Source organism: Cyprinus carpio, chromosome A10 (genome assembly GCF_018340385.1).
Source record: "Cyprinus carpio isolate SPL01 chromosome A10, ASM1834038v1, whole genome shotgun sequence".
Classification (NCBI taxonomy): domain Eukaryota; kingdom Metazoa; phylum Chordata; class Actinopteri; order Cypriniformes; family Cyprinidae; genus Cyprinus; species Cyprinus carpio.
This window is the reverse complement of record NC_056581.1, coordinates 14,619,672-14,688,259: the sequence shown is the minus strand read 5'-3', so window position 1 is coordinate 14,688,259 and position 68,588 is coordinate 14,619,672. Positions and strand designations below refer to the sequence as shown.

Sequence of the window (68,588 nt, the reverse complement as noted above, 5' to 3'; positions counted from 1 at the left end):
GCCCTTCCTGGGCTGAACTGGGGAACGGGAGCCCTTCCTGAGCTGAACTGGGGAACGGGAGCCCATCCTGGGCTAGACTGGGGATTGGGAGACCTTCCTGGGTTTGCCTGGGGATCGGAAGCCCGCTCTGGGGCTTGGTTGGGAAGCTTCTGGTGATAGGTTGTTTCCCTTCTCCTCACCCCTTGTTTCCTCTTCTGGATCGGGGGGAAAAGTAGTGGTCTGGGCCAAAACTGGGCAGACACTGGAGCAAACTCTGGAAGGCACTTACGAGGAGCTGACACTGGAGGGCACTCTGGAATGCGCTTACGAGGAGCAGGCACTGGAGTGAGCTTTGGGGCTGGCAGGCTTGCCACATTAATGTTCGTTAGGCTTGCCACATTAATGTTCGTTGAGCTTGCCACATTAATGTTTGTTGGGCTTGCCGTATTAATGTTTATTGGGCTTGCCATATTAATGTTCGTTTGGCTTGCCATATTAATGGCCAGTGAACTTGGGTTAGCCAAGGACAGCCGCAGGCGTTGGTGAGCCGCGGATTGCTGACTTGACTCGGGGCCAGCCGGCTGAGGGGTTCCGGATCAGGATCGGAGACTCTCCAGACACTGGATGACTGTCTCCTTCCAGTCGAGGTCGGCAGTGTCTGGGAGCTCTGTGGGATGATGGAACGTGAACATAGCCAGTTCTTCCATTTTTATTTGTTATGGTCTGGTATTCTGTCATGGGGGTGCTACTGTGAGGAGCACGGAGCGAGGAACGAGGAGAGGCAATGTCCAATTCAAAGTCTTTAATAAATCCAAAGGAAACAGGGAAACACACATAGCAACGTAGACATAAACAGTACCTGACGTTGAGCTAAAAACAAGCAACACTATTTAAACATGACAAGATAAGAGGAGGACGAGGAAAACCTCGGACTAATGCAAACACATTGGAAACACCTGGGATAAATTAACCCAATCAGGGAGCAGGAACACACAAAACATGGAACAGAGTCTGACAGCATGTTCACACGATTTTTCAGAAGTCCCCATTAAGCATGGTCAAGTCATTACTTCATTAATTCAGGTGTCTTAAGTCATGTATAGGCTAAGAGAGCTATGGTTAGTGTCCCTATTTTTTTTTTTCAGACCTCTAAACCTTTAGAGTCCCCACATGTGATGATTATAAAGTTGGTCCCCATCAAACATGGAAACCAGTGTGTGTATGTGTGTGTGTGTGTGTGTGTGTGTGTGTGTGTGTGTGTGTGTGTGTGTGTGTGTGTGTGTGTGTGTGTGTGTGTGTGTGTGTGTGTGTTTTAGTAATTCAAATTGCTGAATTAATATTAATCTATTCTTTTATTAATCACTATTTTGCTTTAATATGCAGGTCACTTCAGATTAAACATGTTATAGAGAAATGCTGTTTCTCATTTTCTGGTAGTTTTTAAAATCAAAAGCACTTTACAATAAGGTTTATTAACAGTAGTTCATTAACATTTTTGCCTTGGGTATCATGAATTATTGTACTATATTTTTACATAATTTATTAATTTATAAAGATTGATATAATATTACATATAATAACGTTTATTTTGTACTATTGTTTATTAATAATTATGCAAAATGTTAAAATGCATTTGTATATTCAGTAATTATGAATTAATAGTAAACTAAATTATTAAATGCTGTAAAAGTTAACTAATTTTTACAAATTGAAGACGATGATGAGGGTGAAAATTTATTATACCTCTGGATTAGAAGTGCTCCATTGAGTTTTACCTGGAGAGTCACTGATCTGATTTTGTTCTTTGTGTCTCCTAGTAATCTGAAAATAACTAATTAGAAAATAATCAGAAATTTTCTATGTTGTACTTCAGCAAGTGAAAGCTATAAGTTATTGGGGCGGTTGTGGCCTAGTGGTTAGAGAGTCAGACTTGTAACCCAAAGGTTGGGTGTTCTAGTTTCTGATCTGGCATGACCATGACGTCACTGATGATGCACAAAATGCAACTGGAGGGCAGGAAGTGATTTTTCTCAGTAAGAATCACTAGCACTAGCATGCCCTACCCTTTATGGATCTAAAACATGTAAAGAAAATTAAGATTGAAAATGAATGGATAAAACATACAATAAAGGTATGGGCAGAAGTAAAGAAAATGCTTAATGATGTGGGAACAATTTCTAGAGCTATGCCCATAGTGGGTAATGTAGATTTTCCACCTTCAATGTGTGACCATGGGTTTAGGAGATGGGCAGTTAAAGGCCTCTTTGTTTTTAATCAGCTCTTTGAAGAAACACACTTAAAGTCTTTTACACAACTTCAGGACCAATTCGATCTTCCCTCAAGTGATTTTTATAGATATTTCCAAATTAGGCATTACATTACAAACCATAAGGAAAAAGAAAGAATTGGCAAAATCCCAAATGGCATATAACAATATTTTATCACAATTTCAGAAAAACGCCTCCCTGTTTGTAAACATGTTTCTCATCTTTATGAAAGACTGTTAGCAGACATGGTTGGAAACACTTATAATATTAAGGAAAAGTGGGAAATAGAAGCTAATATAGTAATAGAGGATGAGTTATGGGATAAACTCTGTTATAGGTGCCATAAGGGAATTAAAAGTCAACAGTGGAAGGAATTTGACTGGAAAATTAAAATACGTTATTTTCATACTCCTCTGTTTATTTCAAAATTTGTAATAGACCCCCCTGCTGCTTTATGCTGGAGACAATGTGGTAAAACAGGTGACTATACACATATATTTTGGGACTGTCCGGTAATCCTTGATTATTGGAAAAATATTAAAGAAGAGATGGAGGAGAAAATTGTAAAAAGAGAAGTTTCCATCAAATGTACGGTTTTTCTTTCTTGGTTGTTATATCAGTGGATGTTTTTTAATGCTGACCAAAGATATATTTTACGTGTATTACTACTAATTGCCAAAAAAAAAACATTACTGCTAATTGGAAGTCTGTGAAATCACCAACTGTAACTGAATGGAAACAGAGACTAAAAAAGATTTACATGATGGAAAAAATGACTGCATCATTACAATTGAAAACTGACCTTTTTAATCAGATGGTTAAAGAATATTTAAATCTATAAATTAAAGGGGAAAGAAAAAAAAGGGAAAAGAAAGAAAAGTGAAAAATGGTTATATATATATATATATGGCTATATATTATTGTATCATGTTAGTTTAGATGTGAACATTGCAGCAATATATATATATATATATATATATATATATATATATATATATATATAGGATATATATATATATTATATGGCTATATATACTATATATATATATATATATCCTTATATGGCTATATATTATTGTATCATGTTAGTTTAGATGTGAACATTGCAACAATATATATATATATATATATACAGAATATTTATTTATTATTATTATTATTATTTCCATTTGTATTATTATTATTTTTTCACTTGTCTCGGATAATGTTTTTTGTGTTTTGTTCTGTGAAAAATATAAATAAAAAGTGCAAAAAAAAAAAAAAAAAAAAAAAAAGAATCACTAGCAGAAACTCAAAATGCCTGTGTTTTGATTTGTTTACGGATGCTCAAATTGGCAAAACCGAGAAAACACAAGGAGCTTTTATCATGTACGAAAATGTGTTGTTCTTAAGTGAGGAAAAGTCTAGAAATTGATTGAAAAATGCAGGAAAAAGTTATGTAAACCAGCGTCTGCGGTCGGGAGGAGGGGAAAAAATCTGACAGGGTTGCACAAATCGTTAGAACTCCGGATAATGCTCATGTGTGCAAATGGTTACTATAAGATATAAGAATAAATTAAGATATTAATAGATTGGGATGCCACCTCTCACGTATTCAACGTGAGACAGTCAGAATTCATTCAGTGCTAAACGCCACACGTAGACATGGTGTAAATAAGATATTATTTGCAGTTCCGAACTTCACTGATTATGAAGGAACATCGTGAGATTGCGATAAACTGAAGTGTGACAGCTTTTTAGTGATTATATGGAAGCACTTTTTGCTCACTTTCTAGGCTATAATCAAGTCAAAATTTGATAAAATATTTCTGTCTTATTTAAAATAGAATTATATTATAATCCTGTTCTACATTTATTCATTTTTTAAATTATAATGATGATAAAAACAGGATTGATAAGTATAGCCTATAAATAAGAGGATGAGAAATTCAGTATGAGCCTGTTATATCAGGGTTGTGATCATTTTTAAGGCACTCTATGTTTTTTAAATAAATACTGTAATAAAAAAGTTCAAAGTAATAGTGTTTTAGTCAGATAACATCATAAATGAGAACAGGCACCTTTGTTTAAACGGCTGATTGTTATAATGTTGTTCTAATTGTTCTATTGTGTGTGTTGAGTGTTATTGCCTGCTCTGCTGTGCTGTGGCTTTTGTGATTAGGCAGTTTTTTAGAAAACTTAACTTTAACTGATTATTATAGATAAAATTTTGTAACGATGCAGCTGTCACTACAGTATCGCATAAGACTTCAGTGTGCAATATAGATCCCCTGAGAACAATGTCCATTCATACTAGTATTATTGTACAAAACTTTTTGAATGTAATGTAGACCCTATTTGCATTAGAGGGTGCTTATAATGTGCTAGGTCCCCAAATTGACTGCCTATTTTTTAAATATCTGAATCGTCCTGTTCTACATTTATTCATTTTTTAAATTATAATAAGAGGATGAGAAATTCAGTATGAGCCTGTTATATCAGGGTTGTGATCATTTTTAAGGCACTCTATGTTTTTTAAATAAATACTGTAATAAAAAAGTTCAAAGTAATAGTTTTTAGTCAGATAACATAAAGACACAAAGACATAAAGAGAACAGGCACCTTTGTTTAAACTGCTGTGTGTATAATGTTGCTAGTATTGCTAGTGTGTTGAGTGTTATTCCTGCTTGCTGTGCTGCTGCTGGTTTGTGATCGTAGCAGCAATTTTAATAATTTTTTAGACTTTATGAACTACTTTACTTCTAAGATTGATATTATTATAGATAAAATTGTAACGATGCAGCTGTCAGCTACAGTATCGCATCAGACAGTGCACTATAGATCCCCTGAGGAACAATTCCACTCATTCTCTACTATAGGAGAGGAAGAATTGTACAAACTTGTTAAATCATCTAAACCAACAACATGTATGTTAGACCCTATTCCATCTAAGCTCCTAAAAGGGGTGCTTCCAGAAGTCATAGATCCTCTTTTGACTATTATTAATTCCTCATTGTCATTAGGATATGTCCCCAAAACCTTCAAACTGGCCGTTATTAAGCCTCTCATCAAAAAACCACAACTTGACCCAAAGAACTAGTTAATTACAGACCGATCTCGAATCTCCCTTTTCTGTCCTAGATTCTAGAAAAGGTAGTATCCTCACAATTATATTCCTTCTTAGAGAAAAATGATATCTGTGAGGATTTCCAGTCAGGATTTAGACCGTATCATAGTACTGAGACTGCTCTCCTTAGAGTTACAAATGACCTGCTCTTATTATCTGATCATGGTTGTATCTCTCTATTAGTGCTATTGGATCTTAGTGCTGTGTTCGACACTAATTACCACAACATTCTTTTGCATAGACTAGAAAACTTTGTTAGCATTAATGGAAGTGCATTAGCATGGTTTAAATCGTACTTATATGACCGCCATCAATTCATAGCAGTAAATGAAGAGGTATCATATCGATCACAAGTGCAGTATGGAGTACCTCAAGGCTCAGTACAAGGGCCGTTACTCTTACATGTTACCTTTGGGAGATATCATCAGGAAACATGGTGTTAGCTTTCACTGTTATGCTGATGATACTCAGCTCTATATATCTTTGTGGCCCGGCGAAACATACCAATTTGTAAAACTAATGGAATGCATAGTCGATATAAAAAACTGGATGACGAGTAATTTCTTACTGCTAAATTCTGAAAAAAACAGGTGTTAATTATAGGACCTAAAAACTCTGCATGTAATAACCTAGAACGCAGTCTAAGACTTGATGGCTGCTCTGTCAGTTCTTCGTCATCAGTTAGGAACCTAGGTGTGCTAATTGATAGCAATCTTTCCTTAGAAAGCATTGTTTCTAGCATTTGTAAAACTGCATTTTTCCATCTCAAAAATATATCTAAATTAGGACTTATGCTCTCAATGTCAAATGCAGAAATGTTAATCCATGCGTTTATGACCTCAAGGTTAGATTACTGTAATGCTTTATTGGGTGGTTGTTCCGCACGCTTAATAAACAAACTCCAGCTGGTCCAAAATGCAGCAGCTAGAGTTCTTACTAGAACCAGGAAGTATGACCATATTAGCCCGGTTCTATCAACACTGCACTGGCTACCTATTAAACATTGTATAGATTTTAAAATCATGCTTATTACTTATAAAGCCCTGAATGTTTTAGCACCTCAGTATTTGAACGAGCTCTTGTTACATTATAGTCCTCCACGTCCGCTGCATTCTCAAAACTCTGGCAATTTAATAATACCTAGAATATAAAGTCAACTGTGGGCGGCAGATCCTTTTCCTATTTAGCAACTAAACTCTGGAATAACCTACCTAACATTGTTCAGGAGGCAGACACACTCCTAGAAGGGACCTCTACAGCCCTGAAAAGACAGCGGAGACCAGGACAATTAGATGATCCCCAGATACCCTGTAAAGACCTTGTCTCAGACGACCACCGGGACAATGATTCTTCTGCACAATCTGACTTTGCTGCAGCCTGGAATTGAACTGCTGGTTTCGTCTAGCCAGAGGAGAACTGGCCCCCCGACTGAGCCTGGTTTCTCCCAAGGTTTTTTCTCCATTCTGTCACCAAAGGAGTTTTGGTTACTTGCCGCTGTCGCCTCTGGCTTGCTTAGTTGGGGACACTTCATTTACAGCGATATCGTTGACTTGATTGCAAATGATTGCACAGATACTATTTAAACTGAACTGAGCTGAATGATGACATCACTGATGTCATTTTGCATTATTGACACACTGTTTTCCTAATTAATGTTGTTCAGTTGCTTTGACACAATCTGTTTTGTATAAAGCGCTATATAAATAAAGGTGACTTGTAGAACATTAGCTGCATTTTTAATATTTAATTTTAAAGAAATGTAATTTCATCCCCCTTCACTTTATTTAGGCAGGTGTGTTCACGTAGAGGTTTCTAGATTTAAATTCAAAGAGACAGTATCAATAGTCTATGCATGACCTGACGTTTTATTCATATCCAAAATGAGAAGTGAATATCTGGAGCAGATATATCTGTTGAATATCGAAATACTCAACACGCTCAGCGCTCATGCAGTGTATGTTTAATTCATACTCGATTGCCTGATGTGAACATAATATCTTACATACCTTACATTACATACCACTGGTGAAAAGGCCAGTGTAATGCAAATATATCTGAAAGGTTTGCATGAGGATATATTTTGGTTTGGTGGGGTTTAAATAAATTTCTTGGTTTGTGACATAACAAACCTGGGAAGTAGCTCGTTGTAGTCCCTACAAGCCGTTTTTTTAGGCATTAAACTGCCAGAATTTTAAAAGACAATATCTCCGTTTGCACTGAACTTTCAGCGTCGCAACTTTGCAAATATTGTTTATGCTCAAACAGCAACATTACACACTAGCTAACATTAACTCAACTGTATCAACTGTAGCCTGCTCTTTTAGCAGACGTGCCATCAACGCTGGCATTTGGCAGAGATGAGGACTGTTTGAAAGTCTTTTTTTTCCACTAAAACTTTGATGCGCATCGTCTCAGTCCAATAGGTCAACATAACAAAAGATGTGATTGCAAAACCAGCAGGAAAAAAGGCATTACATGGAAATTTTTAAGTCATAACATGGAAATTTATATAGTCACCAGTGGCAATCTCAGCAAAAATATCACACGCAAATTGATATTTTTGGTTAGCGACCGTTTTAGTCGCAGTCTGGACTGGAGCCCTGAAACTCATAATAAACAATTCCACCATTTCAACAATATATATTCAAACTTCATCACTTACCCTTATCTACCTCACTTTCTTTCCTTCTCTTCACCGTAGTGATAGTGGTGCTTCTTCATTTTAAAACATTAACACTGACACAAGCAAACTTTATCAAAGTTATTATTACCAAGCATCACTATCTGAAACCATGTCATGGGGCCCTATGCAACCACATATGTCATTAATTTGCTAGAGCCAGCACTGATGTTGCGTTACCAAATGCATGTTAAATTCCCAACACATGCAGGCATCGAGTTTGCTGCATTCTTGGAAACCAAACTGCTAAAAACACCACATACTGAGCTTCTTGTGTAAACACGGTGCTATGCTACGCTTTGGAACTCGGAGCACAACAGAATAAATATATATACTTAATTAAATTGCAAAGCACAATGTTAGAGAACTTTTGGGCAAATATGAAAAGTTTAAAATAATATTTTTTTGTTTATTATGAAACTGTGCTGCAACAGATTAGACTATTCAGGGTCACCCGTCTAGATAATTTATGGGAAAATAATAATTTAAACAACAAAAAATGATTACAAAAAAAAAATATAGCAGGAATACTGTATAGGTCCAAAATAAGGTGTCTAAAGATCACATCAGTCACATTAAAGTTGACAATTAAAGTGTTGGAGGAAAATAATATCATTATGCAGCATCAGTGTGGGTGGTAGATGGGTTGGTCAATCTGATCCAGACACTGTATAAATGAAAGGGCAGTACGGAGAGTAGGACAAACTCCTAACAGGAGGAGACACACTCATGGCCTATGAGACAGAAGATCATGAAACTCGGTACTGCTTTCCTGCCATCAACTCATCATGTATTAAGGGAAAACGCTCCAGACATGAATCCAATATCATGTATATGTTTTTTTCATTGCTGTCAGCATGGACTGTGTTTCTGAACCTGCTGGTGATCATCTCCATCTCTCACTTCAAGAAGCTTCACACTCCAACCAACCTGCTTATTCTCTCTCTAGCTGTGGCCGACATGCTTATTGGACTTGTGATGCCCATAGACGCCTCGAGGCTGATTGAGACATGTTGGTACTTTGGGGACACTTTCTGTGGATTTTTTTTGGTAATAACAGGGCTTATCATTTCAGCATCTCTTAGTAATTTAGTTTTAATTTCTGTTGATCGTTATGTGGCTGTTTGTCACCCTTTACTGTACCCACAGAAAATAACGATGACTAAAACATTAATAAGCATCTGTCTGAGCTGGGTTTTCTCCTCAACTTATAGCACTGCCTTTGTAATTTCACTCAGAACAAACGTGTTATGGAGAGTGTTCTTTTATGATGGATTTTGCTTGGAGAGTCACTGATCTGTTCATGTGTTTTATTTTTCCTTGTATCCTGATCATATCTTTATATTTGAAGATTTTCTATGTTGTACATCAGCAAGTGAAAGTTATAAACACCCTGATGAAGGGTGGCAAATGCTTAAATGAAGGTTCAGTAAGAAGGAAATCTGAGAGCAAAGCTGCTCTGACATTAGGAATCATTGTCACAGTTTATCTGCTTTGTTGGATTCCGTACTATATCTGTTCCATATCAGCAGTTTCTTCCACAACCATAAATGTTTTGACATGGTTCGTGTTTAGTAACTCGGGTCTGAATCCTATGGTCTATGCTTTATTTTACCCCTGGTTTAAAAAGACGGTTAAACTCATCTTAACTCTGAAAATATTTCAGGCAGCATCCTCACTGGTCAATATTTTTACAGAACATCAATTGTAATTAACTGATAAAGCCTTCATTCTGAGAAAAATTTCACAAAAACAAATTGTCAAAAAGTCATAAAGGCAAATAATCATAATAGTTATAACTTAAACTATATGCATTTTAATATTATGTAGTTTGTTTCATTGAGTATCATTGCTTTATAATTATACTCTGTTGCAGGTTTTGTTAGAATTTAACAATTACGCAAACTTATTTTTACACAGTAAGTTTAAGTGACAAAATGTTCAGTTGTGTTGCATAAGCTTATTAGGACAATTGAATCACAAACCTTCAATCTACTGGAATAAATGATAAAGACATATATCATGTATTTTATGCTTCACCTTTATCAGTAATGTTGAATCTGTGTTGATATAAATAAAAAATTAAAAAAACAATGACAAAAAGAGAAGAGGACAGTCAATTTTTGTTTTGTGTTTTTTTTGAATTATTTTTGTTGTTGGTTAAAAAGTGAATAATTAAAATGGCTTACAGCACACCTCAGATTAAAACACCTGAAACAAAGCAACTTCAGATTCATCCAGAAGGCATTTAAAGGGTGAAGCTACACACAAAGGTAACGCCTAACAATAACAATATTAAATATTTCATTCTAACTTTTCAAGTAAGTTGAAGTAATGTTTATTGTTTCATATAAACTGATGTAAATAAATTAATACTCTAACTGCTAAACATCACCTCATGTAGGCCGAATTTTTATGATCCAAACAAAGGCAAAAATTAATGCAAACCATTTTTATTTTATTTTTTTCTAATCAAATGCTTTGACTAATTATATGGTTTTGACAGCTCACACACTTTTCATTTTATTTATTATTTATTTTTGTATGCCACTTTTGGATTATTTTAGTGGACTGATGGTCCCACTTTACATTGTGGCCCTAATACCTGTGTACTTACATAGTAACTACACTGTAAACAAACAAATAAATAAATAAATGAATCATTAAAAACCAGCAATTTTCTGGCAGCAGGAGCGCCAGAAAATATCTGTTAAAAAAAAAAAAAAAAAAGTCTGAAAAAAATAAAACTATATAAACTTTAAAAAAATGTAATTTCTTATTCCATAATTACAGATTATTCCTGTAATTATGCATTAATTATTTTTAAATTTTCATGAAATCTTTTACTTTTAACATTTAACAGTTGTCAGAATACAATAATACACCTTTAAAATAGTGTGTGTGTGTGTGTGTGTGTGTGTGTGTGTGTGTGTGTGTGTGTGTGTGTGTGTGTGTGTGTGTGTGTGTGTGTGTTTGTAATCATGATGATTTTTGGAGGAAAAGATGGCATTCTTTGTGTGATTTTGATTTACTATATAAAAAACTGATATAAATATGTAAATTTTGTGCCCCTATATCTTCTATTTTGTGATCATTCTAAATGCATTTTACAAGACTGAATCACTCAGTGAAAGAACGCACTATAAATGCGCATTGAGCTCATTTAATTAAAAATTATATTATTATCGCAGACGATATTTATCGCATACTCTGCACCACTGCCTTTTTGGCTAATTTGTGCAAAACCTCTTGCTAAAATGTCAAAGCATCATTTTAACCACCAATGCAACGAGTGTAGATACCTCTACATGCTTGCGAAAAGATTTATAACTGCTAGTTTGGTCTCCCTGGGCAAGCACAGCTTACACTGCATAATAGAGCATAAATATGGCCAGGGGTTCACTTCATTTCCTTCAAGTTCAACGGGGTTTCGTTTTCAGCAGTGTCTGCACCACTAACGCCTGTTTTGTCCGTCTTTGTGTTTTTTGTGATTTTTTGACCTCATGGGTATTATTTATTTATTTTAAGAAGAAGAAGAAGAAGAAGAAGAAAAATGTAGAAGTACAATACTTCAAAAAAAAAAATATACTTAAGTAAAAGTAAAATTACAGATTTTAAATTTTTTATTTGTTAAAAGTAGGAAAAAAAAGCTACTCAATCAGCATTTTACTACAAGTAACATGTAGCTTCGTTACATTGTTTCCACCTCTTCTAATTTTTTAAGACTAACCAATTTTTACTGTGGGAATTACAGCTTTTTAGAGCCATTTCTACACAACATGCATTACAAAACAAAAATGAAACATTTAAACACCGCCCAGGATACTGCTCACTCACTTATCCACCACCCACTTACCCTCCCAAGAAATAATGCCAGCAAAATGAACAGTTTAAACATTACAAAATGGTATACAAAGAAATTGGAACATACTTAAACTGTGTATGAAAGAGAAGATGTTGGCAATGCAAGAAGCTTTCTATTCTACTCTCTTCATTCAAAGTTTGCAATATTTGTAATCATTGAAAGAACCTTGAGATTAACAAACTGCTGTCTTTTAGATTTTTTCTTCTCCACCTTGGTCCCCATGTCCAGATTTATCTTGAAAAGGCACCTGTGAAGACAGAAATAAATCTCAGTATAGTGCTACAAACAATTTTCATAATCAGCAATTCTGTGGATGAGCCATATAATTTTATGTAACGTTTTATTTATTGAAATGTTGTCTGTATAATTTTTTTTTTTTTATCCAGTCACTGGGTTTAGCCATTTGGGTCATTTTTTAATTTTCATAGTGTTGGGTATTTTTGCATACTGCTGGATTAAGTGTAACTGACAATAGAAATGATACACCTCCTCACAAAGTTTCCTGCTTGACAGGTTTGCAGTTTCTGATATATCCATCTATGGGTCGCATATATACATACATACATCTTTTTTCTACAGGACATACACTTCCAAGTCTTACCTCTGCATGAACTCCAGAGTTGCACCATGTTCCACTGGATAGCTTATGTTGAGGCAGGAGTAGGTCACAAACATCATTAGAAGGGCATCCCCACAATTTGTGACAACATCTTTCCCAGTGGTGTGGTCCACAGCAATCATAAAGCTGTCAGGGGAGAACTCCCTACAGTACATACTTATTTTAAGCCAAACAATTATCTTTTACGAACACTTTCGACAATGTATTGGACCAATTAATGCACTTAAAGGGTTACTCCACCACAAAATGAAAATTTTGTCATTAATCACTTATCCCCATGTCGAACCCGTAAAAGCTTTGTTTGTCTTCAGAACACAATTTAAGATATTTTGGATGAAAATGGGTAGGCTTGAGACTATCCCATAGACTGCCAAGTAAGTAACACTGTCAAGGTGCAGGAAAGTATGAAAAGCATCATCAGAATAGTCCATCTGCCATCAGTGATTCAACTGTAACGTTATGAAGCGACAGCAATACTTTTTGTACATAAAGAAATCAAAAATAACAACTTTATTCAACAATTCCTCTCCTCTGTGTCCCTCCAAATCAGTGCAGCGCCATTTAGTACGCAGATGGCGTACACTCTTCTGTGTCAGCCGCGCTGCTCTGATACGCTGTTTTCTTTCAAAGCAAAAAGCGTAAATACATGTAAAAAAACGTATCCTTGTGGCGCGGCTGACACAGAAGAGTGTACACCACCTGCGTACTGCTCAGATTTACCAAAATGGCGCTACGCTGATTGTTACTTACTTGGCAGTCTATGGGACAGTCTCAAGCCTATCGGTTTTCATCCAAATTATCTTAAATTGTGTTCCGAAGACGAACAAAGATTTTATGGGTTTGGAATGACATGGGGGTAAGTGAATAATGAAAACATTTTCATTTTGGGATGAAAATACAGCATATTCCATAGCTGCTAATCTTTATTTAACAATTCAAATGTCACACAAATACAGCCGCTGAAAATACAACACAAGGACAGAGTTCTTAGAAATTAGGATTACGCAACGGTAGCAATTTTATTAGGTAATCTCAGAAATTAGGTAACATTAAAACTTAAAGCTAAAACTCAGCTGCTGCAACCTAGCTAACGTAATGTCTAGCCTACACTACTTGCCTTGTTTTCGGTCGTCTTTTAAAATGTACACTTTGTGAGTTGCACGTTTGAATACGTCAATAAATAGTTTTGAGTCAAACTTTTGACGTTGCCGCGCAAACCTGTTGCTTCCTCTTCACAGCCCCCAATAGTGGTTAGACCTATCTCCCACACAACAGAGAAGTGAACCTGCTTGCTGCCGTCTCCTTTCAAATGGCGCACTTCTTCCTGACTCCTGAGTGCACTGCAACCTTGCAGAGTTGTTCTGATGTCTTAAAAATGGTTGCTATTGTGTTCTGAACAAAGAAGTGTGTAATATTTCGTTTGCATTGGTTTTGTAGGCTTTTTTTTTGTTTTTGTTTTTTTTTCAATTAATTTTTTTTGGACTCATTTTACGTTTACTTCATTTTACATAATTTACAAAATTATATCCTAATGCACACTAGGCCTAAGAGACTATAAGATGTGGTATTATATATTTTTTATTAATCATCCAGATTTTGGTGTGATACAGATGTACAACTATACTTAAGCATAATGAATATCCTTTCTACTGATGGGTTTTGGAACTATTGCCTACATGTATTAGTATAGTCAAACCAACACTCTGGCCATTAGAAGAATCAGATAAGTCAATTAAGCAGGTATTAACAACTGTCCATGTTATTTTCTACCATGTATAACCATGCATTACCATGCATTACAGACTCCAATCCAATCCACCTTTATTTATAAAGCACCTTAAACACAACAGTGTTGACCAAAGTGCTGAACACAGTCTATAAATAAACAATAACATACAACAGAAGCACAACAAAAAATAATAAAACAATAGATAAACATAACAATAAATGCAACAATGATACAAAACTAGAAAGTCAACCCTCAAACTGAGGTAAAAGCCAAAGAAAATAAATAAGTCTTAAAATGGGATTTAAAAACAGGAAGAGACTCAATCAATCTGATGTGCAAAGGCAGCTCATTCCAGAGTCTCGGAGCTGCCACGGCAAACGCACGGTCACCTCTGGATTTTCGTTTAGTCTTGGGGACGACCAGCAGTGCCTGGCCAGCTGACCGGAGCAACGAAGCGGGGTGTAAGGCACAATCTGACAGGTACTGGGGGGCCAGGCCATGCAGACATTTAAAAACAAAAGAATTTTAAAATCAGTGCGAAAGTGCACAGGGAGCCAGTGGAGGGATTGGAGGATGGGTGAGATATCAAATTTTCGAGTTCCAGTTAAAAGACGAGCAGCTGCATTTTGGACTAGTTGTAATCGTGACATAAGTGATTTGCTAATACCAGTGTAAAGTGCATTACAACAATCTAAATGAGTGGTGATAAAAGCATGGATTAAATTTTCAAAATCATGTCGAGATAAAACCGGTTTTACTTTGACTATTTGCCTCAGCTGAAAAAAACTGGTCTTCACCACTGCACTAATCTGGGCATCAAGTTTTAACCGACCATCCAACATGACTCCCAGGTTTGTAACCACAGGGATAATATCTCGGGTTAGACAACCCAAGTCAACAGGAACCACAGCAGCTGAGTCACTAGGAGCAAATAACACAAACTCAGTTTTACCCTCATTTAAATACAAAAAATTCATACCCATCCATGCTTTCACTCAGACACTCTAAAAGGGTTTTTTGACTGGCTTAGCGGCACATATATTTGGCAGTCGTCAGCATAAAAATGGAACGAAACATTGTGACTTCTAAGAATTGACCCAAGAGGCAGCAGGTACATTGAAAAAAGCAGCGGCCCAAGGACAGACCCTTGAGGAACACCGCACGATAGAGGAGCCGAAGAGGACACAGCATCACTGACCTGAACTGAAAAACTTCTGCCTTCCAAATAGGACATAATCCAGGCTAAGGCCAACCCCTTAATGCCCACACAGTTCTCCAGTCGTGACAATAAAATTTGGTGATCGACTGTATCGAACGCAGCCGAAAGGTCCAATAGCAGCAGAGCAACAGTATCACCTGTTGCCAGAAGAATGTCGTTGAAAACCCTCAGCAGAGCTGTCTCAGTGCTGTGGGCTGACTTAAACCCAGACTGGAAAATTTCAGTTATACAATTGTCATTCAAAAATGTGCTCAGCTGCAGATAAACAACTTTCTCCATAGTTTTGGAAAGCAGAGGGAGCTTAGAAATAGGCCGATAGTTAGAGAGCTCAAGTCTGTCTAGACCAGGTTTCTTTAACAAGGGTTGAACAACTGCATGTTTAGAACTCATAGGTACGACTCCAGTAATTAAACTGACATTAACAATATCATGTATGCAGGGTGCCACTGTAGGAAAAACCTCTTTAAAAAGACGAGGGGGAATCACATCATTGGGGGAGCCAGTGAACTTCATTTGACCAATAATCTTTTCTAAAAGAGGCAAACTAACAGGCTCAAACTGGTTCAAAACAGCAGAACAGGTTACAGAAATGCCAGGGTCATACAAAGGTGGACCAATAAGGGCCCTAATGCTCTCCACCTTGTGGATAAAAAAGTGAAGAAACTCCTCACACACTTTTAATGGGTTCTCAAAGCACTGGCGTTGTGGGACATTAAAAAAAGTTTTGATGGTATTAAAAAGAACTCGAGGATTGTGACCATTAGAAGAAATAATGTTAGAAACATGCTTGGTCTTTTCAGCTTTTACAATTTTTTGATAAGAACACCAACTCTCTCTGAGTATCTGAAATGACACTTGGAGTTTATCCCTCTTCCACTTTCTTTCCGCCCTTCTGCACTCGCGTCTGGCAGCGCGGGTGACATCGTTCAGCCAAGGGTCAGATCTCGGTTTAGACACCCTGGTTTTTACAGGGGCAACCATCTCTAATGCTGCTAGGCAAGCAGTATTAAAACCAGCGCACAGATCTTCAACAGTTGTATTAGGACAAAGAGAAACACAATTAGATTAAAAACAGAGGCAAACTGAGCAGCAGTGGAAGGGTTAACGGTAACACTTTATAATAACGTTCTGTTATAAGTCACTTTATAAATGATTAGTTAATGATGAGCTAATCATTTACAAAACATGGCTATCCATTTCATAAATGATTAATAAATAATAAGTTAACATTTTAGTAATGTTTTATTAATTCAGTTATAAGTCCACTTATAAGTTATTGGTTAATGATGAACAAATCATTTTACAAAACATGACTATGTGTTCATAAATGATTAATGATGAGTGGTATGCTAACAAATTACAAATGTGTTGTAAGTTATCTTAAAAAAAGTTCAAATCATGAAATAAATCAAACGGATCATTAGTAGATGGTTTATAAGTTATTAGTTGATACATTATTTATCACTTATAAATCATTGAAGTATTTATGTCAAAATTGTTTTGTATAATTATCTCAATAAACAATTGTTAATCATGAACAAATTATGAATAAACCATTAGTAAATGATCAGTATATGATTTATTGGCAAATTTGTTAGCTGGTCCGTGTTCAAAAGCACAAACATGCAGGTATGTTAAAGCACTATTTTTAAGAGGTTAGTAATTCATTTGTTTTGAAGTTGATAAGCATTTTATAAATGCCTTAGTCAGGTGATTCCCGTGGCTTGGTGTTTAAATCCTTTCACTCATCAGCACAGACTTGTTTCTGTGTGTGGGATCTAGTGATGAAGTGACCCTCAACCGCTTTTACCTTCCACAGAAGCTCACATCAGGTGCACAGAGGTGTGTCAGAGAAGACAGCTGTCTATACCCTCACCAGTCAGTACTTACAGTACACACTACAAAGTGTTCAACACCTGTTATAGATGATGTGTAAACGCATGAATAAATCATTTGCAAAGCTTTCTGCTGAATCCCGTAATCTAAAGTGTAAACTATTCATCACTTGTAAATGTGTTACATATCATTTGTAGACCTTTCTTACCTGTTACACATTATTTGTATATGTACACAAGTCATTTATAACACTTTCTGCATCCCCTAATCTAAAGTGTAAACTATTCATCACTTCTAAATGTGTTACATATCGCTTGCAGATCTTCCTGTTACATGATCCATCTCATTCCATCACTTTACCCAAGCTTGAACTTAATTTTTTAAATAAATAAATGAACACTCTGTCACCATTTAATCAGCACTTAATTGTTTATTTTTTATTTTGTTTCCCTTGGGACAGCTGCTCGCCATAACATGAAAACGCACCATAAACGTAGTCCATTATTTTGTACATTTTATTCCAAGTCTTCAGAAGTCGTACGATACCACCGTGTGAGAAAAAGATTTGTTTCCGTAATATAATCATTATACATTAATAACAGTACATAGCTGCCGTCTCATCCATTAAAACTTTCAAAATTGCCGCTCCTACACAACGACACTGGTTTGCGGCATTGACGTCAAACCTCGCTCCTTATTGGCTGTCACTTGTGATTTGCGACCACCATAGATTGTTTGCGACATGCCAAATTGTGTTGAGTGAGATGTGGCGCGACGCTTTGAAGGATGGAAATGCAGATCAGGAGAATGTTTGTAGTTTATTTTTTTAAACACTTTAATTTCATTCTGTAACTCACACAAAATTTGTTTTGCTGTCAGATCACTGCGTAATGTAACACACCGCGTCGTTTTATCTGTTCTTTATACTGCTTTTTGTAATGTTTTTAAATAAATTATTGTGACTAACGTACATTTATCTGCCTGTTACACTTTGTATATTGTCAAAATGGGTTATGTTTAAGATAATAGAGTGGAGTAGGGAGCTAAAAAATGATCTTTTTATACAATAGTATATTAACTAAGATAATAGTCACTGTCAATATATCTATATTGCTTTTTTTTGTGAAGTGGCTAAAACGTCGTGTATAAGGGATGTGTTAGGGGCTCAAATATATCTATATAATAGTAAAATATATTTGCATAAAAAATATTTATAATTTAAATACCATTTAAGGGATTTGTATAGATTTGTATATCCTGTAACTAAAAGACATACCACAACCTTTGCATATGGCGAATACATGGTAAATTTACAAACTGCAGTTTGTACATAATTTATAAAGATCTGCAAATGATATGTAACCCATTTACAAGTGATGGACAGTTTACACTTTAGATTAGGGGATGCAGAAAGTGTTATAAATGACTTGTGTACATATACAAATAATTTGTAACCAGGTAAGAAAGGTCTACAAATGATATGTAAACACATTTACAAGTGATGAATAGTGTACACTTTAGATTAGGGGATGCAGAAAGTGTTATAAATGACTTGTGTACATATACAAATAATGTGTAACAGGTAAGAAAGGTCTACAAATGATATGTAACACATTTACAAGTGATGAATAGTTTACACTTTAGATTAGGGATGCAGAAAGGGTTGTAAATGATTTATTCATGCGTTTACACATCATCTATAAACAGGTGTTGAACACTTTGTAGTGTGTACTAAGTACTGACTGGTGAGGGTATAGACAGCTGTCTTCTCTGAAACACATGGAGTCTTTAACTCTGTGCACCTGATGTGAGCTTCAGTGGAAGGTAAAACCAGTTCACATCACTAGATCCCACACAGAACACAAGTCTGCACTGATGCGTGAAAGGACTTAAACGCATTGCAATCCCTGACTTTAAGTCATTTAAAATGTTTATTCATTTGACAACTATTCATTTATTATTCTTAAAAAAAAAAAATAGCTTTAGCATAATTGCATTTTTCGTGGGTTTTAACCAACCAACTTACACCTTAACGATGCATCAAAATATGATATACTTATCGTTTACTAATGTTTTGATCATCATTTGTTCATGATTAACATTGTTTATTGAGATAATGGTACATGACATTTCAGTGATTAATAATATATTAACTAGTAACTTCATAACCATTTTACTAAGGATCTGTTTGATCCTTTTATAATACGCTATTTTTTTTTAAAGATATAACTTAAGACAGATTTGTAAATTGTTGCGGGCTTATAACTTAATCATTTTTATAAACGTATGTTCATGTTTTTGTAAATATTAGTTTATATTATCTAATCAACTTGTAAATAAATTTATAATGTGAATCTACAAAAACATTCCAAAAAAGTAACAATTTATTGAACATTTATCACACATTTTTTTGTTAAGCCCATAGTATTCACTGGCGGGACCGTATTGGTGAATTTTCATATAATAAAAGTAAAGGTGAAAAACTTACGGGAAGTAAAAACATTATAATGGAATCATTAGCCCTAGTCATAAAAATAAATAAGGGATCCCTGACTATTAGAATGAATTCAGCTCCAATCGGGATAAAGGGGCCTCAATATTTTGCCCATTACAAGACCCTATATGTCATAAAAAGGGCGAACAATTATAAGCGACACGCCAATTACTCCCCTGCGTTAGCGCTTAGCTTTCCATTCTTCCTTTGTGTTGCGACTGACTGAATGAATTGGGACACATGCTGCTGTCCACTTAAACACTGGAAACTTCCACCCCCTCCATGGCACAAAGCAGAGAAAACCGAAGTTGGGGGCAGTAGAGCCCTGTGAAAAGATTGCTCTCTCATCTCCTCATTTTGACAGATTTAATTCCCTATCAACTTAAGGTCTACTGTACAGTAGACGATGTCAGTTAAAGGGTTAAGTTATGTTTTAGGTATACTATAGTTTAACGGTTGGACTTGTATGACTAAATATACTCCAAAAAACTTGATAGATCTCCTATAGATGCTTCCTGGTAGGTAGGAAGTTGACAGCCTCATGTGACAGGAAGGAAGTGAATCCCTTTTTTTTTTTTTCTTGAAATACTTTATTTGGTTGTTTTGTTGCATGTCATTGAGAAATAAAACACAGGATAAACATCTAGAAAAATAATTACAAAAGGAAAAATGACAGCTATAAACTGAAGGGAAACTATAGTTGCTGATGGGCTTAAATGGGGTAAAGTGGGACCATTGCACCAGTCTGTTGTGTGTGTTTGCCTGTGCTTTTGTTTTGCACCTTTAATGAATGATTGATACACTTGAGGATCATCTCTGCATGTCCTCACAAGGTGTTAACAGCTCCTCCTCAGGTGCACATTTCATAAATGACGAAGCCATGATGTCCATAAACAGGGGGGGGGTCCTCAGAGTTCACTGTAATCCATTGTCTTGATATAAAACAGCACAAAAACAAAAGGAGTGTGGTGTGTGACATTTCAAACAATGAGACTATAGGGAATGTTTTAGTGTTTTTCATTTAGCAGGAGCCATTTTATTTACATCAGATAATCAAATTACACAACTTTGCACATTAATATTAATTCTATTAAATTTGATGATCAATAGAGACGAGAAACAAGAGAGAGGGAGAGAGAAATAGAGAGATTTTATTTTTTTGGCTTTAGGTATCATGAAATTTTGTACTGTACTTTTACAGCAGTATATTAATATAATATAACTATAATATAAATATAATATAAATATAATCTAATATAATATAATATAATATAATATAATATAATATAATATAATATAATATAATATAATAGTCATTTGTTATTAGCTATTACAATGTCAATTATTATATACTATTGGTTATTATTAATTATGCAGCTTGAAATGTTAAAATATATTAGTATATGTAGAAATTCATAACTTTTGATTTAATGTTAATTTAAGGTGATGATGAATCCAGAAATTACTCATACCTCTGGATTAGATGTCACAGTGTGCTGTGGATTAGTAGCACAACAGGGCCTTTAAGGCTAACTAGTTAACTAAATAACTAACTAACTAAGTGAATAAATAAAATAAATCTGGTCCCACAGTATATGACAAACTGCCTATATATATATATATATATATATATATATTATATATATATGAGATATATATAATAATATATACTAATATATAATATCTATATGCTGGTTGAAAGATGTGGAAAATATTGATTGATTCAACAGATCACAACACAATTCATATTAAAATAAATGGTAAAGAAGTCTGCCATGTAAACAAAAAGCATGTCTATATAGATTGAAAAAACCTTAGCACTGCTGATCCAGTTAGCATGCATTGAGATTCAGTTTTGTTTTCAATCTGACTTCCCCCTTTTCAGATTACTGAAAGTTCTGTTTATATGAACCCTAACACTTTACATTAAATAACAATGTACATTTTAATCATTTAAAAAGATGCTTTTATCCAAAGAAAGGGACAATAGAAGCAATCAAAACCAACAAAAGAGCACCAATATAAGTGCTGTGACCTAGTCCTGGTTAGTCTAATTCAGTGAACATAGCATGGTTTATGTAAGGAATAATTGACTCCGTGCCATTGAATTATTAGAAAATAATGCACGCCCGAGGTGTGAGTGGTCTGTTGTGTTAGAGGTGGTGATGAAACCACGGCAAGAAGAGTGGCCCATTACACCTCAGGTCTGCATTATTTTCTTATAATTCAGCAGACCAGAGTCAATTATTCATCTAGTCATTACGGTATCAGCTAGTCCTACGGTCACCACACCTCAAGACATTGATCAGATGATATATTACAAGGCATTCATTCAATTATTTTTTTTTTTTTTTATTTGATATGGTGTGTTGGGTTAATTTCTTACGCGTCTCATCCAATGCCTGCGCTGCTAATTCCAAAACATCATTTTAGACCTAGTAACTTGTTTAAACTGCAGGTCTTGATGCCCAATTCTGATTTGTTGCCTATATTTTTGTGGCTGTCCGTTTAATTTATATTTTATTTTTGTTGTAAATATTATATTATTGTTTTTGTTTTTACATGCTATACCACCTGAAATATCATGCATGCGTTTTTGTCATTTACCGGCTCCACATGTGCTTCCTCATAAGAATACTGTGACCTGTGCTGACAAAACGAGTCACAATGATCAATTAAAAAAAAAAAAAAAAAAAAAAACCTTCTCCATTAAAACACCATCAAAATTATTTATGATTTGTTGGAATCTGTTGGAATTTGTTGGAGTCACACCCATTTAAGTCGATATGTGACAAGTCCTCCCATCTTTTCTTATTATTAAATATTATATTTAATAATCACAATACAGTTTTTATTTTATCTTTGCTACTAGTAAAATTAGAACATATGAAGAAAAAAACTAGAACCAAATAGCCTGGAAAGAAACAAATAATGCAATTACCTTTCATACATGTTTTATATTCTAAACTAAAGCATCAGGGGTTCATGTACGAAAAACAAATAATCAAATGTAAAAATAACTTAAGTGTGTTCTTTACAAATAAATTGATTATTCAAACTACAAAAGCAGTTCAATTAAGTGCAGCGACCGATTCCCTCTTTTCTTTTGTTGTTAGATTAACATTATGATAACGATACAGATGTCCTATAGCCTACTGTAATGCACGGAGGATCTAATATAATGTTACACATCTGATGTTTTCCCCCAACAGTTCCCTAAGCGTTCACTTAAGACAGAGCAGATGATGTGTGCGTGAATTCTGAAATACTGTAATTCTGTATATTTGTGTAGTCTATTTATCGGGATCGCGCGCCATCAGGAGCGACGCTATATGCACGCACTTCGGATGACAATCATCGCGAGCGGAGAAAAGGTAGCTACTGTAACGTTAATCCTCTCAGAAAATGTACAAATAAAGATAATTTTAGATGTTTAATTACTGCTTGGAGTTTTTTTTTTTTTTTTTTCCCGGGTTTTTTTTGCCTGTACTCTCAAAATAGACATGCGAATTTACACATTTTGCCTGCACAAATCACATATGACGTCATTAAACCGCGGAGAAGTACCAATTGTCGCTGTTTTAATGACGTACAGAATGCAATGCCTCAGAAAATCCGCTCTGCCTGTTTACATGACAGTCACATTGGCACATATCTGATTTATATCCGATTTATTTCCACATATGAATGAGGCCTGAAACCGATCTTGAAATATCCAAATGCATGCGCTTTTTTCCTGTTTACACTGTCATAGAACAGATCCGATCTGTGTCACATATGAGCAAAAAATTGGAATTGAGTCACATTTAACTGTTTTAAAAAAAAAACAGTTAAATTTTTAAAAGTCAGTCAGTTTTAAAAAAAACTATTTTTAAAAGTTATTCGAGAGAGTGAGAGAGAGAGCGAGACAAGGAAGACCCGACTGTAAAATTCACCCCGTGTCTGTGTCGTCTTATTCTTCACTTTAAAGTATATAACATACATAACATGATGTCAGAAGACGGATTAAAAATATAAAAGAAGAAAAGAAAAGCACAACTGAAAAGATGTCGCTACTGCAGCCACCATCAGATTTGTCTCTTCACAGCAATCTGGCGGAGAATTGGAAGGTATGGCTTCAGAAATTCGAGTTGTACCTCATTGCGAGTGGCGTGTCAGAGAAATCAGAGACAGTGCAGTGTGCTACCTTTCTTCATATTGCGGGTGAAGAAGCCATTAAAGTGTACAACACATTCCAGTTCACGGAGGGAGAGATGAATAAAATAGCTGCTCTAAAAAGGAAATTCAAAGAATATTTTTTAGCCCAGAAAGAATCTGCCGTACAGTACATTAGCCACATGTTTTTCATGAGATCGCAAAGTTCAGAAGAAACAATTGACACATACGTCACAGATCTTAAACACAAGGCGAAAGACTGTGAATTTGGCGATCTGACTGATTCACTGATCAGGGATATAATTGTATGCGGGATGAGAGACGACAATGTGCGTGCAAGATTGTTGCGTGAGGCAGACCTCACGTTGGAAAAAGCAATAGACACACGCAGGGCCAAGAGCTAACGTCAAATCAGATGAAAATGCTAGTTGAAGAAATAGACATGCACAAAATAAGCAGTGTCAAAAACATAAAGACAAAAGGAGGAAAAACAGTGCAAAGTGAACAGAAAAGTAAACAGCATGCAATGGAAAATCACCACAAAGTAAACGTGAAATGGTTCAAGATGTGGTTACCAACATGAATACACTAGGTGCCCAGCTTATGGACAAATTTGCAAAAGCATGCAACAAAAGGAAACCACTTTGCGAAAAATGTGCAGAAAACAAATAATGGTCTGCACACAGTTCTCACAGCAACACAGAAAATACAGACAAGTACACAAATGTGATGAGCAAGATTTACATGTTTCTTTGTGATTTTGCATATGTACACACTGATGTGCATTCTGACAACACACCGAAACAATAATGAAAATGTGCACACAGTCCATCACTGAAAACACAGAAGCAGCGAAAAAAAGCTCTCTTTTAAAAGACAAATGGACTGAAAGCCTGAAAATAAAAACAACAAGAATATTACATTTAAATTAGACACAGTGGGGGCAGCATGTAATGTAATATTTTGTCTGCTTACAGGGGCACAGGCCACATCGGACAATGTGTTCAAGTCACTGGAAAACACAGCGGCTGCATTCAACCGTTATTCGATCTGTGCCGTCATGATGAGGAAAAAAATAAAATTTTGACTATGAGTTCCATTGCAGTGTAAATGGGGCCAAAGCAAAACTAACAAAAAGCACAACCTGTCACTTAATTACCTATTTTGGCCACAAGAGTCACGCTGGGACAAGTGAACCTACGAAAAAAAACAAGCACTCATGAGATTCATGGATATGGTGCAATACCTATCTCAATTCATTCCAAATGTATCTGATGTCAGCAATCCTCTCCGAAAGCTGCTAGAAGATGATGTTCAGTGGCACTGGGAGGAAGAGCAAAGAGAAAGCTTCATAATAAAAAAAAAAGAATTTGCTGAATGATGCTGCAGTGATGTTATTTTTTTGTGTAGAGAAAAGTGTGACTTTTAGTTGACACCAGCTCAGAAGGCATCGGAGCAGTCATTCTGCAAGATAACAAACCAGTGGCTTATGGATCACGTGCATTTACAGATGCTCAAAAAAGATCCGCGCAAATTGAAAAAGAGCTACTTGCCATAGTTTATGGATGTGAGAAATTTCATCAATATATCTACGGCAAGGAAGTGGGGGTTGAAAGTGATCATAAACCACTGGAAAGTATCTTCAAGAAATCACTGCACCAAGCTCCACCCAGACTACAGCGCATGCTCCTCAGACTTCAGAGGTACACCCTAAAGGTAGCCTACAAACCAGGTAAAGAAATGCACATTGCTGATGCACTAAGTCAAGCATACAGTATCTGAATGAGCATACAGAAGACTTGCTTGGTCAAGAGTTCGAGCTGTGCTGGATAACAACATACAGTATCTGCCAGTGTCTGAAGAAAAGAAAAGTGTTTTTCGCGCTACCACAGCTGCTGATCAAGAAATGCAACTACTGCGCAAAATGACCATGGATGGATGGCCCAAGGAAAGAAGTGATGTTCCGAAACTGATTCAAGCATACTGGACATTCAAAGAAGAAATAAGCTTCACATCAGGACTTCTTTTTAAATCTGCAAAGCTCATAGTTCCAAACAAACTGAGACAAGAAATGCTGAAGAAAATTCACGAATCACACCTTGGAGTTGTAAAATGCAAAGAAAGAGCCAGGGATGTTCTGTATTAGCCGAACATGTCAACACAGATTGAAGAGTTTGTCTCCCAATGTCCAGTATGCAACACACACAAAAACAGTAATCCAAGAGAACCATTGATATCACATCCAATCCATCCAAAGACCTTGGTCAAAAATTGGCACAGATCTATTCCATTACAATGGTTCAGATTACGTACTGTCTGTTGATTACTACTCTAAATTCCCAGAAATCAGCAAACTGTCTGACACAACTGCTCAGAGTGTAATCATGGCCTTGAACAAAATCCTTCTCCTATTTAGCGCCCAAACTCTGGAATAACCTACCTAACATTGTTCGGGAGGCAGACACACTCTTGCAGTTTAAATCTAGATTAAAGACCCATCTCTTTAACCTGGCTTACACATAACATACTAATACACTTCTAATTTCCAAATCCGTTAAAAGATTTTTAGGCTGCATTAATTAGGTAAACCGGAACCGGGAACACTTCCCATAACACCCGATGTACTTGTTACATCGTTAGAAGAATGGTATCTACGCTCATATTAGTCTGTTTCTCTCTTATTCCGAGGTCACCGTAGCCACCAGATCCAGTCTGTATCCAAGTCAGAGGGTCACTTCAGTCACCCGGATCCAGTATGTATCCAGCCCAGATGGTGTATCAGCACCTAGAAAGGACCTCTACAGCCCTGAAAGACAGCGGAGACCAGGACAACTAGAGCCCCAGAGACAGATCCCCTGTAAAGACCTTGTCTCAGACAACCACCGGGACAAGGCCATAGGAAACAGATGATTCTTCTGCACAATCTGACTTTGCTGCAGCCTGGAATTGAACTGCTGGTTCTGTCTGGTCAGAGGAGAACTGGCCCCCCGACTGAGCCTGGTTTCTCTCAAGGTTTTTTCTCCATTCTGTCACCGATGGAGTTTTGGTTCCATGCTGCTGTCGCCTCTGGCTTGCTTAGTTGGGGACACTTCATTTACAGCGATATCGTTGACTTGATTGCAAATTATTGCACAGATACTATTTAAACTGAACTGAGCTGCATGATGACATGCATGATGAACTGCCTTTAACTGTCATTTTGCATTATTGACACACTGTTTTGCTAATTAATGTTGTTCAGTTGCGCAATCTTTTTTGTTTAAAGCGCTATATAAATAAAGGTGACTTGACTTCACTTGACTTGAAATCTATGTTCACGAGGCATGGTACACCAGATATTGTAGTCTTGGACAATGGTCCTCAGTATGCCAGCACAGAGTTCAGCAACTTTTCAAAAGTGTGGGAGAACATGTGACGTCCAGCCCAGGACACGCACAGTCGAATGGACAAGCTGAACGAGCAGTCCAAACCATAAAAAAACCTGTTAAAGAAAGCTCAGAGTGGCTAAAGTGACCCCTACATTGCTCTGTTGGAATACAGAAACACACCATTGGATGGTATTGGGTACTCACCAATACAGTTACTAATGGGATGTCGGTTGAAATCCAAAATACCTACATCAGTCACCTTGTTGTCACCTGAGAGCAACATACAGATCCAAGACAACCTGAAACTAAGACAAGACAAGCAAAAAGCCTACATTGACAAACAAACAAGACTGCTTCCACATGTCCACATAGGAGAAAGAGTGAGAGTGCAACAAGGAGATGTCTGGAAACCTGCAGTAATCATAAAAAGACATGAGCAACCAAGATCCTTCATCATACAAACTACAGATGGGAAAACATACAGGAGAAACAGAAAACATCTTCTAAAGACTGGAGAAAAAAGTCTCACAACAACAGCAACAGACAACGCAGTCAATGAAACTTATAGTGAGATGGACTCACAGGTCACTGACACTCAGTCATCTACAATTGACAAGGACACACAAAACACAGAATTGCCTGAGTCTCAGCCACATGAATACATTACCAGGTCAGGCAGACAAGTGAAAATACCCTCAAGGTACACGGACTGAACAGTGGTTTGTAATATAGAAATACGCTGCAGTAACCTGAGATCTGTTTGTGTTTGAGTAAGTTGTGCAGTTAAAAGAATGAGCTCAATGTTCATAAGATTGCTCATAAACAAAGAAATTATATTTTGGTTTAACTGTTTAATTCAGATATGTAATAATAGTTCCAAAACTGAATAGTTCTAAACTTAAGAAGGGGGATGTCATGTATTTTGTATATCTAAGCTACCCGTACCTGGGTGACGTCATGATCAGTTGAGTTAAGTAAAACAAGGAAGACCCGACTGAAACTCACCTCGTGTCTGTGTCGTGTCTTATTCTTCACTTTAAAGTATATAACATACATAACAGAGACAAAATGGATTTTTGAAAATTACATTACATTATGTAGCTGTCATATGGAGAGATTAGGGTCTATTTTATTTTGTGTTGTGTTTTTGTGTGTGTATTTGGCACTGGTTGTTTTTTTCTTTTTTTCATTTTGATATGGTGTTCCTTTTGTGATATATTTTATTATGCACACTTTATTTTGGTGATTGTTTGATTATGATTTAGAATGTGGGGTGATGCCCCCGTATTCTCCTAGGGCTTGGACATATCTGATTAGCGGATGGACAGCTGTTGGTAATTGCCATGCCAAATCACAGACCGTTCAAAAACAGCAAAGGAATTGAAACAGGTGCCTGTTACCCCGTGAACTCTGCTTGTTGCTGCTCTGTTCCCCACGTTTTTACTGCTGGATGGTAGTCGCGATTGACTTATTTTGTTGCCACGATCGTTGCATTGGATTATTGTCTGCTTGTGTCGAAGCTCGAAGTTGTTGATGTGCCGGTCTTGCTATCAACTCGGTGGCTGCTGTGTGTCTTCGTCTTCTACTCTGCTGTGCTAAGATTGCTGCCGTTCCTTGCTGTGCTCTCCAGAGCCTGCCTCGTCCGTCCTGGTCAAGTGGGTTTGTGGAGCGCTGTCCAACAGGACTGTGAGTCAGATTCGTCTGCTCCCATTTTATTGGTGAGTGACGCCCTGTGTTAGGTTATGCTGCCTTGCCTCGTCCGAAGTTAAGATCCATGTCTCACCTAAATTGGAGAGTTCAATTCTGTGGCACGATTAATAACTCTTCTACTGTGGTGTTGTGCTATGCTGTGTTTATTACTTACTGTGGAGATACTGGCGGCTTTCTTTTTGTTTGTGTGACTGTTGTGTTGGTGCGTGCGAGTGATTGACAGGTGGCCTGGTGTGTAGACGCCACTGCCTGGCGTGAGACGGACTTGTGTTAAGGAACCGCTTATGGACTGTGGGCACCTAGCTAAGGACTTCCAGTGGATTTTTGGAATGTGTTTGTTGTGTCCAGCTTTTAAGCTTGAGTGAGAAAGTGCGTGTGTGCATGACGCACCCCTTTTTTACTGTTGTAATTCGAGATTATAATATATTTTTATATCAAAACTGTTGTCTGGGTAGGTCTGTTGTGTTGCTCCCACCAAACTAAAGGAACTTGCAAGTAAAAAATAAGGTTATTTTATTTAAAAAAAATAAAGTCCCAGCTCTTTAATTGGGTGGCGTATTCGAGCTACATTGCTTGGGCTTAACATAGCTGTATGTGAATGCAAACAGTCTGCACCGTTGTAAAGTTGAAAGTACATCATAAATAAAAGTTATTGTCTCTCAAAAGAAAGAGCTGACTCTGAACAGCTGAACCGAGTCATTTTACATACGAATCTCATTTCCGGGAAGTTACCAGTTACCACATTTTCATAATGCCCTCCTATGTTCTGAGCAGACATTGCACGAAAAACTTGAACCCCCCCCTCCACAAACGCTGTAGCTCATTAGTGTGGATAACATCATGTTGAAAAGACACTGTGCTCTGCACTGTGGCAGTAAATTTTGTTTATTTTCACTTCCCAAAGATGAGGCTGTGAAGAATCAATGGGTCACTGAACCTTTTGCTGTGTTCCTGTCATTTCACTGATGACTGCTTCTCTAAACTCAGTGAGTTAAAGATGAGGCTGTGAAGATCATTAATTTGGTGTCATATGTTGACATGGGGGATACTCCACCTCAAAATGACAATTTGACATTAATCACTTACCCCCATGTTGTTCAAAAAACACATTATTTTTTAAATATTGTAAGTTATTGTTTGCAATAAGCAAAGCCTGCTCTGATTGGCCAGCTGACACAGTGCATTGTGATTGGCTGAACACCACAAACACGCATTGGAAATGTCACCCCCCTTTCCATAATCACAAGCTTCAGCCTTCGAAGTAACATTAAATATAAAAACCATAGTTTTACCATGAGTTCAAGCCCAAAAGCGAAACAGAGTCGTGTGACAGACACAGTGATGAGGCTCATATGTATTTGCAGTACACAAGCTGCGGTTAAGACAGCTGAAGTGCTATGATTTCTGACAGGCTGTACACTCTTCTGTGATGAGACCCTGTTCCCCTCACACACACACACACACACACACACATACACACGACGCGTTACTCTATACAGCCACAACTCCACATTTGAACCAACAGTCAATAGCAAATGCTTAAAACATACTTACTGTCGTTGATTCAGAAGTGGCAGATTGTCATAGCAAAGTTGGAATTGACCCATTTTTATTTTGTAAATATCCTTTATTCACAGCCAGCCTTGTACTCTCCAAAACTGTCGTCCATAAAATGTGTTGCACAAATTTGAACATCTGGGTTGTGCTGTTCTGTTGTAAATAAATCTTAGCCAATGATTCCTCATTGCATCTACTTTCGGAAGGCCAAATAAAGTGCTTTTGCTTTTACTTCTTGTATGGTGAGAATACTGTTTGTTCTGGAGAGAAAAGGTATCTACCTGTGAAATTCTTACCTACATATCCTTGATCAACCCTTCATGTGCATGTTAAGTGTGTTTGCTCTGAAAAGTATTTCCTTGAATGCTTAGTTTACCTTCTTTTGGAACTCTGTGCTGGAGCTGTGGACTAACATACTCTTAAGTTATATTTTGCTTCAAGATACCTACTGTACCTGATTTCTGAGTATGGATGTTCCAACTAGCTGTCTAGTATATTCTCAGAGAATGACTCTTTGATGATTTGAGAAGGCTAAATTGAATAAACATAGGCTCACTGTCTTATGCTGGCCACTTGGCCGTTACTTTAAAAAAAAAAAAAAAACTTATATTTAACCAGCAAAAAATGCTCCAAACGTTTTTCTAAATTAACTTAATAAAAAAATGAAACGAAATATAATCGCTTTGCTATTACATACAAAACTGAACTATTTTAATAGCTGAAACAGTAGTATAAGCTGTTTAGGGATTGTTTAGCTGTTCAAAGCAGACACTAGAGCATCCCTTCATTCAGACACAGTGGAAGATCTGATAAGAATCAGTGTAGAGGGGCCAAGTCTGGAAGATTTTGATGCTAGAGAGAGTGTGGCCAGTTGGTTTAGCCAGGAGTAGGCCATCCGAGGGGCATGTGACTGCAATGGAGGATAGTCCATAAGACATTGAGCCATGAGATGTTCAGTATGAAGCCCTTAAAACACTTAATTTAGATTTTCTTTTTACTTCATTTATCTTGAGATGTTCTAAGTTTAAATTTCAGCTCAGTGAAGCACTTTAAGCACCAACACTGTTTCAGTAAGTTACCTTTCTTGTAGAATTGCGCTTCAAATAAAGAACTTTTATGTTGACCAGATTGTTTCTTAATCATTTACAAGTCAATCTTGCCTATATGGGCAGCGATTTAAAAAAAAAAAAAAAAAAAAAAAAAAAAAAAGTGAATTTGTAAAACTGCAGTGTTAAATGCTATGCGGTCAAAAATTTGGGTGCACCTAAATTTTGTGCTGGTGCACCTAAGAAAAAAACGTAGGCGCACCAGTGCAACCAGTGTAAAAAGTTAGTCTAGAGCCCTGGCATGAATATTACTAGAATATTAGCCATTTATTAGTAATTATTAAGCACTTAATGCCTTATTCTACATGACCTTATTCTACATCCCTAGTCCTACCCAATACCTAAACTTAACAAGTACCTTACTAACTATTAATAAGCAGCAAATTAGGAGTTTATTGAGAGGAAAATCATAGTTAATAGTGAATAAGTGTTCTCTATTCTAAACTGTTACCAAAGACATTATTATGGGCTGCTGAACAGGCTACTGTGTGAATAAATTAATACATACAATAAATAATTAAATGTAATTATGCTGCATCAGTGTGGGTGGTAGATGGGTTGGTCATTCTGATCCAGACACTGTATAAATGAAAGGACAGTAAGAAGAGCAGAACAAACTCCTAACAGGAGGAGACTCACTCATGGCCTATGAGACAGAGGATCATGAGATTCAATACTGTTTTCCTGCTATCAACTCATCATGTATCAAGGGAATACACTCCAGGCATGAATCCAATATCATGTATATGTTTTTTTCATTGCTGTCAGCATGGACTGTGTTTCTGAACCTGCTGGTGATCATCTCCATCTCTCACTTCAAGAAGCTTCACACTCCAACCAACCTGCTCATTCTCTCTCTGGCTGTGGCTGACATGCTTGTTGGACTTGTTATGCCCGTAGAGGCCTCAAGGCAGATCTGCTGGTACTTTGGAGACACTTTTTGTGAACTGTTTTTGGCAATAACAGGCCTGCTCATTTCAGCATCTCTTTATAATTTAATTTTAATTGCTGTTGATCGTTATGTGGCTGTGTGTCACCCTTTACTGTACCAACAAAAGATAACTACAACTAAAACTTTGATTATCATATGCATCTGCTGGATGTGGTCTTCAGCATACAATATTTCTTTTATAACAGATAACAGATATTTTGATCCATCAAAGAGAACACATGGGTGTTATGGAGAGTGTCCCTTTATGACTAACTCTGCCTGGAGTATGACTGATCTGTTCTTGTCTTTCCTTTTTCCTTGTACTGTGATTATAATTTTATATCTGAAGATATTTTATGTTGTACATCAGCAAGTGAAAGTTATAAACTGTCTGATGAAGAGTGGTAAATGTGTAATGGACGGTTCAGCGAGGAGGAAATCTGAGAGTAAAGCTGCCCTGACATTAGGAATCATTGTGAGTGTTTATCTGCTTTGCTATATTCCGTACTATATCTTGTCTCTAACAGTGAATACAGTAATTTCTTTCAAAATAGTAAGATTTCTATTATGGATTTTGTATATTAACTCAGGTCTGAATCCTCTGGTCTATGCTTTATTTTACCGTTGGTTTAAAGTGTCAGTTAGACACATCTTAACTCTTAAAATATTTCAGACAGCATCCTCTCTCATTGACATTTTTACAGATTATAATCAGAGTTTATAATAGATCATAATTGTTGTGGGGTCTTGACCCCCCGACACACACACACACACTTTTTTTCTTTACTGATAAAGCACAAACTAATGTTTAAACCGTAAGACCTAGTCCTGTGTTTTGTTGTTTTTTTCTTGTCATGGCTTTGTTTATACAGTAAACATAATTACTAACAATAATCAAGCAATTTTTTTAATTTATTGCTCAAATCAACTTTTGATTGTGCTGTAGTATGTTTAATTAATGAATTAAATTAATAATATACACATTTCTTTAGCCAGTTTGTAATTTGACATCATCAGTATTTTCAATATAAGAGGAACTCTATTTTTTATTTCACACCTTTAATAAACAATTCAGTGGAAGATCATTTCAACATCAATAATACATGCTAAACATGAATAAAACCAATTATAATTGTGTTTCCGACTTTTCACATCAGTGATGTTTTCTGACATCATACTAAAGTGTAAGCCAACTGAACAAAGACAAGTCCATGGACATGTTAATAAATATGTAGTTAAATAATGCTGTGTACAAGTTCAAGGTAAAATGCATTTCATATTTGCATAATTGTTCATATTTGTCTAATAAATGTACATAATTTCTATTAAGGAAATTAATTTTGGTATAAAATTAAGTTTAGTATAAAATTATTTTACCTACTAGCCTGTTATTTAGTTTATTTTAGACTGAATAGGTTCTGTGGAGTAAATTAAACTGTCGGTCTCGAAATTGGGCAAACTGAGTGGCAGTCACCATTAGTTGTTACCAGAGTTGGTTACCATTAACAAAACGTATTAATGATTAAAAGAATGTTATCATCCAATCATTATTATTATTTATAGTCTAATAGTAGTAAATTTATCTCTGTCACACATTCCACATTGTCCTGTGAAATCTAGTGACCAACAGAGCAGTATCCGAGTGGTCACCATAAAAGCGAGCCTGTAGAACAGCATTTTCAAATGTTTATATTATGAAATTATAGCCTTTTGATATTTAATAGTCACATTAAAGACCTCTACAAATTATAATTAAGATGTTTGTTATGTAATTTAAGATTTTTAAGACTTCTTAAAACTCTGCAGGGACTTGTTTTTTTTTTTTTCACACATGCTCCTAAGGATATTTTACAGACGCACACATAGCAGCAAATGCGAGTTAAATGCTAGCACTGTTGAGTTCTACTACTTTAGTCTGTGTGCTACAGTTAGTGGCTGTCTACAGAGACTCAGTATTACAGTAACAAGGCTTAAATATGAACAAAGTAATTTTCTAATTAGTATTTTTTTTTTTTGGCTGATACATAAATGTTAATTAATTTATAGTACTGGTATGGATATACCAACACATAAAAACAAGTGGTAAAACTTTATTATAGGTACCAGTTCTCACCATTAATTAGTTGCTTATTAGTATGCCTATTGTTTGCATATTATTGGGTTATTGAAGGGTTAAAGAAAAAAAAAAAAAAAAAGAAAAACAATAATAGCAGCCGCCTCTGATGGTGGAAATGGATGGTTTAAGAAACAAAATAAGGCACCAAATATATTTTTTAAGTGCCACAGAATAAACTGTTAACCATAAAAAATGTTTTATTTATTCATTTTTTTAAACACTTTAACATTTCCGTCGTACTGTTTTGTGTTTATGTCTCCACTAGGGATGTAACGATGCACTCCGAGTCGGTTGAAAATCGATAATAATATGTGACGATTCGTGTCGGTTGAGATGTTAAACGAATCGCGATACACGTTTTAAACAGCAGGGGGCGCTGAAGCAGTAGCCTCTATTTTGACCTCGCTTTGCAGGCGCGATAGCAGCGAACAAGCTGTAACTTTAAACAGTAGCAAAAATGGTGGCGGCAAGTGTAGATGACGTTGATGTTGAGGATGCACCAACCTCATTCAAATCGGATGTGTGGCAGCATTTTGGCTTTCCGAAGATTAAAAATGAAAGCGGTGAGGTGGTAACGGACAAAACAAAAACTGTGTGCAGATACTGCAAGAAGATGTTAATATACACCAATAGCACAACAAACATGATGCAGCATACAAACCGTCACCACCGTGAGAAGCTCCAGTCACCGCCGTCTGCACGTAAAAACCTGTTAGTGGGCCAAACCACACTGACCGGCGGATTTGCAGCCCCACTCGCGGCGACGAGTGCGAGAGCCAAGGAGATCACAAGGTGTATCGGCGTTTTCATGGCAAAAGATATGAGGCCGTTTTCTGTCGTAGAAAATGAAGGATTTAGGCTACTCGTCAACAAATTGGAGCCCAAATACACCATCCCATCACGCCCCCACTTTAGCCAGACTGTCATGCCAGCGCTTTACAGGGAAACAAAATCTAAGGTAATTGAGACCCTCAGAAAAGCATATAGTGTATCAATTACAACCGACGGCTGGACCTCCAGGGCTACCCAGAGTTATCTTACGGTCACAGCCCATGTGATAACCAGTGAGTGGGAGATGGTTAATTTTGTTCTCCAAACTCGCCCATTGTTCGAAACACACACCGGAGCTAATATTGCTGAAGTTTTAAAATCAGCTGTGAGTGAATGGGGGCTTCAAAAGGCCAACCATGGAATTGCTGTGGTCACGGACAACGCGAGGAATATGGATGTTGCTGTCAGAGAGGCTGGGTTCGCCCCCCATGTCAGGTGTTTTGCCCACACTTTGAACTTAGCCAGCCAAGCGGGTTTGAGTGTGCCCCGCGTGAGCCGTTTGTTGGGCAGAGTGAGGCGTATTGCTGCCTTTTTTCACCGAAGTTCCACAGCCACAGCTGCGCTCGCAGCCAAACAGATACTGCTGGAGCTTCCACCGCATAAGCTAATCATCAATGTCGCTACGCGCTGGAACAGCAGTCTGGATATGATCGAACGCTATCTCGAACAGCAAGCGGCTGTGACAGCAACTCTACTGAGCAACGACGTTCGACGAAATGTCCGTGACATCGATACTTTGGATGGCTCAGACATCCGTGATGTGGAGGACATAGTGAAGCTTCTAAAGCCACTCAAAACGGCCACCACTGTGCTGTGTGACGAAAAAAAAAACCCCACTGTGTCTCTCATTGTGCCTTAAAGCATATGATCGAGCATAACATGGCATCCAACGAAGAAGATTCCCCCACTGTGAGCAACATAAAGAGAGCTATACTGAACAACCTTTACAACAGATACACTTCAGAGTACAACCACCTGCTGGAGTGCACCGCATTAGACCCCAGATTCCGGGCTCTGCCTCATCTAGAGACAGACCAACGCGATGATGTATTCCACAGACTGAAGGAGAAAGCTGTACTGATGTTGCAGAACCAGGTAGCCTATTGTATTTATTTTACTCTTTTTCTAAATTGTATTTATTTTACTCTCTCTAAATTGTATTTATTTTACTCTCTCTAAATTGTATTTATTTTACTCTCTCTAAATTGTATTTATTTTACTCTCTCTAAATTGTATTTATTTTACTCTCTCTAAATGAGTATTAATTACAAAATTAACAAATTTTTCTTTTAAATATTTGTTTATTATTAAGGGCATATTTTTCTAAATGTGTTTCCAAATGTGTTTGTGTGAAAACTGAGTATTAATGATACAAATTATAACAAATTATATTAAAATCTTGCCTTTATTAACAATGTGAAACCCCTGTCAATGTTGTACTTAGATTTTACTTAGTCTTTTTATTTCTGCTATTCCTCTGTGCAGGTATGAGGGCAAAGAAGGTGCCAGTGGTCACCCCCCTGCAGCAGAGCAGCCTCTTGACCAGACAGACAGAGCAGGAGCAGAGCTGAAACAACCTCCTTCCAAGAAACAGCATTGGAAGATCTCCTTGGAGGGACTTTCGATGAACCAGTTGCACAGCACAATAGTCAGATTGATGCAGAAATTAATAAGTACAGAGCTGAAACATCCATTTCCCTCAATAGCTGTCCACTCAAGTGGTGGAAAAAGAGAATGCAAGGCTATACCCACTGCTATCCAGTATAGCAAAAGCATATCTCTCCACACCAGCCACCTCTAGTGTCCCTAGTGAAAGTGCTTCATTCTTTTTTTTCAAATCAGCAGGGGACATTGTGAATGTGCAGAGATCACAGCTTTGCCCAGAAAATGTGGATATGCTGATATTGGTCTTAAGAAAAAACATGTCACAGAAAAAAAAAAAAAAAAAAAAAAAAAAAAAAGATTCTAATCTAGGAAAGAGCACTGGCAAAGGCCTTAGTTTTGTTTATATGAAAATATTTATTTTATCTTGTATTATTTTTTTTTTTGGATTTGTTTCGGGGTTATCAGGAGAAAATACCCCAAAACGCGTATACGCGTTAATCGACTCCAGAGGGTTAATATTTCAATTTAGTTTTGTTATTTGACAAAGATATTTTAGTTGGAAACTTTTTCATTTATCTTTCTTAAATCTCATTTTGTACAAACAATCGTGAGAAAATCGTATCGTGAAACCAGTATCGTGAATCGTATCGCATCGCGAGTTCAGTGAATCGTTACATGCTTAGTCTCCACTCCTTTTACAGCATCGGCATTCAAATCCTTCATGTAGATGTCCTGGGAACTAAGGTTCACTTAAAGTGTCACGATCGCTGCCGGAAGGGACTCGGAGCCGTGGAATACACTAATGGTGGGCTGGGCACTGGGTCGGGAGTGGAACTGGTGAGATTCTCCTGGGAACAGGCGGGGAACGGAGATCCATTTCTCGTCAGTGTCCACTCCACAAAGGCAGCAAAATTCGCTTGAGGACCATCTTGGGACGACAGAGCTCTGCATGAAATGTTTAAACTGGCATCGTAGAACACATAGAGCACGTCGTCCGAGTAGCTGGTTAGAGCAGCGAGGACGAGGAACAGTCTGGTATGGCCCTCAAGCGATCTATCCCCCTGTTCCAGCAGGAGCAGGAGGAATTCTGGACGATAGAGTGGATCCATAAAAACACACAACGGAATCAAAAAACACTGTGCAGGAAAAAAATGGAAACAAAAACAGAGGGAAACCATGGATTAAACTGATTCGGTCGGGTCTTCTGTCACGCTTGCTGTCGGAAGGAACACGGAGCCGTGGAATACACAAAATAGTCTTTATTAGACCCAAGACACAGGGATAAATCCAACTCAGGAACTAGGAACGAGGAATGATACATGGGCACAACATAGTAGACCCGACAAACACAGACTAAACAGACTCTAACTAAAGTACACAAATTAATTTGGGAACAAGCAGACACACCTGGAATCAAATGAAACAATTAACATAGGAAAACTAGGTCAGGGCAGGCACATGGAGAGTGAAAAACACACAGAAAGACTCCAGGGGCATGACATAAAGTGGGAACTAAATGTCGTTTTCAATTCAAGAACTATATACAGTCACAAAGAATTGTTTATTACACTTTGTGCCAATATCATGGACCATAATTATGTCAGCATCACTTGGCCGTTGAGTATAGTTTGGGCTCCTCCTCAATGCATCTCAATGCATGTTGTCAAATTGTCTTGCACACATCCAGTTTGTTTTTCTTCATTAGTAACATGCAATTATATAGGAGGAAGTGTTGAATTTTATCTTAAGGTTCTTGCATTCTTTCTTATCATGTAGACACTAGGACCCGCACCTGGATGCCGGCGCACTGAACTGTCTTTGTTTGCACATGTCAATGCTTACAAATAGATTAAATGAAACGGGACAAAATTAATCTTGACAAATTATATATCATTATAAAGATCTAAGCCTCAAGCATCGACGAAAGAATGCTGTTTTTCAATGGAAAGCTTATAAAGAATGTATTTGCTAAATTTGTGTAAGCAGTACACATCAAAACATGAAAAATCAAAAAGCAGTATGTACCAGATTCATTGTAATAACTAGAGGTCGACCGATATGGGTTTTTCTCTGGCCGATGCCGATATTCAGAAATCAGGGCAGTCGATGGCCGATATATGGTGCAGATTTTTTTTGTCTGATATGTTTGGCCAATTTTCTTTCTTTCTTTTTTCCCTTCATCTCATGAAATCTAAGTCAAGTAATAAGAAGTGAAGTGATACATAAATTGCTTAAACTAAACATTTATTAAACAAAACAAGCCTCTCCAATCAGTGCACTTGATCCCAATCTCACTGAAGACTCTTTCACTTACATCAAATAATAAATACACAACAGGTAATCAAAAATCTAGGGAAAAAAAAAAAAAATGAGTGCACAAAAACTTACATAAATAAAATAAACAAGAGTAGTGTTACACAGTAGCACCCAGATGCATTATTACATTTTTGGTCTGAAGTGGACAAAACTATATACAACACCTGAACTTCACTCAACAAAGTGCCCAAGTGATCAGTAACAGTCAACAAAAACAAAAAATGTGTAAACTCACATAAAAACAGCAATGCCTAGAGACAGTATCAGTCTATTTAACGCATGGACTTCCCTTAAACCATTGTTCTAACTACCTATGCACTCTATGACAACAACAAGTAATCAACAACAGATAATTGTCACTACTGAGGGAACAAAAAAGTGCATATTATCTTTAGTTTTAGCTCCAGTTTCAGTCCCTGAGTCTCTTCTTCATCCCACCCATCCATCACTTAAGTTCTTAGTACTCCCAGTTTAAGAGCTGCAGGTTGTAGTTCAGGAAACCCAGCCTCTCCGCATTTTCTCCTGTGAGCCTGCTCCTCTTCTTGTCATAGATGATCCCAATCTCACTGAATACTCTTTCACTGGGAACAGAGGAGGGAGGTGGAGAGAGGAATTTCCTTGCCAGTGGTGCAAGGTGGCACAGGTGGGATGCATTATGTTTCCACCATTCCAGTGGCATGCCAGTCCATCTGTCAGTTAATGGCTCACAGAGGTACTGGTCCAACTGGTTAAAGATGTAATGCTCATCACTTTATTCAGTGGGAGTTCCATGAGCCCCCAAAATGTTTGTGTACATTTTCACAAGAAGACTAGAGGAACCAGGTTCATCTTCTTCCACCCTTGTCCATTTCGGTTCTGATCCTTCGTCACCACCGGTGGCTCCTTTTTGTTGTATGGACACAATGGCGTGTTCTTCTTACAGCCAAGTTTTTGCTTTGCTCAGTGTATCCACTGCAAAGACATGACCCTTGTACCGAGGATCAAGCAGTGTTGCCAGCACCAAAATTTGGTTTCCTCCATCTTTGCAAATCGTCTCTCCAAGCTTTGCAACATGGTTTCTCTGAGTGTTTTGATCCCACTTGTGGTGGGACCCTCTGCCTGAAGTACCATCTTCAACAAAGCGATGCTTGGGATGATGCAGGAGATAGAGGCCTCTGCCTTGCTCATCTCAAATGTCACTTCCTCAATAGGGCCAGTGTATCAATCAAATTTGAGACAATATCCCATTGTTCTGCAGCTAGTGTGGCAATCTTGCCAAGTTCTCCTGCATATAGGTTCAGGGCACGCTTCTGCTCCAGCATCATCTGCAACATATGCAATGTGGAGTTCCAGCGGGTGAGAACATCCTGAATGATGCTGTGCTGGGAGAAGGACAAGTTCTTTTTGAATGGCGCTCAGATGCTGTTTTGCGAGGACAGAGTGGCTAAAGTGGGTAGCACATGTCTTTAACTTGGCAATGATGTCCCCCACTACTCGCTGACTGCTGATGCCCTCCTTCACCACAAGCTGCAATGTTTGTGCACTGCAACTTAAGTCTGGTATATCTGCCAGTCTGAGGCCTTTAATCATATCTGCACCGTCTCACAGAACAAGCACCACTCTGTCTTGGTTGATGCCCCAATCATTCATCATGCTAAGGAACACCTCGCTGATGTAGTCCCCAGTATGGGAGCCAGACATGGCCTTGACATTTAGTACTACCTGTTTCCTTGCCAGTAACTGTTTATCAAATGACATGTTAGGCACATTAATGATTCAGCTTCTCCAGACCAACAGTCTGTGGTGAAGGACAAATAGTGGCCAGCATTTTCTGATGCAATTAGTGTTTTAATTCGCTTTTCAACCTTTTTGTACAAACTGTCTGTGCTGTAGTATTTTTCACTTTTGATGGTATATTTTGGTTCTTTTGCTGTCAGCAAACGCTGGAAGCCAATATCTGAAACAACTGTAAAGGACAGGTTGTCTGTTGCAATCATTTCTGTGAGGAGGGTATCAATTGTTTTGGACCGGGGATCAGTATTTTGCCATTTCCTTTGAGAATCAAACATCTGTACTACAGTGGGCTAAAGGAAGTTGGCTGCAATAGCAGCTGCATCTTGTTTCTCCTTTCTTCTGTGTGTCTTTATAAGCCTGAAGGTGGTGGGCTTTCAGGTGATTCCACATGTTTGTGGTATTTTTAGTCTTTCTTTTTTCTGCTCCCATGATCAGCAATTTCTGGCAGATATTGCACTTGGCCTTCCCTGATGTTGGCTGAGAGAAATACTGCCATATTGGGATTGATTTCTGTTCAGTCATCAGACTGGAATTATTAAAAAAAAAGAAAATGGAAAAAAAAAGAAAGAAAGAAAGAAAGAAAAGAAAGAAAAAAAGAAAATACAAGATTTTAAAGGCAACTTTTCTATTATTACATTTTTCCATGCACATCACAATATAATATGTTTTGGGGAAAAATTGTTCTGAAGAATGCTTTGTTTTATGCTTTATGTTTGCTGACAGACACTGCTATAATAAAAGAGTTCTCAAGCACACTCTCTAGAATGTTGAAGAAATTACACTTTTTGAAATTTCAACACATTAATTAATGTTTATCGCTAGATAATAGACAGTTACACTGTAATTGCTGTTAGATAATGTGAGAAATACCTTAATAGCGACCATATTTTAAGTTTTTAGTCTTTCCGCAATCTTTCTCTCCCAGGAGGTTGAATGAGTTTCAATCAAGACTGCCCAGTCAAGGAATACAATAAAGAGTTTCGCTGAATGCAATTAGTTGATTTCTAAGGGACCTATGAAATCCGTTTTATTTTTTTCGTAAATTCTGTTATTTATTTATCCAAATTACATTTTTTTCCGTTTTAATTTTTCTGGATTCAGTTTTTTTCCCCTTTAAATTTTTCTCTAATTCTATTAATCAAAAAGCATGTCTAATTAATTAAAATCATGAAACATAAATTTACATTTTTTTCCGTTTTAATTTTTCTGGATTCACCAAATTAATTAAAATCATGAAACATACATTACCACTTCTTACCATATTTTTTATTGTTACTAAATTCACTTGATTCATTATTTTTTTTTTTCTTAAAGTAGCCTCATGACCAGAGGAGGACATCACAAGATTAACTGTTGAAAAGAAACAAAATCTGCTTGCCGCACGATGCAACGTCATGTGTTGCTTGCAGACACGCCTGTATATTAATAGGCCTAATTTGCAGCACAATCGGTCGATGCCGATTAATTTAAAAATGCCAAAAATTTGCAGATTAATCGGCTGGCTGATCAGTTGGTCAACCTCTAGTGATAACGAGTCATAAACGCATCCACAGCTGGTAAGGGTCCACTGAACGACATCCCAAAGAGCATGATTAGTCCAACGAAGCAATAACGTTGTAATATAGATAGTAATTCCTTTGTTTACATTTCAGTTCTTCAGGGACAGTATTGTTTGTGTCCATTATGGAATAACTCGCGCTCAAAAAACTGTCTTGTTAGTAAAAAAACAGCATGGTTTTGTAGCATACAGTGTCACAAACAGAATAAGACAATACACTATAAGTCAAAGTCTTATTTTTTTCTTATTTTAATAATTTTTCTTATTTTTAATACTTAAATTATTCTTATTGTATTTTTCTAGTGATCAAATAAATCACTTATATGATGTCTAAGATTCTGTTTTATAATTGTTTTATAATTGGAAAAACTATGCATTGGTATGTTTAATGATTAATATAGTGTCTTACTTTTTATCTTTTTGAGCATTATCAACTCTGGATGATGAAAAGTAAAGCCCAAATGGTCTTCTTTCCAAAGACACCAAAATTGTGTGTGTAGCACACTGAAGTAAGGAACTGTTGCAATTTTAAGTTAGGTAGGGCATTTTCAGCTGTGAGTCCCATAATGGGGGTGCTGACTAATGGGGGGTGCTGACAGGTTAAGTAAAAATACGAATATGCAATATAGTGTATATATTTAGCAAATTGCTTTTCCTATATATATTCTGTATGGAATATATATTCCAGCTTACTACTTTGTTTATTTAAACAATGTAACAGAGCATAAAGCTTATTGTAATTATTTGATGGCAGGTGCGCTACAAATAATATGAAGTTCACACATTTACACAACATAAGTTTTGGACTAAAGATCTTGATAAGAAAAAGCCGTATTAGTACTGATTATAAACTAGAATTGTTAACGATATTGTTAATGTCCACACAGCTGACAGCTTTACCTGTTGTACTCAAGTTGTGCACGAAATAGACATTGTTTTTCTGCACTTTAATGTTGTACTTTTTACTCCTTGTTTCAATGTCTATTAACTGTAGCCTGTTCTTTTAGCAGGTGTGCCATCAACGCTGGAGTTTGGCAGAGATGAGGACTGTTTGTAAGTCTTTTTATTTATTTTTTTTATTTTTTTCCCACTAAAACTTTGATGCACAGCGTCTCAGTCTAATACGTCAACATATCAAAAGATGTGATCGCAAAACAAGCAGGAAAAAAGACATTACATGGACATTTTGAAAGGCATAACATGTTAATTTATATAGTTGCCAGTGGCAATCTCAGCAAAAATATCACTCGCAAATTAATATTTTTTTTAATCACAGTTTTAGTCACAGCCTGGAGCCCTGAAACTGATAAGAAACAATTCTGCCATTTCAACAATTTATCTTCAAACTTCACCCTTATCTACCTCACTTTCTTTCCTTATCTTCAACGGACAGACAGTGCTGCTTCTTCATTTTAAAGGGGTCATATGACGCTGCTAAAAGGAACATTATTTTGTGTATTTGGTGTAATGAAATGTTTATGCTGTTTAAGGTTAAAAAAAAAAACACATTATTTTCCACATACTGCATTATTGTTTCTCCTCTATGCCCCACCTTCTGAAACATGTCAATTTTTACAAGGCTCATCGCTCTGAAAAGCGAGGTGTTCTGTGATTGGCCAGCTATCCAGTGCGTTGTGATTGGTCGAATGCCTCAAGTGTGTGATGGAAATGTTACGCCTCTTAACATATTTTGATGCCTTGTCCGGCCGGAGCAACGAGACATAAACATAAAACCCATTATAAACATGATATAAACATGATTTCTAGTCGTGTCTTCTTTTGGAAGGCAAAAACAAAGTAGTTTCGCTTTCTCAACGAAACACAGCGTCACACACCGCAGCCTTGAGTGAGCAGAGGCTGGAGGCCTAGAGTGAGCCGTGGCCGGCTTGAGTGAGCAGAGGCGGGCGGCTTGAGGCGGATTCTTTGAAGGAGTGTACCTTGTGCTTGTGGCAACCACATGTGACGACCCCGGGCTGGACTCTGCTTCGTCCACGGTGAAAGCCCATTCTACGATCCACAGTGCAAAGTTGATGTATTTCCTCAGCGACCAGCACGGATCGGCCACAGGCATGACAAATTGGATATCGTCCTCTATTGGAAGGCCAAACAAAGTAGTTTCGCTTTCACAGTGAAACACACAACGTCTATACGACATGGCGGCAGCGGCAACAACAATACTACAACGAGAATAAAAGGTACGCCTTCTTTCTTTGCATGAACATATGGGCGGCGTTATGAAAATCTTCCCACATACTGACGTAGAGAATGTGGGGGCGTGTTAGAACGAGACGTTTCAGGGGGGCGTGGATGAGTCAACTTTTATAAAGAATATCTCTTTGGATTTGAGACTTTAGTCTTTGCAACTTTACAGATCTTCTTTATTCACCAAGAGCTTGTAACGCTCCAAAGACAAAGGAAAATTTTAAATTGCATCATATGACCCCCTTAATAGTGTTCCTATAGCTCAAGTGGTAGAGCATTGCGTTAACAAGCGCAAGGTTGGGGGTTCGATTCCCCGGGAACACATGATAAGTAGAAATTGATAGTCTGAATGCACTGTAAGTCGCTTTGGATAAAAGCGTCTGCTAAATACATACATTTAATTTAAATTTAATTAAATACATTAACACTGACACAAGCAAACTTCATCAAAGTTATTATTACCGAGCATTACTGTCTGAACCCATGACATGGGGCTCTGTGCAACCACATATGTCATTAATTAGGTAGAGCCAGCTCTGATGTTACATTCCCAAATGCATGTTAAATTCACAACACATGCAGACATTTTGTTTACTGCAGTTTGTTCAAAAAAAGTTCAAAAAATATTTTTGGTTCATTATGAAACTGTGGTGGAACAGATTACACTATTGAGGGCCACCCATCTAGATAATTAATGGGAGAATAATAATTACAAAAATATAGAAGGAATACTGTATAGGTCCTAAATAAGGTGTCTAAAGATCACATCAGTGACATTAAGGTCAAAAATGTTGGAGGAAAATAATGTCATTATGCAGCATCAGAGTGGGCGGTAGATGGGTTGGTCAGTCTGATCCAGACACTGTATAAATTAAAAGACATTACGGAGAGCAGAACAAACTCCTAACAGGAGGATACTCACACATGGCCTATGAGACAGAGGATCATGAGATTCAGTACTGCTTTCCTGCCATCAACTCATCATGTATCAAGGGAAAACGCTCCAGACATGAATCCAATATCATGTATATGTTTTTTTCATTGCTGTCAGCATGGACTGTGTTTCTGAACCTGCTGGTGATCATCTCCATCTCTCACTTCAAGAAGCTTCACACTCAGACCAACCTGATCATTCTCTCTCTGGCTGTGGCCGACATGCTTATTGGACTTGTGATGCCCATAGAGGCCTCGAGGCTGATTGATATCTGCTGGTACTTTGGGGACACTGTCTGTGGACTGTTTTTGGCAATAACAGGGCTGCTCATTTCAGCATCTCTTAGTAATTTAGTTTTAATTGCTGTTGATCGTTACGTGGCTGTTTGTCACCCTTTACTGTACCCACAGAAAATAACCACGACTAAAACATTAATAAGCATCTGTCTGAGCTGGGTTTGTTGCTCAACTTCTAGCACTGCCTTTGTAATTAATAACGGTTATTTTGACATTTCACGCAAAACAAACGTGTGTTATGGAGAGTGTTCTCTTATGATAAGTTTTGCTTTGGGAGTCACTGATCTGATCATGTTTTTTATTTTTCCTTGTATCCTGATCATATAATAACGGTTATTTTGACATAGAAAATCCTCAAATATAAAAGATATGATCAGGATACAAGGGGGAAAAATAAAAAAACATGATAAGATCAGGGGATCCCAAAGCAAAAGCTCTACCATAAGCGAAACACTCTCCATAACACACGTTTGTTTTGCGTGAAATGTCCAATACACCGTTATTAATTACAAAGGGCAGTGCTAGCAGTTAGGCAAAAAACCCAGCTCAGACAGATGCTTATTAATGTTTTAGTCGTGGTGATTTTCTGTGGGTACAGTAAAGGGTGGTCAAACAGCCACGTAACGACGCACAAACCAGCAATTAAAACTACAATTACTAAGAGATGCTGAAAACGAGCGTGATAGAGCCCTGTTATTGCAAAAACAACAGTTCCACGACAGGTCCCCAGAAAGTACGCAGCAGATATCAAGCCTGCCTGGGAGGCCTTCTATGGGCATATCACAAGTCCAATGAGCATGTCGGCCACAAGCCAGGAAGAGAGAATGATCAGGTTGGTCTGAGTGTGAGGAAGCTTCTTGCAAGTGAGATGATTGGAGAGATGATCACCAGCAGGTTCAGAAACCACAGTCCATGCTGACAGCAATGAAAGCAAAAACATAATACATGATATGGATTTCATGTCTGGAGCGTTTTCCCTTTATACATGATGAGTTGATGGCAGGGAAGCAGTATTGGCATCTCATGATCCTCTGGTCTCATAGTGCAACATGTGTGAGTATCCTCCTGTTAGGAGTTTGTTTCTGCTCTCCGTACATGTCTTTTCATTTATACAGTGTCTGGATCAGACTTGACCAACCCCTCTACCGGCCCACTCTGATGCTGCATAATGACATTATTTTCCTCCAACATTTTTGACCTTACATGTCACTGATGTGATCTTTACACCCTATTTAGGACCTATACAGGATTCCTTCTATATTTTTGTAATTATTATTCTCCCATTAATTATCTAGCTGGGGTGGCCCTCAATAGTGTAATCTGTTCCACCACAGTTTCATAATGAACCAAACAATCTTTTTGACCGTTTTTTGCACAAACGCTGCAAGTAAACAAAATGTCTGCATGTGTTGTGAATTTAACAGGCATTGGGGACTAGTAACATCAGAAGCTGGCTCTACCTAATTACTGACATATGTGGTTGCACAGTAGCCCCATGGTCATGGGTTCAGACAGTAATGCTCGGTAATAATCACATTTGATGAAGTTTGCTTGTGTCAGTGTTAATGTATTTAATTAAATTTAAATTAAATGTATGTATTTAGCAGACGCTTTTATCCCAAAGCGACTTAGCAGTGCATTCAGACTATCAATTTTACTTATCATGTGTTCCCGGGGAATCGAACCCCAACCCTTGCGCTTAGTTCAACGCAATGCTCTACCACTTGAGCTATAGGAACACTCTTTAAGGGGGTCATATGATGCCAATTTAAATTTTCCTGTGTTTTGGAGCGTTTCACAAGCTCTTGGTGAATAAAGGAAGATCTGTAAAGTTGCAAAAGACTAAAGTCTCAAATCAAAGAGAATATTCTTTATAAAAGTTGACTCATCCACGCCCCCCTGAAACGTCTCGGTTCTAACACGATCCCCACATTCTCTACGTCAGTCTGTGGGAAGATTTTCATAACGCCGCCCATATGTTCATTGCAAAGAAAAGAAGGCGGTACCTTTATTCTCGTTTTGTCAGTATTGGTGTTGCCGCTGCCGCCATGTCGTATAGACGTTGTGTGTTTCACTGTTGCCAAAGCGAAACTACTTTGTTTGGCTTCAGACAATAGAGGACGATTATCCAATTTGTCGCCGGCTGTGGCCGCTCAGTGCTGGGCGCTGAGGAAATAACATCAAACTTTGCACTGTGGATCGTAGGAATGGGGCTTTCACCGCTGGACGACAGCAGAGTCCAGCTCTTCCACCGGGGTCGTCACAGGTGGTTGCCCACAAGCACAAGGTACTCCTCTCAAAGAATCCGCCTCAAGCCGCTCCGCCTCTGCTCACTCAAGCCGGCCACGGCCCTCCCTAGGCCTCCAGCCTCTGCTCACGCAAGGCTGCGGTGTGTTGACGGCTGTTTCGATTGTGAGGAACGGAACACACTACTTTTGTTTTTGCCTTCCAAAAGACGGGACACGATCTAGGAAATCATGTTTATATCCATGGTTATCTAATGGGTTGTATGTTTATGTCTCGTTGCTTCCGGCCGGACATAGGCATCTAAAATTCTGTGAAAGCGGGCGTAAAGACATTTCCATCACCACACTTGAGGCATGCGCCCAATCCCAACGCACTGGATAGCGTGGCCAATCACAGAACACCTCGCTGTTTCAGGAGCGTGATGAGCCTTGTAAAAATTGACGCATGTTTCAAAGAAGGGTGGCGGCATAAGAGGAGAAACAATAATGCCAGTATCTGGAGAAATACTGTGTTTTTTTTTTTTAACTTAAACAGCATAAACATTTCATTACCACCAAAATACACAAAATAATACATCGCTGTAGGCAGACTGTCAATACGGACCACCGTTACAAATGACGAAGCCGCACTGTCCTGTCGTTGAAAGATAGGAAAGAAAAGTGAGGAGGTAGATAAGGGTGAAGTTTGAAGAGAAATTGTCTTGAAAATGGACGAATTGTTTCTTATCAGTTTCAGGGCTCGCAGGCTGTGACTAAACACTGTGATTACAAAAATATTAATTGGCGAGGGGCATTTGCGGGGTAAAGTGAGTATTTTTGCCTGAGATGGCACTGGCAACTATATAAATAACAATCGTATATGCCTTTCAAAATGTCCATGTTTAAAATTGGGTTCCTGTTTTCCTGCTGTGTGTGTCCGATCACATCTTTTGATATGTTGACGTATTAGACTGAGACGCTGTGCATCAAAGTGTCTGTGGAATAAAAAAATAAAAAAAAAAAAATAAAAAGACTTACAAAACAGTCCTCATACTCAGCCAAAAACTCCCAGCCGTGGATCGGCACAGACCTGCCCTTAAAAAGAACAGGCTCCAGTTAATAGACACTTGAAACAAGGAAAGTACAAAGTACAGACATTAACGTGCAGACAAACACAATGTCTATTTCAGTGTTGCAATCAAACTTGAGTACAGACAGCGTCAAAGCTGTCAGCTGTGTGGACTAGTTTACATACAGATCGTTAACCACAAATTATAGTTTATAAATCAGTTACTAATACGGGCTTTTTCTTATCAAGATCTGTAGGAGTCATAAACTTATGTTGTTGTAAATGTAGGTGAAACTTCATAATTATTTGTAGCGCACCTGCCATCAAATTAATTACAACTAAGCTTAATAGCTCTGTTACCCATTGTTAAATAAAAAAAAAGTAGTAAGCTGGAATATAGATATCCATACAGAATATATAGAGGAAAAGCATTTGCTAAATTATATACAAGATATTGCTATTCGTATTTTTACTTAAAACCTGTCAGCACCCCCCATTAGTCAGCACACCCCCATTATGGGGACTTCACAGCTGAAAATGCCCTAACAACTGAAATTGCAACAGTTCCCTCTCAGTGGGCGACACAACACAATTTGGTGTCTTTGGAAAGCAGACCATTTGGGCTTACTTTTCATCTCCAGCGTTGTAAATGAATCAAAAAGATAAAAAGTAAAGGACACTATATTAATCATTAAAAATACAATGATAGTTTTTCCAATTATAAAAAATTATAAAACAAGGAAATCTTAGACATCATATAAGGTGATTTATTTGATCACTAGAAAAATACAATAAGAATAATTTAAGTATTAAAAATAAGAAAAATAATTAAAATAGGAAAAAAATACGACTTGACTTATAGTGGCTATGTCTTATCTGTTTGTGACACTGTATGCTACAAAAACCATGACTGTTTTTTACTAACAAGACGTTGTTTGAGCGCGAGGTATCCATAATGGACACAAACAATACTGTCCCTGAAGAACATGAAATGATAAAACAAAGGAATTACTATCTATAACAACGTTATTTGCTTCGTTGGAACTAATCATGCTCTTGGGGATGTCGTCAGTGGACCATTACCAGCTGTGGTGCGTTTTTATGGACTCGTTATCACTAGAGGTGTGACCAACTGATCAGAGAAGCGATTAATCTGCAAATTTTTTTTGGCATTTTTTAAATAATCGGCATCGACGATTGTGCTGCAAATTGGCCTCTTAATATACAGGCGTCGTCTGCAAGCACACATGACGCTGCATCTGTGCGCAAGCAGAGTTTGTTTCTTTTCAACAGTTAATCTTGTGATTGTCCTCCTCTGAGACATGAGGTACTTTAAGAAAAAAAAAACTAAATGACTCAAGTTGTTTTATTGGTTCAGATAAATCAGACATGCGAAAACAGAATTTAGTAACAAGTAAAAAACTATGGGTAAGAATGGTAATTTGTTCATGATTTTAATTAATTAGACATGCTTTTTTGATTATAGACTTAGAGAACAATTTTAAAGGGAAAAAAAACTGAATCCAGAAAAATTAAAACGGAAATAAATGTAATTTGGATAAATAAATAACAGAATTGAGAACGGAAAAAAATAGCAAACGGATTTCATAGGTCCCGTAGAAACTCAACTAATTGCATTCAGCGAACTCTTTTTGTTATGTCCTTGACTGGGCAGTCTGCATTGAACTCAGTCAACCTCCTGGGAGAGAAAGATTGGGAAAGGTACTAAAAACTTAAAATATGGGCGCTATAAAGGTCTTTCTCACAGTATCATAACAGCCAATTACAGTGGAACTGTCATTATCTAGCGAGATAAACATAATATGTGATAGAGAAATTTCAAAAAGTGTATGTATTAACATTCATAGAGACGTGCTTGCTTGAGAACTCTTTTAGTATAGCAGTGTCGTCAGGAACATTTAAAGCATAAAACAAAGCATTCTTCAGAACAATTTTTTCCCCAAAAACATATTATATGTGGATGTGCATGAAAAATGTAATAATAGAAAAGTGCACTTTAAATCTTGTATTTTCTTTTTTTCTTTCTTTTCTTCTTTCTTTCATTCTTTTGATTTTTAAATTTCTTTTTTTTAATATTCCAGTCTGATGATCCTGAACAGAAATCAATCCAATATGGCAGTATTTCTCTCAGCCTAACATCAGCGGAAGGCCAAGTGCAATATCTGCCAGAAAGAAATTGCTGATCATGGGAGCAGAAAAAAGAAAAGAGTTTTAAAAACTACCACCAAAACATGTGGAATCACCTGAAAGCACACACCTGCACGCTTATTAAAGGACACACAGAAGAAAGGAGGGAAACAAGATTGCAGCTGTATTGCAAGCCACTTCCTTTAGCCCACTGTAGTAAGATGTTGATTCTCAAAGGAAATGGCAACAAAATACTGATCCCGGTCCCCAAAACAATTGATTACCCTCTCACAGAAATGATTTGCAACGACAACCTGTCCTTTACAGTTGTTTCAGATATTGGCTTCCCGGGTTTGCTGACAGACAAAAGAACAAAAATACCATCAAAAGTTGAAAAAAATACTAAGTAGCACAGACCGTGTACAAAAAAGGTTGAAAAGCGAATTAAAACCATAAATGCAGTCAGGAAAATGCTGGCCACAATTTGTCCTTCACACAGACTGTTGGTTGGAGAAGCTGAATCATTAATGTGCTAACATGTCATTGATAAACAGTACTGCAAGGAAAACAGGTCAGTACTAAATGTCAAGGCCAGGTGGTACATTACTGGGGACTACATCAGAGAGGTCGTTCCTTAGCATGATGAATGATTGTGGAGCATCAACCAAGGGACAGAGGGCTGCTTGTTCTGATGAGACGGTGCAGATATGATTAAAGGCCTCAGCCTGGCAGATATTACCAGACTGTAAGGTGCAGTGCACAAACATTGCAGATTGTGGTGAAGGAGGGATGAGCCAGTCAGCGATTTGTGGGGGACTCAGTGCAAGTAAAGAATGTTGCTACCCACTTTAGCCAATCCTGTCCTCGACAAACAGCATCTGAGCGCCATTTCCAAAAAGACCTTGGTCCTTCTCCCAGCCAGCATCATAGGATGTTCTCACCGCTGAACTCCACATTGGCATATGGTGCAGATATGCTGGAAGCAGAAGCGTGCATGAACCTATATGACAGGAGAACTTGGACAAGATTGCCACAAGCTGCAGAACAATTGGATATGTCTCAAATTTGATTGATACACTGGCCCTTATTGAGGAAGTGACCATTTGAGATGAGCAAGGCAGAGGCCTTTCCCTTATCTCCTGCATCATCCCAAGCATCGCGTTTGTTGACGATGGTACTTCAGGCAGAGGGTCCCACCACAAGCGGGGATCAACACACTCAGAGAAACCCATGTTGCATAAGATTGAGAGGACGATTTGCAAGATTGGAGGGGAAGGGAGGAAGGAAGGAAACAAAGTTTGGTGCTGGCAACATGTTGAATCCTCGGGTACAAGGGTCATGTCTTGCAGTGGATTACACTAGCAAGCAAAAAACTGGTGTAAGGAAGAACACGGCCATTGTTCATACCACAAAAAGGAGCCACGGTGGTGAAGAAGGATCAGAGAACCGACATGGACAGGGTGGAGAAGATGAACCGGTGCCTCTGTCTTCTTTGTGAAAGATGTACACAACATTTTGGGGGTATGGAACTCCACTAATAAAGGCATGAGCCTTACATCTTTAACCAGTGGACCGTACATTCTGGAGCCGCCATTAACTGACAGATGGAACTGGATGCCAATGGAATGGTTGTGGGACACATAATGCATCCCACCTTGTGCCACTTGCACAACTGGCAAGGAAATTCCTCTTCCACCTCCATCCCGTTCCCATGTGAAAGGAGATTCAGTGAGCTGGGGATCATCTATGACAAGAAGAGGAGCAGGCTCACAGGAAGGAAAATGCCGGAGAGGCTGGGTTTCCTGAACTACAACACGCAGCTCTTAAATGGGAGTACTAAGAACTTAAGTGATGGATGGGTGGGGTGAAGAAGAGGACTCAGGCGGACTGAGAACTGGAGCTAAAATAAGATAAATATGCACCGTTTTGTTTCCTCCCAGTAGTGACAATTAATTGTGGTTGATTACTGTTGTGGTCATAGGATGCATAGGTTAGTTAGAACACTGCGTTTTTTTGTTTAAGGGAAGTCCCATGCGGTAAAAATAGGACTGATAACTGTCTCTAGGCATTGCGTTTTTTATGTATTCACATTTTGTGTTTTTGTGACTGGTACTGATCACTTGGGCACTTTGTTGAGTGAAGTTCAAGGGTGTTGTATTTATGTTTTGTCCAATTCAGACCAAAATGTACGAATGCATCTGGGTGTACTGTGTAACACTACTCTTGTTTATTTTATTTATGCTAAGTTTTGTTGCACTCAATTTTTTTGGTTTTTTTCCCTAGATTTTTGCGTACCTGTTGTGTATTTATTATTGAGTAAGGCAAAGAGTCTTCTATGTGAGATTGGGATCAAGTGCATGATGAGAGGCTTGTTTTTGTTTAATAAATGTTTAGTTTTAAGGCAATTTATGTATCACTTCATTCTTATACTTGACTTAGATTCATGAGATGAAGGGGAAACAAGAAAGAAAGAAAAGTGGCCCAAAACATATCAGCAAAAAAAATCTGCACCATATATCGGCCATCGGATGCCCTGGATTTCTGAATATCGGCATCGGCCAGAGAAAAAACCCCGATCGGTCGACCTCTAGGATGACAAATGAATGGTCTACTGCTTTTTGAGTTTTCATGTTTTGATGTGTACTGCTTACACAAATTTAGCACATACATCTTGATAAGCTTTCATTGAAAAACAGCAGTCTTCGTCGATGCTTGAGGCGTAGATCTTTTAATGATAGAGAATTGCAAGATTAAGTTTTGTCACCGTTTTCATTTAATCATAGTTGTAAGCGATTGAACATGTGCAAACAAGACAGTTCAGTGCGCCGGCATCCAGGGGCGGGGGTCCTCGTGTCTACATGATAGAAAGATAAGCAAGAAGCCGAAAGATAAATTCAAACACCTCCTCATATATAATTGCATGTTATAATGAAAGAAAATCAGACTGGATGTGTGCAAGACAATTTGACAACATGCCTTGAGATGCATTGAGGGAGGAGCCAACTCATACTCTAACGGCCAAGTGTGATGACATAATTATGGTCAGATATTGGCCACAAAGTGTAATAAACAATTTGTTTGGACTGTATATAGTCTTGAATTTGAAAACGAATTTAGTTCCACAACTTTATGCATGCCTGTGGAGTCTTTCCTGTGTTGTTTTTCAATCTCCATGGCATGCCTGACCTAGTTTTCCTATGTTAATTGTTTCATTTGATTACAGGTGTGTCTGCTTGTTCCAATTATTTGGGTACTTTATGTTAGGTCTGTTTGTCTGTGTTTGTCGGGTGTTTACTATGCTTGTGCCATGTTCATTCCTCGTTCCTAGTTCCTGAGTTGGACTTGATCCCTTGTGTCTTGGGTCTAATAAAGACTCTATGTGTATTTCACAACTGGCTCACGTGGGTCCTATGCGATACGATTCACGATACTGGTTTCACGATACGATTTTCTCACGATTGTTTGTACAAAATGAGATTTAAGAAAGATAAATGAAAAAGTTTCCTTTTATTATTTCAATCTCACTCAGACAAAATGCTGTACCATTTCTTTCTGAAACTGAAATATCTTTGTCAAATAACAAAACTAAATTGAAATATTAAAACAAATCCAAAATAAATAATACAAATAAAATATACCTTTTCATATAAACAAACTAAGGCTTTGCCAGTGCTCTTTCCTAGCTTAGAATCTTTTTTTTTTTTTTTTACATGTTTTTTTTTAAGAAATATCAGCATATCCACATTTTCTGGGCAAAGCTGTGATCTCTGCACATTCACAATGTCCCCTGCTGATGAAAAAACCCTTTCACTAGGGACAGAGGTGGCTGGTGTGGAGAGATATGCTTTTGCTATACTGGATAGCAGTGGGTATAGCCTTGCATTCTCTTTCCACCACTTGAGTGGACAGCTATTGAGGGAAATGGATGTTTCAGCTCTGTACTTCTTAATTTCTGCATCAATCTGACTATCGTGCTTTGCAACTGGTTCATCGAAAGTCCCTCCAAGGAGATCTTCCAATGCTGTTTTCTTGGAAGGAGGTTGTTTCAGCTCTGCTCCTGCTCTGTCTGTCTGGTCAAGAGGCTGCTTCTGCTGCAGGGGGGTGACCACTGGCACCTTCTTTGCCCTCATCCTGCACAGAGGAATAGCAGAAATAAAAAGACTAAGTAAAATCTAAGTACAACATTGACAGGGGTTTCACATTGTTATAAAGGCAAGATTTTAATATAATTTGTTATAATTTGTATCATTAATACTCAGTTTACACAAACACATTTGGAAACACATTTAGAAAAATATGCCATAATAATAAACAAATTATTTAAAAGAAATAAATTTAGAGAGAGTAAAATAAATACAATTTAGAGAGAGTAAAATAAATACAATTTAGAAAAAGAGTAAAATAAATACAATAGGCTACCTGGTTCTGCAACATCAGTACAGCTTTCTCCTTCAGTCTGTGGAATACATCATCGCGTTGGTCTGTCTCTAGATGAGGCAGAGCCCAGAATCTGGGGTCTAATGCGGTGCACTCCAGCAGGTGGTTGTACTCTGAAGTGTATCTGTTGTAAAGGTTGTTCAGTATAGCTCTCTTTATATTGCTCACAGTGGGGGAAATCTTCTTCGTTGGATGCCATGTTATGCTCGATCATATGCTTTAAGGGCACAATGAGAGACACAGTGGGTTTTTTTTTCGTCACACAGCACAGTGGTGGCCGTTTTGAGTGGCTTTAGAAGCTTCACTATGTCCTCCGCATCACGGATGTCTGAGCCATCCAAAGTATCGATGTCACGGACATTTCGTCGAACGTCGTTGCTCAGTAGAGTTGCTGTCACAGCCGCTTGCTGTTCGAGATAGCGTTCGATCATATCCAGACTGCTGTTCCAGTGCGTAGCGACATCGATGATTAGCTTATGCAGTGGAAGCTCCAGCAGTATCTGTTTGGCTGCGAGCGCAGCTGTGGCTGTGGAACTTCGGTGAAAAAAGGCAGCAATACGCCTCACTCTGCCCAACAAACGGCTCACGCGGGGCACACTCAAACCCGCTTGGCTGGCTAAGTTCAAAGTGTGGGCAAAACACCTGACATGGGGGGCCAGCCCAGCCTCTCTGACAGCAACATCCATATTCCTTGCGTTGTCCGTGACCACAGCAATTCCATGGTTGGCCTTTTGAAGCCCCCATTCACTCACAGCTGATTTTAAAAACTTCAGCAATATTAGCTCCGGTGTGTGTTTCGAACAATGGGCGAGTTTGGAGAACAAAATTAACCATCTCCCACTCACTGGTTATCACATGGGCTGTGACCGTAAGATAACTCTGGGTAGCCCTGGAGGTCCAGCCGTCGGTTGTAATTGATACACTATATGCTTTTCTGAGGGTCTCAATTACCTTAGATTTTGTTTTCCCTGTAAAGCGCTGGCATGACAGTCTGGCTAAAGTGGGGGCGTGATGGGATGGTGTATTTGGGCTCCAATTTGTTGACGAGTAGCCTAAATCCTTCATTTTCTACAAACAGAAAACGGCCTTATATCTTTTGCCATGAAAACGCCGATACACCTTGTGATCTCCTTGGCTCTCGCACTCGTCGCCGCGAGTGTGGCTGCAAATCCGCCGGTCAGTGTGGTTTGGCCCACTAACAGTTTTTACCGTGCAGACGGCGGTGACTGGAGCTTCTCACGGTGGTGACGGTTTGTATGCTGCATCATGTTTGTTGTGCTATTGGTGTATATTAACATCTTCTTGCAGTATCTGCACACAGTTTTTGTTTTGTCCGTTACCACCCTCGCCGCCACACATCCGATTTGAATGAGGTTGGTGCATCCTCAACATCAACGTCATCTACACTTGCCGCCGCCATTTTTGCTACTGTTTAAAGTTACAGCTTGTTCGCTGCTATCGCGCCTGCCAAAGCGAGGTCAAAATATAGGCTACTGCTTCAGCGCCCCCTGCTGTTTAAAACGTGTATCGCGATTCGTTTAACATCTCAACCGACACGAATCGTCACATATTATTATCGATTTTCAACCGACTCGGAGTGCATCGTTACATCCCACAAAGTGTTCATTCGTATCAGAAAAGAAGAAGTAAGGATCATTCTCTCTATACTTGATCCTGTTAACTCCCAGGCTCGCCAGAGCCGATGCTTGAGACGAAAACAGTATTTTGCACAAGGACCCAACTTCATATGGAATATAGACTCATATGATAAACTGAAGCCCTATGGAATATGCATTAATGGCTGCATCGACGGATTTTCACGTAAAATTATGTGGCTAAAGGCCTCTTTCACCAACAGCGACCTGCGAGTTATTGGTGGCTTCTTTGTTGAAACAGTTGAGCGCTTTGGAGGGTGTCCCAAGCTTGTGCGGTGTAGCTTATGAGCAGTTCATTCATTCATTGATTCTGAATTAATGAATCATGGCTCGTTGAATCTAAAACAATGCACATTCCTTGGCTAAAACCCAAAGCTTTTAGCCCCTGAACTCATGCAGGTAAATCAAACTCTCTGCAAGCTGAATGACCGGCCTGGTGCCAGCATGGCTGGGTTTAAATTCCTGACCAGGTTATAAAACTTTATGACCCAACTGGGAGAAACAGAAAAGCCCAGCTCGCTAGGAATTCTTGTAAGGAAAAAGGAAAGTAAATATATTCTAAATGTATTGACTGTATTTCCTTTTTGTGCTTAGATGTCTTCCATATCAAATTGGAGTATCTGCAATTTTATTGTGTTAATCAAACTTTAAATGTGTGTAATTCTGCATATGAATGTAACTTTGTTTCTCCTACCTTTACCTGTCATTCTTGGTATCTGTTTAACCGTCTTGCTTTGACCGAACCACTCATACATAGGGAAATTACAGTAAAATGTATTATTCTGGAATTACCATCTTGCTGGAATATAACTGCTGAATTCTGACAACACCATAACTCACTCAAGTGGGTGTCTCCCCAGAGACAAAGGAACTTTTCCCGCTTCAGATCGTGGACGTTCATTGGTTGTTCGCGCGAACAGAGGCGTGAACCCAGTCGTTCCATAAGAGACTGACACAGAGAGTTCTCGTCGCACTTCGTCTGCACTTGAGATTGTGGCAGAGAGTTCTCGTCGCACTTCGTCTGCACTTTCATCTCCGTTTTTTCGTTTCTTTTCTTTACTAAGTTTTATTCTCATATTGAAATATGAAACTTCACATGAGTCTGCTCACCCCGGAAGACACGAGAGAACACGCCCAGCTCCAAAACAACGACACACGCACGCTCGTCTTTAGCAGGCACAAAGAGACCCACATGCAAGTATTATTTTCTATAGAGATTTAAACGCTGCTTAAGGTTGTCTATTCCCTTTTCAAGGTGATCTGATTCCTTGTTGTCTTTCAAAAGGTTACTATATGTGATTTTGCCATACTGGGCGATCATTTTGTGATCTCGCCTATTTCTCTCTCACCTTCTCTCGCTCACCCTTTCACTCTCTCTCTCTCTCATTTGTTATCCGTTTTTGTCTTGTATTTGTTTTTACTGTTTGTATTATTATACGCATATTTACTCTGAGTGAATCTTAGTTTGATGTATTATTAGTTCAATTATTAATTGATAATATATCCAATATATATTCATGATTGCTTCTGTCTAAAATGCTCACATCATGAAGTCAATGAAATGTTTGATCTTAGCTACAAAGCTTATTTGTTACTTTTCAGTAACCTAAATTTTATAAGGACAGGAGAATGGTTTCATGTCCAGAAACTATTTTTCCTGGAATTATAAGAAGTGATAACTTTATTGAAAGTTGATAAGTTAATCTTACGGCCGTTTGCTGGACAAACCACTGTTTGATTTGCATTAATTCCCAGTAAAAGATATCACGTTAATTGATATGAAGAATGGAATATTGACATATTAATGAGTTATTGATATATACAATTGACCTATTTTTCATCTTCAATAATTTTAAAGTAACTGTCACATGAGTTATATATATTAATCATATTCCTTATTAATTATTAAAATTCCCTATATATCATTTGAGCTAACGTTAACGTAATACCCAGTGCGGTTACAGCAGACCGACATGGGCACGGAGAATGCGGTGGTGACAGATATTCAGCAGTATATGTGAAGAAACGGTGAGGACAAAAGAGCAGCAGAATGCAGTTACATTACAGGGAAAAGCACTGCAAACCAGCGAACTGAAAGCTGGTGGGGAGTGATGAGAAAGTGTAAGGAAAACAGGTCAATTTAGCTCAAAGGGAATCATCTAAGATTTTAAAGGGAATTTGAACAGAATCACTGTTTCACGGCTGATCACTGAAACGGCCAGCGATTCACTGAACGAGCCATATAACATCAAATCTGCACTGGATATTAATATCCAAAGTATAGTGAAAACACTATTAATTAGCACAGTAACAAGATCGGCAGTTTAAGACATTAACTTGTAAGCACAAAACACAAGATACTTCTCTTTTCAATATGAATAAGGCTTTATTAGATAAATCTAAGACATATAAACTAATCTAACACATAAGCACACACGCACTCACACAAGTTGCAGGAGGATAGAAAGTTAGGGAAGAAAGAGTTTAAGAGAATGAAAATGTGAAATCCCAAGTTTACAGCAATACGTGAAATTGCATAGACATGAACAGCCATCAATCACTTAATTAACCCTCGCACTGAGTTCATCAATGAGGTTAAAATTATATTAGATAACACCAGTACAGATCAGAGTCTGGAGGTACGTTACTTGTGATGCCTGTGTATCAAAGGGTTCCCTTTGTTGTCGCTGAAAAGGGGGTTTCCCGAGGTTGCTGATTGGCTGGAAGTTCAGTAGTCGTTGAAGTGACGTCTTGGGAAGCCCGTGGTTGGGTGTTGGCTGACGATGCGGAGTTGTGGGCTGGTTGAAGTTGAACGAGGACTCGAGGTCAGACTCTCTCGGACACGGCGGTACAAAACTTAACTCAGAACACGAAACTCTCAAACGGAAAAAGAAAAGAAGCTAAAGTAAAAGAATAGAAGTAAAGTTTGACGATTCTAGGTGGTGTTTCTTCTCATCGTGGCTAAGTAGCAGGCGTGCAGGCCGAAGCACGCTGGAACGGCGCTCGAAGAACGCTAAAAGTGATGACAAAGCATGACTAAAAGCAGCAGCTGAAATGCCAAAGCTAAAAGCAAAATTTGATGGTGTCCTGAGTATTTAAACTGGCCTTTTGGGCACACCTTAAATGTTGTCTTGACCAATTAGATATTGTCTTTTCTCGGTGTGTTGCGATGTTTGTCCCACCCATTCATAAATCATATGTTATCTTATCAATCATGTGGTCCGAATTTTCCCGCTCTTGCAGGGTATAATTTTGGACATGATTCCTATGATAAGAATATGATACATTTGACAAATAACTGATGGTCAGAAACGTTTCAAGCAAGAATATTCGAACACACACATACTAAACATGAATATGAATACTTAAGCTATTCAATAGTTATTAAAAAGACATACACAATAAGTGATTAGAAACATGATAGTCAAAGGTGTGGGTTTCATAAATGATATGGAGTTAAGCAATGGACTGATGTTCCTTTAGAAGTCTTTTTGTGTTCATCTTGGTGCAACTACATCTATAAACAACAGTTCCTGTGCCATTCTCTGACATAAAGATTTTCTGTGTGGAGACCAGAGGAACTCTTCTATTAATATAATTTATACAAGTATGGTAACCCATACTCGAAATTGGTGCTCTGCATTTAACCCATCCAAGTGCACACACACAGCAGTGAGAAGTGAACACATCGTGAACACACACCCGGAGCAGTGGGCAGCTATATCCAGCGCCCGGGGAGCAACTGGGGGTTCAGTGCCTTGCTCAAGGGCACTTCAGCCATGGGTATTGAGGGTGGAAGAGAGCGCTGTTCATTCACTCCCTCCCACCTACAACTCCTGCCAGCACCGAGACTCGAACCTGCAACCTTCTGGTTACAAGTCCAAATCTCTAACCGTTAGGCCACAGCTGCCCCCTGCCAGCACCGAGACTCGAACCTGCAACCTTCTGGTTACAGGCGGGGGGAAGTCAATCCAATGATCTTGTTTACTCTCATGGGTTTACATGTGATGGTCATGCTGTGCATCTCTTTGACCATCAATCTTGATTACTTGGCCCCAAATTTGACAATCTCTTTTTCGAATTGAAATTGTCAATAATTGTTCTAATGGTGTTAATGTTGAAAGCTGTTCTCTGAAAGAGTTGGTTGGTTATCTAGCTTCAGACTTTGGTGCTAGGAGTTGATTTACAACATCCTGTTGCCTTTCTGTGGAATTCGGCTCCTCTTTTTTCAACCATGCTCACGATCGAATCTTTAATTTGTCTGGTTCGGGTCTGATACGCTTCAAAAGGAGGGAATAGAATACTGGATCACACTTCTAGGAGAACTCAAGGATGAAGGATTTTTCACCAGTGATGTTTTGGACAGAGCTCTATCACAATTCTCATTCATGTCTTTAATCCAGGTAATACCATTGCACACTGTTTGTATGTATGCATGTATGTATATATTTCAGCACTGGACAGAGATCGGTTCCCTGGGACCCCAATTCACTTTGAAATCAGTGTATAGGATGTAGGCTATAGGCCAAAGCTATTCTATTCACAATTCAGGCATTATATTTTGTTTATTTTATAGGAGGAGTTAAATGAGATAAAAGATGTTTGGAACGCTCACTGCATAAGGCCGTCTAAAAACAATGTGCCCTGCGGAATACCAGATGTCATGTATATGGCACCTCACCTGTGGGGTGTGGAAGACCATATTGTTCAACTGACTGATGAATTAACTACTTGTAAAGAAAACTGCAAGTTCTTAAGCACTGTGCCATGTGATGAGGATGTGTTTGATTTTTGCACAATTATAATGGAGGAATTATAATGGAGGAATTAGGCTTGCAGTTTCCCTCTACAAGGACACAAGCACTTGACCTATATTTGCATCTAAGGGATGTTGTGCATCCACAGATAAGAGGACAGGACAATTAAATTGCCTACACTCATACATTGTTTGCATTTTTGCCTTAATTGATTGGATTTTTACCTTTATTTTATTAATTGTTGTTGGTTTTTTAGGTTGATTTTTTTTATTAATGTATGTTTTTTTTATTATTGTTGTTTCTTATAAATTGTATGTTGTTTTTTATTTGATTATCTGTAACTACACTCCATACTTTTGTGATAAATCAATTAATTTGTCTGTAGGGTCATATTTACAGTCAGAAACAGGATGATTGTCAAGAATTTAGATTTTGCATTCAATCTTCAAATGTCTTATTGTTTGTCATGGACAGGGTAAAGATACAAATTATAAGGGCTGTCAAGAAGAGGCTGAATCCAATTTCAATGCTTTTATTAACTTACAGTAAGTTTTAATTAAATGTATTTTTCCCCGCTAATTTAATTTGGTGTATTTTTTGTTAAGGACTACATATAGTTTTTTGCTTAATGTTGGTTTTATTTAATTGTGTTTTTATTTGTTATTTTCACTTTCATGTTTCTTGATTTCTTCACATGGATGGTCTAATTGTGCTTGTGAGCTTTGTAGACCTAAATAATACCCATAACCCACACTGAGCTTGTGAGGATCTTATTGAATTCGCTGCGGAGATCAGGATAACTGTGATAGCCTACTGGCAGCTTTAAAATGCATCCACGTGTGTGTGTTTGTGGTCTGCGAAGAAAATCGGTCGTTTTAAATTCAATTGTAATAGCCTTCTCTATTAAATCTGAACCAGTACAGAACTGGAGGAAAAGTTGAAGGGTGTTCAGATCAATTTCAGCAATGTACCATTTCAGATAGCGTGCAACTGTTGTCTGGGGTGCTGTCATATCATTTGGGAAGTGTAATAGCTCCTTCACTGCTTTTTACAGTTGTTTTTTTTTTTTGAACTGCACAATGCAAACCATCTAGTGGTAGCATACTAGCTACATGCACCATAATGGGACGCCAGCACTCAATCACATACATTGGGGCCTGTATTATGGCTTTGTGCCCCATTTGTGCTAGCAGAGGAACCAAACAGTCCTTGGTAGGCATCTGTTTGCACTCATGTGCATCAAGAACATCAAACAGTTCATCAGAGTCGACAAAGTCTTTCAAAGCACTCATAATGACAGTTCTTTCTTGTTAAGACATGTACAGCAAAAGGGAATCCTTTAAGCTACTGGTTGTTGTGCCATAAAGTACTTCTTCCAGGAATGGTGTTGCCATTTTCACTGGTAAGTACTTAGCTTGCTTCCATCCTATAACAAACATTCTAGCTACTGCTTGCCACTCCTCACATTGATAATCATGTCTGATGAAAGGCACTTTCACATCCACCCCCAGAGTGCAGTGGTCATAAAAATCAGACCAAAATTCTGTAAGGCTATCTCGAAATACACCAATTCCTTCCCCCTCTTCAAGTTCTCCATTTGGTAAACGTATCTTGATGTTAACCTCTGAACTAATAACTAATAAATTAAAAGCACAGATTAGGTCAGCGAGACAGTGCCCTCTTCCTAACAATCAGTGTTACAACAGCAGGTTGTGGTTCATGACTTCTTTGAGGTAGTACATCAGTGGCCCCCAAAGTGATTTCAGCAGGCAATGTTTCATCAATAAATGGATGTGTATATATCTAAAAAAAACACATTAGTTAAAAAACCAAATGATGTTCCTTAGCATAGTTACCATGTGGCAAATGCAACCATTTATCTTTGTGTATTAGTAAACTGCTTTGCTATCATTTACTGTTCATATTCACACCTTCTTTATCCCTTGATCACTGTACAATCAAATTTGTCCAGAAAACACTATAGCTGTTTTAAAGAAATGTATTACTGACTTCAGTGAAGCAGTTTCAATAAAAAAAAAGAATGCTTTCACTTAATAGCTGAAATTTATGTTATGTGATTTCTTGAATCCTCCCTCGTATAAATAATTTGTCATAGATTTTTAATTATATATTTTGTACTACAAAGTGAAGATTTAAAAGTGTTTCCATAACAAAAAGATTCTGCATTTTATTTGCAAATGTAAACCTCTACCAGTCTGTTACATAAATGCCTTACATTTTCATCTTCAAGCTTCTTAATCACTTCTTCATCTATGTTGCGCTTCATTAAGAAATTTCTCAGATGAGCATCCATGCTGATTTTATAAAACACGGGAAAATGAAATCAGTCAAGGTTTAAGTAGGCTATGTCAGTGCATCACTCTTTCATCAATTCCTTGATGTTGCAGATAAAGCTTGGAAAATACCACCCTACAAACACGTACAGAGTTTGCACTTGAGATTTAAAGGTATGGAAAGAAATCAATCTAAAGCTGAATTAAATGGCGCAGAACTAGAAAGAATATACAGCCTATTAAATTATTATTTGAAATTACAAAACGTCATAGCACAAACACTATGCCATTTGTTGTATTCACTCAGGTTTATTCAATAAAATATAATGGTGTACTAAGCACTGGTTTAAAATGTTACAGCATTTAGATTTCTGATTGGTAAAGTAATGATGATAGCTATAACTTACCAATCAGCATATCAAGACAGGACTGTAGAGCAAGCAGCATGCTCACAAAGAAGACAGATACCGATACGATACATAGCCTACTGAAGATGAATAAAGCACAAGCACCTGTTAGGGGTAATGATTAAAACGTGTTTGTTGCGCGCACGTTTTACGTGGGAAGAGGTTATTTTTTATTTTGTGCGATTTACTTAAAATGAGGGAACGAATTATTCGAGGGCACAAATTATTTTATCGAGCGCGCGATTTACTTAAAATATCATGCACACAATTTACTTGTAATGAGGGAACGAATTAGTAAATCGTGCACACGATCTAGTAAATTGAGGGAACAAATTAGTAAATTGTGCGCACGATCTAGTTAATTGAGGGAACGAATTAGTAAATCGTGCGCACAATTTATTCTTTTTTTCTTGCATGTCAGGTGCAGGGCTCAGTAGAAATCCCCAAACTGTTTACTTAAATATTAAATTAATAAATGACATCAAAATAAAAGTAATCACTGGTAATCTAAAATACTTTTCAGATGTAACTGTAATCTGATTACCCCTTATTTATAATGTAACTATAATGAAATACAGTTACTCAGATTTTGTGTTTTAAATATGTAATGCTGTTACATGTATTTCGTTACACCCAAGCCCTGATCACAAGAAAGATGCAGACAAATAATGGGCAGGAGATCTAACTGGTGCTAAAATCAAAAAAAAGATGTAGTATTCTGCTGAAGTTGAACTCGAAGGAAATGAACTGAACCCCATGGCCATATTTATGCTCTATTATGCAGTGTAGCCTAAGCTGTGTTTGCCTAGGGAGACCAAACTAGCAGTTTATAAAAATCTCCACATCAACCCTTCGCATATAGAGGTATGGTTAATACTTGCATTGTTGCATTGGTGGTTAAAATGAAGCTTTGACAGTTTAGCAAAAGGTTTTGCACAAATTAGCCAAAATGACAGTGGTGTGCGATCTGCAATAATACCGTAATTGTTGTTTTAACGATGCGTGAGTTGACATTATCAGTATTTTGCCAAAAAACAAACAAAACATTCCTACAGAGTGCCCTGAAGTCTAGTAGATAAGACTAGTGTGCGCTTGCATTTAGATTGTTGTTTCACTGCGTGATTCATTCTGTTTAAATACATTTAAAATTATCACAAAATTGAAGATATAGGGGCAGAAAATTTATATATTTATATAATTTCATATAGTAAATCAGTATCACACAAAGAGTGTCTTTTTTCTTCCAAAAAGTTGATTAAGAGACTTGTGGTTTAGACACCATATTGCTTGTTTTTTGACAACAAAAATAATTCCAAACACAGCCACCATAGCACAGTTTTTGTTTCTGAGGAATGACGGCGCTTCGTTCCTGAATGAATCAACTGTTTAAATGATTCGGTTCAATCACAGTGACTCACTTATGAACAGTGACTTGCTGACACCTACTGGCGATTTTAATTTCACATTTAGTGTATTATTTTATAATTTTTTTATCATTTCAAATGAGTACTCAACATTTTATGTCTTGTATATCAAAACATTATTTTTGCATGTGTAACTGCAGATTAAATGCATTCATGTCCCGCATTAAACAGTGTGTAAATACATCTAAATGCCACTTCAGATGCAGCTTCTCTGCATTGAAAAGATGACTCAGTTCCTGGAGGGCCGCAGCCCTGCAGAGTTTAGTTCCAACCCTGCTCCAACACACCTACCATGTAGTTTCCTTTCAGTCAGTCACGTTCAACGTTACGTCAGTGACTGATGAATTGGGATATCGCTAGAGAGACGAATCACCTTTGAGTGTTAACAAAACAAGCCAATGAATGTTGGCGTGCAAGATTTGCATCGCGCACCCCGCCCCGCAGCGCGGGTATATAAGGAGAGCGCGTGCAGTCGCACATTCAGCTATTCGCTTCGGAGCCGAGCCTTTCAGCTTCCTGAGCAAAGTGTCGTCAAGACAGCCTTTTGACAAGTGTTGGTGTTACTGTGCGTCAGCGGGGGTTGCCAGTGCTGCTGCTTTGATCTCAGCATGCTGCAGCTTTTCCATTCTGTGGTCCCACTGCAACTCCTCCTGGGCGCTTCAACACTTCGGTGTTTTTTCACAAAAGAGCAACTAAAAGAGCTCCACTCCTCCAGTGCATCGTGCCCTCTGGTGTACCGCGATGAGGATGCTGGTGCCTTGGACAGGGCGGGGCCCAGCACTTCATCTGGCCCACCAGCAGATGACCTGATGTCGATCACTGCATGGGGGACGAGCTAGGCTCTGGAGATGAAGATTCGGCTGCGTTGCCACCTTCTGGGAGAGCGGCATTGCCCGAGTCAGATCCAGAGCTGACTGCTATGCTTGCCCGGGCCGCCGAGAGCGTCGGGTTGCCATGGAAGGCCCCTCCATCTCCCGAGCGTTCAAGGCTGGATGATTGGTTCTTGGGGGTGCCACACGTTGATCGTCGGCAGCCACCTCCGGTTCCATTCTTCCCGGAAGTGCATGAGGAGGTTACTAGGTCCCGGAGGGCACCTTTCTCTGCCCAAAACAGATCTAGTGCCTCCTCTGTCCTCACTACCCTCAACTGTGGAGAGCCCCCAGTTGAGCGCGCTATTGCGATGCAGCTTTGCCCGCAAAGCACTGCCGCCTGGCGGGGTAATCCACGCCTCCCATCCAGGGCCTGTAAAAAAACCTGAAAAAAATATTCTCAGCTCTTTTCAAAATTAATAATAATAATAATGATAATAACAATAAATGTTTTTTGTAGAAAATAAGATTGTTAAAAGGATTTCTGAAGGATTGTGTGACTGGAGTAATGATGCAAAAAAATTCAGTTTGAAAGTCAGCTTTGATTGTTCCTAATAAACTGTTTAACTGCACTCACAAGTGAATATTAAATTATGTTGTGGGATAATTAAATATATTCTAAATAAACTACAAACATAAAATTATATAGATTTATTTTGTCCTCACATTCTTTCTTGTAACTCATCCCTCTCAGTGACACAGCTGAGTGAATGGCTCATTATGCAGGTCTTTGTCTTCTCAGGTGTGAATTCATGATAGTTGACGCCTACTCGCATATGACTTTTACCAACAAAAAGTGTCTTAGAAAATTTAAATCAATATATTGTTTTCTGTAAGTGAGTAAATAAGCTCCAGTTCTCAAAAGTCCCGGGAACCAATTTTCTGCATGTGTTTTATTGCCTTATTCAAGTGATTTAAGATTTTTAGTTTTTCACTAACCACGCATAACATTTTTTTTTCTCAAAAACACAATCATGTACATACATGCTGCTCACATATTATTATAGCCAAGTTTTTGTGCTGATTACAGTGAGATTAGACTTTAGCCATT

General features: G+C 37.9%; 3 pseudogenes; 2 read left to right on the top strand and 1 right to left on the bottom strand.

Annotated features, from left to right (window-relative positions):
• The first annotated feature begins 8,727 nt into the window (after positions 1–8,727).
• Positions 8,728–9,743, top strand: LOC122134493 (annotated as a pseudogene).
• Positions 9,744–32,277: 22,534 nt separating this feature from the next.
• On the top strand, positions 32,278–33,370 carry LOC109067502 (annotated as a pseudogene).
• Positions 33,371–39,946: 6,576 nt separating this feature from the next.
• On the bottom strand, positions 39,947–54,364 carry LOC109062281 (annotated as a pseudogene).
• Between the last annotated feature and the right edge of the window lie 14,224 nt (positions 54,365–68,588).